Here is a 72089-nt window from a genome sequence, read left to right as displayed (position 1 = left end):
GTGGGGTCACAAAGAGACAAGACTGACAGACCAACACTTTAGTAATAATAGCAAAGCATTTACAGAAGCATCAAGTGGGGGGGGGGGGTCTGAGAGTTTCTGGTTCATATTTAGTGTAAATATAGGTGAAATTTGCAGGTTGCTCCATGTATCTGCTTTGTGTGTATCTGGGGGTGTGTGTATATTTGAGGTGAAGCACACGATCCCTGATAGAACCTGAATGTGGATTTGCTTTTTGTGTTCATGAAAAAAAGTGCACCAGAAACTCAGTCTAGCTCAGATACTGTCTGAGTGACCTGGTGGCCGAAACAATATATTTTGGTGTCAAAGATTGTTTGAGGATCAAAAACCAAAGCTAGAGATCATATACAAAAGTGAAAAACAGTGATTATGACAGTTGTAAATAAAAGTTGGTTTGTCTTAAATAAACTTACGGTTACCAAAGGGGAAAGGGGAAAAGGGGATAAATTAGGAGTTTGGGATTAGCAGATGCAAACTACTATATATAAAATAAATAAACAACAAGTCCTACTGTACAGGGAACTATATTCAGTACCTTGTAATAAACCATAATGGAAATGAATATGAAAAAGAATATATAATGTATATATAACTGATCACTTTGCTATATGCCTGAAACTAACACAACATTGTAAATCAACTATACTTCAATAACTTTTTTGTAAATTTTTCAGTCATCTTGTGGATAAAAGAGCAGACTGAATGGATGGATGGATGGATGGTGTGTGTGTGTGTGTGTCTGTGTGTGCATATCTACAATTTAAACACGTTTTTTCCTCTTGACACTATTTCAGTTCCATTGTACAAATGGGCGTGGGAGATGTATCATTTCTCAATCTCTGGGTTCAGACACTGAATAATTGACATTGAACTACTTAAAATTGGCAGACTAAAGTTGTCTTTCTTTGTTAGTAACTGAAACGAAGAAATTTTTATTAAGTTTAAATGTTGATAATTCTAGAAATGATTTTCCATTCAGCCTTTACCTTTTTCTACATTAATAATGCATCTTTAAGCAGATTCCTTTTGAAATTTTTCTTTACTTAATATAAACTTTATTAAGTCAATATTATTCAAAATTTTGAGCTAATTTAATTTTGATTGAGTTCTCATTTACTATTGCATTGGTATAAAGGATTGGTAACTAAACTAAAATAGTACAGTAAATTAGCAGTAAAATCTATACTAGAAGGAATTTTTTAGTCATCCTTATAGCAGACATTTACTGAGCATCTAGTCTATACACAGGTTTTTTCAGATTATTCTTAAAGTCACTGTCTTTTTAATTTTTTTTTTTCAGATACTGGTGGGACTCTGCAGAGTAATTCTAATGAGTTCTACCTTGGTCCTTGAAACAAGTTTGTGTTAGCTCTGAAACATCTTGATAGCACTGATTTTTGCTGCATTATATAATTGATAAGAACAAAGCTACCTGCCTTTAAAGATATTCTAAATTTCAATAATTCACATATTTCAGGCCAGTATTTAGGCTCAACTTCTCTTTTTTAGACTTTTTAGTGTCTTTAAAAAAATTTATCTTTTAAGTTACAAGCTTCAGATCTCACTCTCTTTAACTATAAAACCTTGATTTAAGTGTCTTGTCCTCAGGGAAACTGTGTTTAGCATCTCAAATCAAGTTAGGTTCCCTTCTTCAAGATCTTAAACCACCCTATGGTGGTTTCAAAGCACTTACCATAATTGAAATCATACCATTAAATATATAATTTCTGTGCTTCCCTCTCCCCAACCTAAAAACCTCACTAGATAAAGACTATATCTGTCTGACACCAATAGAATGCCTGGCACCCAGTAGGCACTTAATAGATACTCCCAGAGGAAGAGAGTGAATGTGCAAAGACTGTCGCTGGTCCCAGTTCTTGGCTTTCTGCTGGTCTCTCCCTTGCCTTCCTTCCTGGCCAATCAAATTTAATTGGAGAATATTTCAAAATCCAGGATTAAAGAGCAGTTAAACCAAGGTTGGTTTCTTTCTTTGACTTTGAATCTCTAACATGTCCTATTTTGCTTTTGATCTTCAAAAGTTTTTTTTTTTTTCCTTAATGAAGAATTAGCAGATGGCCACATAAGATTACTGAATGACTGTCTTCTTTCTGAAGTTTCTTAATATACATTGGTAAAAGTGAAAGTGAAAGTTACTCATTCTTGTCCAACTCTTTGCAACCCCATGGACTATACAGTCCATTGAATTCTCCAGGCCAGAATACCGGAGTGGGTAGCTTTTCCCTTCTCCAGGGGATCTTCCCGACCCAGGGATCAAATCCAGGTCTCCCGCATTGCAGGAGGATTATTTACCAGCTGATCCACCAGGTAAGCCCAAGAACTGCAGTGGGTAGCCTATCCCTTCTCCAGTGGATCTTCCTGTGTCAGGAATCAAACCAGGGTCTCCTGTGTTGCAGGTGGATTCTTTACCAACTAAGCTATGAGGGAAGCCCCTAAAGTTGCTCAGTCTTGTCCGACTCTTTGCGACCCCATGGGCTATACAGTCCATGGAATTCTCCAGGCCAGAATACTGTAGTGGGTAGCTGTTCTCTTCTCCAGGCGATCTTCCTATCCCAGGGATTGAACCTAGGTCTCTGGCATTCTTTACCAGCTGAGCCACAAGGTGGTATAGGAATAATTGGAGGAGGAAAGAGATACAATTGCAGTGGTATCAACAGAGATCCTTCAGGAAGAGGCCCCAAGGGCCAAACATCCCTATCCCTCAGAAGAAAGAAGGTGAGAGGAGCTGAGACTGTGTGAGGGCACCTGCCCGTCTGCTCTCGCTGTGAGGCCTCTAACATGGCGTCTTACCTTGCAGTGTCTCAGTTTCCTCACCTTCAAAATGGGGGGAAATAGGACTCACTGCATAGGGCAGTTTGAAGGCCAGAGGAGATAGTACATGAAAGTTGGTTAACTGACACAGTACTAGACACAGTGGGGCCGCCCGGGTGGCTCAGCGGTAAAGAAGCTGCCTGCCAAGCAGGAGACCTGAATCCAATCCCTTGGTCGGGAAGACCTCCCGGAGATGGGCATGGCCACCCCTCCCAGTAGTCTTACCTGGAGAATCCCGTGAACAGAGGAGCCTGGTGGGTGACCGTCCATAAGGTCACAAAGAGCCGGACACAACTGAAGCAACTTAGCATGCACACACATGCGGGCACCTTGGGGACACTCAGTAGTAGCTACTTCATTGCTCTTCTATATTTAGAGTTAACCAAAAATAAGACCATCTCCACATCTTTCCTCCCTGGCTTTATTTGTTAAAGTATTCCATACAAAACATTTTGATTTTACACTAAACCATTTTTTTCTCTTTGTCCCAGAATAACCATAAAAATGACAACTGGTTACTTATCTCCCTATCCCACCCCTACAAAAGCCCCCATTTTGCAAACTGACTCTGAATCTGTACCTGATAATGAGAGTGATAAGAATCCATTTTATCACTTTCACGAATGGGTTTGTTGTTGTTGTTGTTGTTTTTCCTCAATTAGAGAAACGGGAGAAAGCTGCATGCTATAGCAGGGCTTTGCGAGCTGGTTAATTAGGGAACATAGACACAGCAGGGAAAAAAGACACAGAAGAAAAACAGAAAGAAATGAGAGCAGGGACTTCTTTTATCTGAATTAAGCCAGGATTTAGACGCAGTTCTGTCAGAAGGCTTGTCTTGACGTGGGGAATTGAATTGATAAAGGCTGGCTGAAGAGAAGGGACCTCGATGGAGTCAGAGAGAAATGATGGCATCCTTTCTCGTTGCAAAAATGTCTCAGCGCCTGTTCAGAAGCAAACCCCTGGCTAACTTAAATGCTAGTGAAGGGGCAATTTAAGTGCATACTTTTTATGGCATGCAATTAAATTAGAGATGTTCTAAGGAAGTGCGGCGTGCAGTTCACAGGTTGGAAGGGTGGCCCCAACTGGAGAAATCAGGAGACACTGCCTGAGAGACAGTGGCTTCGCAGATGGACCTGGAATGAGGGCAGTGGGTTTTGTTTTTTTTTACTTCTAATTGAAGTATGTAGCTGATTCACAGTGATGTGTTAATTTCTGTTGTAGACCAAGGTGATTTATACATATACACGTTTTTCTTTATATTCTGTTCCATTAGATCTATCTCAGGAAATCGACTATAGTTTCCTGGGCTATAGAGGAGGACCTTGATGTTGGTCCCTTTGATCTGTAATAGCTTGCATCTACTAAACCCAAATGCCCAATTCATCCCTCTCTCTCCCGTGGTAACCGCCTTGGTAACCACAAGTCTGTTCTCTGTGTCTGTGAGTCTGTCTCTGTTTTGTGGATAGATTCATTTGTAGATGTCTGTGGTTTTGATAGGTGAGGATAAAACCCTGCGAGGGCACTCTAGACAGAAGGAAGCATATGAGCAAAGGCACAAAGGTAGGTAGTAAGGGAGAAACAGTGATGCTTCCACTAAATGCGAATGTGTATTATGCAGGTGCTGGGAGGGAGAGACTCAGTTCAGTTCAGTTCAGTCGCTCAGTTGTGTCCGACTCTTGCGATCCAATGGACTATAGCACGCCAGGCCTCCCTGTCCATTACCAACGCCTGGAGTTTACTCAGACTCATGTCCATTGAGTCAGTGATGCCATCCAACCATCTCATCCTCTGTCGTCCCCTTCTCCTCCTGCCTTCAGTCTTTCCCAGCATCAGGGTCTTTTCAAATGAGTCAGTTCTTCACATCAAGTGGCCAAAGTATTGGAGTTTCAGCTTCAGTCCTTCCAATGAAAACCCAGGACTGATCTCCTTTAGGATGGACTGGTTGGATCTCCTTGCAGTCCAAGGGACTCTCAAGAGTCTTCTCCAACACCACAGTTCAAAAGCATCAGTTCTTTGGTGCTCAGCTTTCTTTATAGTCCAACTCTCACATCCAGACTTGACTACTGGAAAAACCATAGCTTGGACTAGATGGACCTTTGTTGGCAAAGTAATGTCTCTGCTTTTTAACAGGCTCTCTAGGTTGGCCATAACTTTTCTTCCAAGGAGCAAGTGTCTTTTAATTTTATGGCTGCAGTCACCATCTGTGATTTTGGAGCCCCCCAAAGTAAAGTCTGTCACTGTTTCCATTATTTCTCCATCTATTTGCCATGAAGTGATGGGACTGGATGCCATGATCTTAGTTCTCTGAATGTTGAGCTTTAAGCCAGCTTTGTCACTCTCTTTCATTTTCATCAAGAGGCTCTTTAGTTCTTCTTTGCTTTCTGCCATAAGGGTGGTGTCATCTGCATATCTGAGGTTATTGATATTTCTCCTGGCAATCTTGATTCCAACTTGTGCTTCATCCAGCCCAGCGTTTCTCATGATGTACTCTGCATAGAAGTTAAATAAGCAGGGTGACAATATACAGCCTTGACGTACCCCTTTTCCTGTTTGGAACCAGTCTGTTGTTCCATGTCCAGTTCTAACTGTTGCTTCTTGACCTGCATACAGATTTCTGAAGAGGCAAGTCAGATAGTCTGGTATTCCCATCTGTTTCAGAATTTTCCAGAGTTTGATGTGATCCACACAGTCCAAGGCTTTGGGATAGTCAATAAAGCAGAAGTAGATGTTTTTCTGGACCTCTCTTGCTTTTTCCATGATCCAGCGGCTGTTGGCAATTTGATGTCTGGTTCCTGTGCCTTTTCTAAAACCAGCTTGAACATCTGGAAGTTCACAGTTCACGTATTGGTAAAGCCTGGCTTGGAGAATTTTGAGCATTACTTTACTAGTGTGTGAGATAAGTGTAATTGCGCAGTAGTTTGAGCATTCTTTGGCATTGCCTTTCTTTGGGATTGGAATGAAAACTGACCTTTTTCAGTTCTGTAGTCACTGTTGCATTTTCCAAACTTGCTGGCATATTGAGTGAAGCACGTTCACAGCATCGTCTTTTAGGATTTAAAATAGCTCAACTGGGATTCCATCAGCTCCACTAGCTTTGTTCGTAGTGATGCTTCCTAAGGCCTACTTGACTTCACATTCCAGGATGTCTGGCTCTAGGTGAGTGATCACACCATCGTGTTATCTGGGGCGTGAAGATCTTTTTTATATAGTTCTTCTGTGGGAGAGACTAACAAAGCTTAAAAAGTAGCATGGGGTCATGGAGTAAACTGTACTTACTATACTGAGAACAGCTCCTATATTTGGAGTCTCTAAAGTTCTTAAGATGAAAATCATTGCTCTTATCAAACTTAAGGATCAGCTTCTTGGGTTCTAAGGCAAGAGCTCCCTGCAGCTCATGGTGGAGCTTAATAGGTCTATATGTGCATCATTTCTATGTTGTTGGTCTTAATATATGTATTTTTGGAATGATGTCTCTTGTACTTCTTTGGTTAGGAAGACTTTTGAAGTCACTGGACTAGGTCACTCATAGTTGTTACTTCTTAACCTCTTCATTCTTCCTCATTTGTGGAGTTTTCTAGGTTTTCTATTTAGGACTTAAGAAAACCAGAGAGTTCATTTAAAACACCTTTATTGAGGATGAAAATATTGAGTTCAAAAGCAATTAAGTGTAAAAAAATGAACTGTTCTAAAATAATGCAATTAACTTCAAAGCTAACTTTAGATTGATTTAAAAAGCCATGGGAAGGGGAAAAAATGCTTCTAACTCCTTTTTAAATCATTATCTTTCCGTATTCATTTTTAAAAATTGAATGAGCACATCACACACACACACATATTCATGTTTAAGGATCAATGAACTTTTCCCTCGTTACTCCTCCAGGGTTACTCTCCAAACTCATCTTTCAGCATCTATTTGGGAACTGGCAAAGGAGAATGAGGCAGCTTGTCCCTATGAAGTTCCTTCTTCAAAGTGTCAGACAGCTTTACTGAGAAGCACATAGGAATCAATGAGTAACAAAATACTTGTTTGCTTATTTTTAAGTTGTACAATTCTGTCATTTTAAGTGTATTGACAATTGTACACCCATCAGCACAGCTAATTTTAAACCATTTTCATCAGCCCAGAAACAAACCCTGCACCCGTTATCAGTCCTTCCCCACCAGCCTCACAGCCTCCCACACTTCTGCAACCACAGACCAACTTTCTGTCTGTATACGTTTCCCTACTCCAGACATGTCATGTATCAATGAACAGTCATACCATATAATGTATGGTTTTTATGACCTGCTTTCTTTGCTTAGTATAATGTTTTCAAGGATCACCTGTGTTGCAGTTTGTAACAGTTTTTCATTTTTTTATTGCAGATTAATATTGCATTATGTGGAATATTTTGTATGTCCTTTCATCAGTTGACAGACATTTGGACTTTTCTACTTTCTGATTGTTAGGAATAATCCATGTACAAGTTTTCATGTGACTGACTATATATTGCCACTTCTTTTAGGAATATACTTAGGAGTGGATGTGGTCACATGCTTAATTTTCGTTCATCATTTTGAGTAACAGCTAGATTGTTTCCTAAAGGTTCTCTGCCATCTGACCTCCCTGCAAGCACTTACCTCCTCACCATGGCTTGCCTTTGTCTGTTGTTGTTATTCTAGCCATCCTGCTGAGTTGGAAGCAGCGCCTCAGTGTGGCTTTTACTTACATTTCCCTATGGCTAATGATGTTAGCTGTCTTTCCGTGTACTCATTGAGGATATACATTTCTTTCTTAGACAAACGTCCATTTAGATTCTTTGCCATTTTTAATTGGGTTGTTTGTTGTTTTACTGTTGAATTGTAAGAGTTCTTTAGATATTCTGGATGCAAGTTCTTTATCAGGTAGATGATTTGCAAATGTTTTCTCCTAATCAATGGAGTATCTTTTCACCTCCTTGATGATAGCCTTTGAACAGCAAAAGTTTACAATTTTTAAGAACTTAAACTTATCTTTTTTCTTTTGTCACATGTTCTTTGATGTTGTATCTAGGAAGACTTCACCTAATCCAAGGTCATGAAGATGTAACCCTATATTTTCTTCCAAGAGTTACATAGTTTTAGCTCCTGCATTTAGGTCTATGATTTATTTTGAGTCTTTTTTTTTGTTTTTTGTGTTTTTTTTGGTTATAATGGGAATAGAGATTCAACTTTCATCATTTTCACGTAGATACTAAGTTGTTCGTTTTCATACTGTCCCTGGGGTTCTCCACGCAAGAATACTGGAGATAGCATCACCAACTCAATGGATGTGAGTTGGAGCAGGCTCTGGGAGATGGTGGACAGAAGAGTCTGGAGTGCTACGGTCCATGGGATCTCAGAGGGTTGAGCATAACAACTCAGCAACAACAACACACTCGGTTGTCCCAGAAGCATTTGTTGTATACACTGTTCCTTTGAGTTGTCTTGGCTTCTTTATTGAAAATCAGTTGATCACAAATGGAAGGGTTTAGTTCTGTACTCTCAATTCTAGTCCACAGAATTATACACCTATCTTAAGACTAGTACCACACTGTTTTGATTATTGTAGCTATATAGTAAGCTTTGAAATCAACAAGAGTGACTCATCCAAGATTTTTCTTCTTTTTCTGGATAGTTTTGGCTATTTTGTCCTTTGTACTTCCATGTGAATTTCTAATATCAGTTTGTTAATTTCTTAAAAAAAAAAAACCAACAATAATAACGGGGATTTTGATGGATATTGTATGAATCCTTAGGTCACTTTGGGGAGTATTGCCATCTTAATAGCATTTAGTTTTGTGATCTGTGTATTAAGGATATCTTTCCATTTATTTGTTTTCTTTAGTTTCCTTTAACAACATTTTTTAGTTTTCAGAATAAAAGTTACACACTTGTTGATTTCCAAGGATTTCATTCTTTTTGATGCTATTGCATATATAATTACTTTCTTAACTTTTGATTGTTCATTGCTGCTGCTGCTGCTGCTAAGTCGCTTCAGTCATGTCCGACTCTGTGCGACCCCATAGATGGCAGCCTACCAGGCTCCGCTGTCCCTGGGATTCTCCAGGCAAGAACACTGGAGTGGGTTGCCATTTCCTTCTCCAGTGCATGAAAGTGAAAAGTGAAAGTGAAGTCGCTCAGTCGTGCCCGACTCTTAGTGACCAAATGGACTGCAGCCTACCAGGCTCCTTCTTCCATGGGATTTTCCAGGCAAGAGTACTAATGCATATAAATTCAATTGATATTTTTGTGTTTTGTCTTGGATCCTCTAGCCTTGCTGAACTCATTAGCTCTAATGTTTCTTTGTGTATTCCTTAGAGTTTTCTATATACAAGATCATGTCATCTACAAATAGACGTAATTTTAATTCTTCTTTTCCAAACTTGATGTCAGTTATTTCTTTTTCTTGGCTAATTTCCCTGGCTAGAAGCTTTAGTACAATGTTGAATTGAAGAACATATATCCTTGTCTTATTCCTGAACTTAGAAAGCATCTAATCTTTATGTATTATGTTAGCCCTGGGGATTGTTTGGATGCCTTTTATCAATTTAGGAAGGGCCCTAATATTCCTAATTTGTTTATTGTTCTACTGATGAAAGGGGTGTGGAATATGTCAAACACTTTTCTGAATCTGTTAGTATAGTCATGTGATTTTTGTTCTTTAATCTATTGAAATAGCACATTATATTAATCGATTATCAGATCAAACCAACCTTCTATTCCTGGAATAAATCCCAGCTCAACATGATAATCCCCTTTAGACACTGCTTGATTCAGTTTGCTAGTGTTTTGTTGAGAAGTTTTGCATATATATTTATAAAAGATATGGTTCTGTTCTTATTATAGTTTTGGCATCAAGATAATACTCTATAATAAGTTGGGAAGTGTTCCCTCTTCCCATATTTTTTGGAAGAGTTTGTGAAGATTTGAAATTAATTCATGTTTAAATATTTGGTAGAATTCACCAATGAAGCCATCTGTACTTGGTCTTTTATTTCAGGGAAGATTTTTTTAAATTAATTGTTATTAATTCAACCTCTCTATTTATTATAGATTTATTTTTATGTCCTACTATCTTCTTTATTATTTCCTTCCTTCTGTTTGCTTTCCGCTTAGATTTCTCTTCTTTTTCCAACTCCTTATAGTAGAAGTTTAGGTTATTGATTTGAAATTTTTATTCATTTTAACCATGGTCATGCCCAACTATGAATTTCCCTTTAAGCACTAATTTAGCTGCATCTCATAAGTCCCACCTGGGGTAAGGACACCTTTAGGCTTCCCTTGTGGCTCAGACAGTAAAGAATTCGCCTGTAATGCGGGAGACCCGAGTTTGATTCCTGGGTTGGGAAGATCCCCTGGAGAAGAGAATGGCTACCCATTCCAGTATTCTAGCCTGGAGAATCCCATGGACAGAGGAGCCTGGTGTGCTGCAGTCCATGGGTTGCAAAGAGTCAGACATGACTGAGCAACTAACACTTTCACCTTCTGAGTTTTGGTATGTTGTACTTTTGGTTTCATTTATCTCAAAGTGTTTCTAATTTCCCTTGCAGTTTCTCCATTGACTTATGGGTCATTTAGGACTGTATTTAATTTCCACACATATTAGGAATTCCAAAGTATCTTTTTATTGTTGGTTTCTAGCTTCATTTCATTGTGATCAGAGAATACATTTTGCGTGATTCTAATCTTTTTAAATGTATTGGGTCTTGGCTTATGTCCTATCCTGTTCCATTTGTTCTTGAGAATACATAATTTGTTGCTGAGTGATATGTAGATGTCTCTTTGGTCTGGTTAATTAGTTTATAATCCTGTTCAAGTCTTCTGTCTCCTTGTTGATATTTTCCCAAGTTCTTCTATGGAGTGTGTACGTTGACACAAGAATCTCAGTAGTATAAATTTTATATTGACTTAAGCCTCATTTTTTTTCACCTTTCTCTTCAGTAGCTTCCTGTAGCAAAATTAGCTTAGCTTTACTTTCTTAACCAAATTTCAATCATATTACCTCCTCAGCTAATGAGGGGAAATTTTAGTTGATTTATTTTATTTAGTACACTCTCAACATACCATTACTTTTAAAAATTCTTCTTGCAGTTCACATTTTTAATTGAAGTTTTAAATCAGTATGCTTATTTCCTTAAAAGACTATGTTTTAAATTTTTGTGCCATTTTTTGTTTCCTCTGTCACTACCTTAGTCTTTTTAGGCTGCTCTAACAAAATACTGTAAACTTGCTGGCTGAAATAACGGACTCTTATTCTGGAAGTCCAAGTTCTAGAGGCTGAAGACCAAGATGAAGGGGCTAACTGATCCAGTGTCCAGGGAGAGCTCTCTTCTTGGTTTGCAGACAGCCACCCTCTCATTGTGTCTTCACAGGATGAAGAGCAGAAAGAGGCTTTTTTTTGGCCATACTATGTGGCATGTGGGATCTTAGTTCCCTGACCAAGGATTGACCCTGTGCCCCCTACATAGGAAGTGCAGAGTCTTAACCCCTGGGCTGCCAGGGAAGTCTCAAGAGGCTTTTTTTTTTTTCATAAGGACATAATCTTGTCATGAGGACTCCACTCTCATGACCTAATTGCCTCCTAAAGGCCTCATCTCCAGAAAGCACGTTGGCCATTGGGGTTTCCACATATGAATTTGGAAGGAACACAAAGATAGTCCGTAACAAGTACCATCCTAAAGCAAGGCTTGTCCTTGGAAACTGCTTCCTAACTTGACTACAAAATTTGGCTCTTCCTCTTATCCCTGAAAATCTCTTCCCAGTCAACCAGGGAATATATTTACAAATGCTCTGGGTTCATCAGGGAATCAAGAGTATCCAAACAGAAATGGAGATAGCAGAAGAAATTTTATCTTGTGTAAGAAGTTGAGGAAAAATAAAAATTAATTTTAAGATGAACATAATTAGATTAAATTAGATTAAGTAGATTAAATCACCAAAGCTTCTTGCTTATGCTTGAGGTTTATATTTCATTTTATTTCCTAACGTTCCTCCTTGAAATGTTGAACCTCCTCTAACCAGATCAGTTCTTTGGGGAGGATGGAGAGAATCACCCACAAGATACTTGGCAAAAGCGTCACTCTGTGATCTGGCTCTGTCCTCCAAATGCTGTTGCAACATCATTAATTTCCACAGCGCAAATAGCTCATGACCATCTTGTTTCCTTTACCATCAATGATCAGGATGGTTCTTCTACCTATCCTTTTACCTTAAAGGCTTATCTTTGTATTTCTGTGCTGTTCTCTGAACGTTCATGGTTTCTAAAGTCTGTCCTTTGAATTGCTTGTATTCCTATAAGAATGACATGAAAGTTATACGAGCCTATAGCCAAACCCATGCTGTATAAATATTCAGAGTTGTTTCCTATGACTGGATCAGCAGAACCCCTCTATCAGAAACCCCTGGGATTTCTGTTTAAAAATCAGATTTAGGCATGGTGACTCTGAGTAGAGACTCAAGAGTCTGCATTTTAGCAGCCCACAGAATTCTAATATATTCAAGTTTTAGACCTACACTTAGTGGCTCATCATGTACGTACCCCATCATAGGTAAGAATTCTGCTCTCACTGTTAGCATACAGCACCTTAAATTTTTTGTGGAATATAATTATGGAAGAGTTCCTGAGATTGTTGTTGTTCAGACGCTCAGTTGTGTCTGACTCTTTGTGACCCCATGGACTGCAGCATGCCAGGCTTCCCTGTCCTTCACTGTCTCCCTGAATTTTCTCAAACTCATGTCCAACTGAGTCAATGATGCCATCCAACCATCTCATCCTCTGTTGCTCCCTTCTCCTTCTGACCCCAGTCTTTCCCAGCGTCAGAGTCTTTTCTAATGAATCAGCTCTTTACATCACTTGGTCAAACTATTGGAGCTTCAACTTCAGCATTAATCTTTCCAATGAATATTCAGGACTGATTTCCTTTAGGATTGATTGGTTGGATCCTCTTGCAGTCCAAGGGACTCTTAAGAGTCTTCTCCAACACCACAGTTCAAAGGCATCATTTCTTTGGCACTCAGCCTTCTTTATAGTCCAACTGTCACGCTGATTCATGACTACTGCAAAAACCATAGCTTTGACTAGATGGACCTTTGTTGGATCTTTGTCTTGAGATTGGTCTCTCTTATCAGTGCAGTTATTTTCATACTCTATGTGGGTTACTCTATTGATCCTAGACAATATTCCCAGTAATCTCTTGCTGAGCAGTTCTTTGGGGGCAGTAGAGTATGTACAGCAGCAAATGTTTACACAGGCAGATAGACAGAGGGTGATACCATTGTTGAGTGATTCTGATTGTGAATCCATCATTGCTGCCTCCTCAGCCTTGACTTCTGGGGAGCATGCGAGGCTTTCCCTTGTGATAAGAAACAGACATGCTTTGTGTATTTCTGTTTCAACCTTCAAGTGGCAGCATCACACATCAGAAGTCACGCCTGACCTGTTTTCCTGAGGTTTTAGGAAGAAGTAGTGAAAAATCAACTGAAAGTAGAGAAAAGAGGGCCTCTCAAGTGCAGGGTCATGCAGGGTTCTCTTCTGAGTCCTACTAGTTTCACAGTGAAGCCACAGAGGTTAATAAAAGGGAGTTTAAATCTTCTGCTTGAAATGATGCACTTCTTCCCTGAGACTCCCTGTAAGAAACTTGGCTACAGAAGCAACCTCATGTCCTCCTCTTCCGTGTGAATGAGCTTCCACTTAAAGGATTCTGGCCGCGTTCCCTGTGGTTCCATGATCAGTCACTGACCGAGAGTCCCCCCCAGGGTGGCCTCCCAGCAAGTTTGGATTCAGGACACCACCTCCCCTTACAAGGCTGACCCCAGGGATGTCTTTGAGTGCAGAGTGCCTTTGACTCTTTACTCTTAAAAGCCTTAGAGTTCAGCCCTGACTTCATCTTAAAAACTCAGAACACAAACACAGAATATTTCTGTTACATCTGCCTTACCTCGTTCGATGTAACAGCTTATTGCAGAGAAGGACATGTGCCTGCCCCAGTGATCTGTAAACTTACAATGATGTGTGATCTCACACAGAAAACAGGGCCCTTGTGGCCCACTTTAGTATTTCTAGTCTTCCTCATCCCACCCGCTTCAGTCCCTTCCTTTATGTGCAACATATCAGCAGTGCTCACAGCACATGTGTACTTAGAGAATCGCTTCGAATTGACTTAAATCAGATTGGTCCTGTGCTGGGAGCCAGCACGGGCCATCCCACCCATGACAAGGTCATGTGGAAGAGAACTGTTAAGCAAGGCTTCAGGACTCGAGGGGCTCCCTAGACCAGCTCGAACATCTATCCCAAAACCAGAATCTATCGGTCTTACTATTTTGTGCCTTTCACCAACTCTCTTGACATACAGGGGCTATCCCCGGCCACCTTTCTCTGGAGAAAATCAACTTAGGGTTCTAGCTAATAAGTCTCCTGGACATGAGAGGAATATTTCAAATCAAACCCCCTCTGTTAGCATTCTAGCTTGCTTGGCAGGTTTATCCAGACTCTTGCAGCTACGCATGTGATTATTTGCAGCCTCCCAATTGTGAGAGGCATGGGAAGCCTAAAACATAGAGCCTTTCAAAGAGTTAAAAGTTATTAGAGTAGTGCTGGTGTAAGATTTCATTATTGGGCCAATACTTGTTGCTAAGGCCCCATATCTCTTATCCACTGTGCAGCTGGGAGTGCATTAGTTAACATAGTTGGAATGTAAGAAAAACAAGTGTAGCCTTGAATTAACCACATCAGACCTTTGAGCTAATTGGTTCTTTCTTTCTTTCTTATAACTCACTGCACCTTTGCTCTGTGAGAAATGTAACTCTGTTTAACATTTTCTGAGGCTGACATAGATTAGAAATATAAAGAAAAAACACTTTGAGGGAAAATGTTTTCTGGTTGAGCAGCTTTTATCAAAAGAGGTGATAAAATGTTCACAGGCCTCCAAGGCCAGAAAATAATGTACACAACATCATTTGTGGGAAAGGTTTGCAGAAAAAATCCTGGTTTCGATAAGGGCAAAACTGCTGTAATGTTTGGGCTGACTCTATATGACCTTGCGTCTTTCATTTCCCTCTGTGTACAAGTTAAGGTATAAAAGTCCCTTTTGAAAATAAAAGTAATGGGCCTCGCTCGAAGAAGCTTGGTCACCCCGTGTTTTTCTTTTTTTCTCTCTTTCTTTCTTTCTCTCTCCCTCTCCCTCCCTCTCTTTTTCAGGCTGATCCCTTGGAACACAGAGGCTCTCTGCGTTCACTTACCTGCCTGAGCTTCTAAGACTTTATTAGCTTTCTGTGTAAACCAAGGAATATCAGCCTCTTTCTCTCCTCTATTTTCTTATCTACAACATTCTTTCCTTATCTCTCTCTAAATCATTCGCCGACACCGCTTCCCCTTCGGGTTCCCCTGGATCCTGTGGGGGCTGGACCCCAGCAGTCCTGTTAGTCTTAAATCAGATGGGTTAGCAGAGGATATGTGAACTCATGTTTCTGGAAACAACTGAAAGATTACTGTATCAGTATTGTAGGAAGACAAGAGAATCTCTTGCTTATTCACTGCTGTATAAAGGATGCTAAACTGGGATGGGGGTGGCTACTGTGATGGCTTTTTAAATTGTAGCATTTACAGTGTTATAGAATTAGTATCATCTGCTTTTAAATAGTAAAACTTTTACCCCATGAAACAGATACATATGAAGTTCTAAGTAGGTGCCCACTAGGCTAGACACTCAACAAACAAGATAGGAGAGCAAACAAGACATGGCCTCTGCTTCCAAGTTGCTCACAGGTCAGACACAATTAATGAGCAACATAGCAAGTCTTTTGATGGAGCCATGCAACTATGGAAGAAGTTTAGGAAAGGAGCAAAGCCCTCCTGGTATGAGAGAAGGCTTCCCAGAGAAGCCCCTGGAAGTGATAACAGCTGGCTGTGGTTGGGCAGTATTTTACCAGGTAAAGAGCCAGAAGAGGGATGTTCCCTGCAGAGAGAAGAACAGCAACAAATGTGTAGAGACAGGAAGCCTGGCAGTTCTAGGAAATCAGGTGAGTCATGGCTTTGAGGGAGGGGAAATTAGCAAGATAAAAATCTTGGAGAAGCTTACTGGGTGCAATCCCAAAGGGTCTGGCCTGTATAGGCTAAGCATACTTTCTCTACCCTGATGCCATGAGGTGTGTGGTGAAGGTTTAGAAACCGTTTGCATTGAGACTACCTTGGCAACAAAGAGAAATGGAGGATGCTGAGGTTGGAGGCCTACCAACCAGTTGGAAACCTCTGGTGGGGACCCACATGAAGGATCATGGTGGTCCAAACTAAGGTCAAACAATAGGGTGGAGAAAAATGAACAGATTCTGAAAATATTAAGAATTAGTGGACCAAGCACTACTGGGCTAGAGGTCAAGAGAGAGAGACAGAGGAAATGTCAGTGTCTGGCTTGGTGGGAGTTTTCCTTTGCTAGGCCTGCTGTTTAAAGTACCACCAACTGGATGCCTTAAACAGACGTGTATTGTCCAGGAGTTCCAGAGGCTGAAAGTCTGAAATCATGGAGTCTGCCAAGCTGTTAGGACAGAATCCGTTCAGAGCATTTCTCCCCGGTTTGCAGATGGACGTTGTCTCCCTCGTCTCTCCACATCTTCATTCCTCTGTGCGTGTCTCAATGGACATAAGTCTGAGCAAACGCCGGGAGTTGGTGAAGGACAGGGAAGCCTGGCATGCTGCAGTCCATGGGGCTGCAAAATGTCAGACACTACTGAGTGACTAAACAACATGCATGTCTCTCCCTATATCCAACTTTCACTCCCCCCCTTTTTGTCACATATGTTTTCACATTTAATCCTAAGAACAACATAATATACTGTGGTAAATGTCTCCATTTTATGAACCTACTAAGGTCCATTGCAAGAAAAGAAAATTATAGGTAAATCACTCTAGGATAATAGTACAAAAATTCCAACCAACTATTAGCAAACTGGCCCAGCAATATAAAGAAAAGATAATACATCATGATCAAACTGGACTCACATAGGGAATCAATGTTGGTTTAACATTAGAAAATTAGTCAATGAAGTTTACCAAATCAACACAGTAATGGAGAAAAGTCATAAGTTCAGTAGGTGAAGTACAACAGTTGACAAATTTCAGTAGCCATTCATGACCAAATGAGGGGAAAAAAAAGAAATCCTCGAATCACTTAGTTAACTAATAGTAAAAGGAAACTTCCTTATTAAGATAACAATTTGCCAAAAATAATAAAAATCTACAGAGAGCACGATTAATGGTGAAATTTTGAAAGTTTTCCTGAAAGACTGGGAAAGAGACAATGATACCCCCAACACCAAGTCTCTCCTACATTGTACTGAAAGCCCCAGCCAGGGAAATAAATCAAGGGAACAAAAGGCAAAATGAATGGGAAAGGAAGAAATACAACCCTTCCTATTCAGACGATATGATTATGTACACAAAGTTCAGAAGATTCCACAGATGTGGGATTTGAATTATTAGATGAAGTTGGTTCACTCTCCTTTTCTACGGATACCAGTCTTATGGGGGTTATTGTTGTTTAGTTGCTAAGTCTTGTCCAACTCTTTTGTGATGCTATGGACTGCAGCCCACCAGGCTCCTCTGTCCATGGGATTTTCCAAGGATACTGGATAAAGATACTGGAGTGGCTTGCCATTTCCTTCTCCAGGGGATCATTTCCTTCCCAACTGAGAAATCAAACCCACATCTCCTGCATTGGAGGTGGATTCTTTACCACTGAGCCACCAGGGAAGTCCCCTTGTTTGATTAGGACTCATCCTAATGACCTTGTTTTATCTTGAAAACCTCTGAAAACCTCTCTCTTCCAATCAGACCACATTCTGAGACACTGGGGGAGGGGGTAGAAACACAAGGTATACTTTTTGGGGAAATACAACTCAGCCTGTAGGGGTAGATATGGAGCCATTAGCTGAGAAGATTTGGTAGGTGCAGGGGTGAGAGAATGAGATTGGTTTCATGCTATGTGGCTGCCCACACCACGTTTTTCTTAAATACAGTATTATGGTTGCATAAGCTGCTTGCTCTGGTGACTTTTACTTTATGCCTATACAGCACCTTTGTTTCTGCGTTTATCTTCCTTTATTGGTTTAGTCTCTGACAGTGCCTAGAGGAGTGGTCCTGTGGGGAAACCATGGGCTGCCCAGCTTATTCAGGGGCTGTCAGATGCTGTGGCCTTGAAGGCATTCTTTTAGGATGACATTAATCCGTGTTTCAACTCCCTCTTCTCAAGACAGTGGCTGTCATTACCAGGAATGACACCCGAGGCCAGCAAAACTAGCCTCTCAACGCTCTCTACAATCACAGTGTCAGCTGGAGCCCCCACAAACTCAGACGGATAACCCAGGGAGCAAAGACGTCAAGCTCAGCAGCTGAGTATGCTCAGACACCATGCTGACTCTTTAGTTTCCCAAGTCTCATTGGCTGTGGTCATCTGATGCTCCATGGGTGTGAGGCAGGGTGGGTAGATTGTCGGCCCTGAAGTCAGTAAACCCAGGATCTGTCCTTCACTTGTTTTTTTTTTTTTAAAGCAGATTAGTCAATTTTGCCCAAATCCTGAGACATACTTAGCTGACCCCAGGCCTGAGATTCCACGCCGCTTTAAAGCACTGGGTCCTGCTGAAGGCAGAGATAAACTGCAACCCAGAGAGGAGGCTCATGTTCGGCACAGGGACTTCCTGGGTTTAATTAAAGTACTGAAATTGATGAGTATTGTAAGTGACTTGCCAAATCGCCTGACAAAATCATTTCCACAGACAACTCCTTGTTTTCAGAAAAATGCAAGAAAGTAGCCAGCTCTTTGAAGTGAACCAAACAAATGACATCCTAATGGAGGGTTAGCTGGAGGATGCCTGAGGTTTGGAAAAGGACCAAGTGTTACTCTGGAAAACTCCTTATATTGTCGCCCCTGGAGTAGCCCCAGAGTCTAACTTGGGATTTATCCAAGGTTGTTTTTCTTCCCAACTGAAGAAAGACACTGGTATTGTACTTGCCTACATTATTGTTATTGAAAGTTCAAAGAAAAAAGATTGAAGTAATAGTTTCGAAAGTTAAGATTTCTTTTGGTAACCTGATATAATTCCCCTGATTTCATCAGGGAATTTAGAGAAATAATATGCTGGGCCCTTTTAGATTAGAGGGTTACAAGGAAAATAATTTATGTGCATCATTTTTTTTGGCTAAGCAGAAAGATATTTTAGACCAAGGAAAAGAGAGTTTGACATTGCCATGACATATCCCAATTTGGGGACTCTTCCAAAAATGAACCTGATGCTTTCCTTAATGAGTTCATTTGTCAAATGACTGTGTGGCTTCTGCTTCTGATACTCACTTGGGACCTTTTGGAGCCAAGGATTATATCCCAGAGGACTCTAAAGTTTCTCATAGATGCCAGCTCCAGAATGAATGACAAGTAGTTCTAGAACTTTGTCTTGACAGAGAAGTGACGAGGAACTAGGGTGATTGTGAAGAGGTTTGAGTTTTCTCCTCAGTCTAAGAAGGAGTCAAGGAGGGTGTGGAGTAAATGGGGTGGCTGCCCCTGGGCTGTCAGGGCAGATATGCTCCGCTCCATTGGGCCTCCAGGCTATTACGGTTGCTTACTTCACTTCTCATGAACTATGCATGGTTCTCGTTCTGCTATGGGGGGAGCCCAGTCACTAAGGGTCTTCATCCCAGTAAGAGCCATCTCATACAGCTACACTTTTAAGCCACCCAGTGACATACAGTTAAGAAAAAAATGAGTGAATTTTACTAATGAAGCTGCAACTTTGTTGATATAGACATAGACTGGCTCTCCCTGTGAATTTTAATCAGCCTGCAAATCCCCATTTATTAGTGATGGGTAATCTACAGCCATCTCACTTTATAAAGGTCTTCAGAGGAAATTGAATGTTGTCAAGGCATTGGGGTCTTCTTTGATATGCATGTAACTCATGTTAACATTAATCATTGTTCCTGCAGATTAATGAAAGAGACCTCTTTATATAAAGGTTAGTAAGGAAGACAAGCAATGATTTCAGTGGCCCTGTATGAGCAAATAAGGTCGATGGCTTGATTCATAGGTGAAGGTTCTATTACATCAGAGATGATAAATACAACCTAAAGATGTACGACTTTATGATGGGCTGGGGAGGAATGGAGAAAAGGCAGCTGGCTCTTCTGAAAGTCTCCTTTATAGCAGTTAACAGAGAGAAAGGGAGTCCTTTGTGAAACAAATCCCTGAGATTTAAGCTTTTATAGTATAAAATGTCTCCTAAATCTCCAGAAATTTATAGTTGGTAGAGGCAAAGCAAGGGAAAGGAAGAGGGGATAAAGAAGCCCATTTAGGAAAATAACTTATCAACAATAACAAGGGTTAGGTCATGGGAGTGTAGTGGGGAGAAGCTGGGGTTTGAGAACCAAGAAAGACTGTCACTCGAGACTCAGTCCTGTGGAAGAAACTGACTCTTTGGACTTTGGTTCCTGAGCAGTGAAAAGAGATCCTTGGACAGGGTCACTTGAAGTTTCCCTTTCCTCTAATAGTTGGTGATTGTAATGTAGAGAGCAAAAGGTACACACCATTGATAAACAGGGTGACGACGTTACAAACATGAGTTGACATTAATCATGACAGGACCCTAGGAAAAGGTAGGTGTGAACAGCTTTGTAAGTGAGCCACAGAACCTCGAGAACAGAGCTGGGGGCTCTGGAGTCAGTTGGTGGGTCTGAACCACAGCCTGACACCTACTGTGTCCTGGGAATGTTTGCTCCTATAGCCACCATCTCTCACATGACACACGGGATGATACAGTCTCCTTTTTCTGGTCCTTGAATGGGATAGCTCAGGTACTGATGCCCAGGCGTAGCAAGGGATTGTGCGCAGTGGGCCGCCAGCAAGCTGATGCTTGCTTCTGCATAATGCATGTCAGCAGGGCTTCCCAGCTGGCTAAGTGGGAAAGAGTCTGCCTGCCAAAGCAAGAGATGCAAGAGATATCGGTTCAGTCCCAAGTCAAGAAGATCCCCTAGAGAAGGAAATGGTATCCCACTTCAGTATTCTTCCCTGGAAAATCCCATGTAGAGCCTGGCAGGCTACAGTCCATGGGGCTGCAAAAGAGTCAGGCATGACTCAGTGACTAAACAATGGTGTGTTTGCACACAATGTCATTGGCAGTTGAGCAAATTATTCCCTAAAATGGTTTAAATAATTCTCAGAATATGCATTTTATCATCCATTCATGAGGGAGCTTGCTATTTCAAAGAAAACTAGTGTGATTCTCTTCATAAGGAGATTATTCTAATGCTTATTATCTGCTCAGAATATATCTGGCTTCTTAAGTTTGGCTTCCCGTTCTTTGGTGTTTTCTTAAGGCGGGAGCAAACCTGAACTCTTAACTGTTATCTTGCTTCATTCCCATTTGCCCTCTTTTGTGAGCAGCTGTGATGATACGTGGTGACCAACTTCAAGAAGAAGGCCTCTGCCCTCTTTCTCTGGAAGCATTAAACTAGGGGAAGCTTTTCTTCCCAGTGATTAGTCTCATAGGTTGAATGGTCTTTAAATTGCAGTTGACAAGAGTGCTTAGTGAAATGCTATATTTAGAAACTATTGTGTACCTATGTCTATTATCTGTTTCCTTTTCTCTTCCACAAGGTGGTGTTTCCATGGAAAAAGCGCATTTGTTGCTTAGGAGATTGCCCACTCCTGTCTTCTTGCTTATCTTTCCCATTTAGTCCCAGACAGGTTTGTAATATCATTCACAGTTGCTGTGGAGACTATAATGATGTCATGTGTGTGGAGCTATTATTTAAAGTGGTGACTTAGCAGCCGGATCTCCTGAAACAAGAAGAGCCCATAGGCACGCACACACCCACAAGCACGCTGCGCTGCTGGGATTCTTCTCGGAAGAATCCCATTACAGATTTTTGAGGGAAAAAGCGCATCAGATTTCCTTTTCATAATTTAGTCAAACATACTTCTTCTCTCAAACAGCTTGGCTTCTCCAACATCCAGGATTTAAATAGTGACAAGGAAAAGGATGTACAACTTTTCTTACGTAAGATACTACCTAGAACTGTAGCACTCCCGAGCAGAGCCAATTAATGTGTATGGAGAATACAGCCAGATCTTTTCCTACAAGCTGGTCATTCTTTATTAGTGTAACTGGAAATGAATCAAGATACAGTAGCAGAGAGAATTCAGTTACTTGTAACTATGCTAGAAATTTTGTCCTGCTAAATTATCTTCGAGATGGTTGGATGGCATCACAGACTCAGTAGACATGAGTTTGAGCAAGCTCCAAGGGAGGGTGGGCAGCAAGCTCCTGGCATGCTGCAGTCCATGGGATCGCAAAGACTTGGACGCAAATGGGCGACTGAACAACAGAAGGGAAAATGAACGGAGGACTAGCATTCTGTTTAATTCTTCCTGTGATGAGCAGTCAACATCACCAGGGTCTTCTCCCTGCCTCTTCTTTCCCTCACCTTGACCTCTGCTCTCCCCCAACACCAACCGATGAGGATGCTCCAGTCTCCCCTGTCTTGACCCCTGCTTCCCTCTCCCATCTCTGTCAGACTCCTGCCCATCTCTCTCCGCCCGTCTTGGGCCTCGTGTCTTAAAAGAGTAGTCTCCTTGTCCCAACCAACCTACGTATCAGAATCACGAGGGGAGCCTGATAAAATGCAGATTCCTTGGCTCCTCTTCAGAGATTTTGATTCCCAAGATTCAGAATGTGGCTCAGCAGCTGACTTTTTAGCATGCCCTCCGGGTGATTCTGGAGCACGGGAGCGCTGATCCGTGCTCACAGCTTCTTACGCCCTCTCTTCCTGTCCACCCACCAGCCCTCCTCCCCCTGGCTTCCATCTCTCAGGCCAGTGGAGTCTCTGCCGTCCTCCCTAACTGCTGGGCCCGCGTGGCCACCCCACTTTGGACCTCTCTCCCCACTTGGTACATGTGACACTCTGCTGTGCCTCTCTGACCGTTCCTTCTTGGAATCCTTTGTGGATTCTGATTTCTCATCCTTATCCTTAAATGTTGCTTCTCCCCAGGATACAGTCCTCAACCTTCTAGTCATATTTCCCTACAGACGCTGGGTGGGCTTCCCAGGTGGCTCAGTGGTAAAGAATCTGCTTACCAAGCAGGAGACTGAGGTTCAATCCCTGGGTCAGGAGGATCCCCTGGAGAAGGAAAAGGCAACCCACTGCGATATTCTTGCCTGGATCCCATGGACGGAGGAGCCTGGCAGACTGCAGGCCATGGGGCCACAGAGTCATTAGTGACTCAACCACAACTAAGAGACCACTTTGTGTTGACACCCTGGTTCTGTTACTACGGGCTTACGATCAGGCAAGTTCAACAAAATCCTGAAAGCCTCAGTCTGCAGCTAAACAACAACAGACACTGAGCAATTTAATTTCATCCATTCTTTTGGTATAACTACCACAGATATGTTGATGACACCCACATGTTCCCACAGCCCTGACCATCTCTTACCTAAGCTCCAGAGTCTTGTTGAAATTTCTGTGTGTAGACACATGTTCAGCCCTAGCCTCAGTCTGTCCATAGGTTTTCTCCTCCCTAAATCATCTACAGCATGTTTTCTCCCAGGAGAGATCCCACTGTCAAGCAAGCCAAAACTTGAAGCCATTCTCATCTAATTTTTGTTTTTTACCCTGAGCACTAAACATAGCCAAATCCTTCCAATTTTTCTCCTGATTATTTGATCATATTTTCTTCTCTCCCAGCTTCAGCCCTTTGTTATTACCCTTTGTGGCAGACTTTGAACAGTTCTGCCAGGTACCTAGCTGTAATTCATGCTCTCGCCACCCATGTTGGATGGTCAGAACCGTGAACTTAGAAAATATAGCTGCTTCATGCTGTATCCTCCGCATCTGGCTGAATGCCTGGCAGGTGATCAGTAGGGTTAGATAAATGAAAGCGTGAACCATTCAGCCCAGAGCTTCTTTGCAAATTTCTTACAGATCAAATACGTGAAATGATGGGCTTTAGGGCTAGTGTTAAGCCTGAATCGCCAGCCATCAGATTGGTATTGGTATTGAGAATCTCCACCCCTCTTCATGTCCCCAACACCAAACTAGGTCAGCTGGATGCTTTCCCTCACACCGCAAGAGCCAGCTGTTTTGTTTAAAAATGACCTTTCTCTGGTTTCATTGCCACAGATTGCAACTTGACACAATGAGTTACTCGGACTTGTGTTTTCTCTCCAGACCTATTCTGATTAGTGAATTACAGGCATGATCAGTGGGACTTAAGGCTTCTATGTCCAAACGATCACTATGCAGCCTCCTTGCTGAGTCTTTGATTTCTGGGTTGGACCTGTCACAGAGTGGGAATACTTGCTGCAATAAAATATCATTGAGAAATTAAAACCTGTCATCCCCCTCACCCCCCAGGCACAGGCAGAACACATAGCTCAGGGCAGCAAGCCTTTGTTCAATCAGGTGATGACTCAGGAGAATTGAAAGTTTCCATCTTTTCCTTTGACATTATGGAAGTTTCCCTCTGACCCTACCCCTCCCTTGATAAAACCTGCTGGTTTTCTGGCCCTTTGCTGGATAACCTTTGGAGTTTCTTGGAGAAAATATGTCAACTTAAATAAGTGATTATTAGTGTAGCCATAGGTGATAGGTGAAATTCGAGAGCCCATGTTTTCAGCTACTGTGTTTAGGATTACATCTACAGTATTTTCTTGGCTTCAGGCACTCTTTACAGAAAATTATCCACACAGAATATCTGTGAAGACCTGTAGGCTTGTTTGCTGCTTAACCTGCCGATCTCGACTACCCATGCTAATGAGCGCGAGGCATGGTGTGGGCAATTTAAATCTACAGATCATAAGAGAATCTTGAATCACTCAGAATTATCTATCTTTTCTTACCATCAGACCGGCAGTCATTTGAATTCTACCAGGTTGCTTCCAGGAAAAGTGCTAATGAGAGGCAGAATGGCCCAGAGGCAGGTGGGTTCAGGGGAGGGAACCGGAGCTGGAGGGTGAGCAGAGGCACCAGCTGGATGACCAGCTCCTGAAAGTGGTTTCCAGAAGCATCCTTCAGTCCGTCTGGCCTGCTCCCGAAGGAGAGGCAGTCACTTCTATTCTGCAGATGTTAACTGAGGCCTCCTTCGGGCCAGCTTCTGCTCGTGGGGCTCCAGAAAAGTCGAGAAGGTAAACAAGTCATTGAACACAAATGCCTGTAATAGAACCACAGCCAGGATCAGGGTCACCGGGGAAACTGCACGTGCTGCAGGGTCAGAGGTGGGAGATAGAGCAGCCGTGATGGGCTTCACCTTCCGGCCTGTAAACGTCATCTTCCAGGTTTCGTGTGATCAGAGGTTAATTTCTATTCTGGGCCTGAGGTCATTCTCCTGTCTTTGAAGAAACACAGGTACACCGTGGGCCAGGAAGTATACGCAGCTGTCCTCATGACCTCTGCAACAGCATCTCACGTTTGAGGGGATGTGCCATCTAAGCTCACTGCCTACACACTCCGCCTTATTTGGAACCTGCTGCCTTGACTGATGGTAGTTAACTGGAATCTCGGTAGTATAATTGACTGAATTTATTTGAGAAATTAGTTGTCCATTCCTGGTTACTTTCCTTCATTCTCTGATATTGTGATACATTGGGGGTAGACTAAATATCACCAATTCTGTGCATAAGAAGGTTCACAAACATAAGCAGATTTCACTCACAAGAGGACAACAGTTGAGGTTTAGTTTTTTTTTCCAGTTGAGGAGGTTTTACTCCCTCGTGGGTTGACAGTTTCTCATATAAAACGAGTGTTCTTCCAAGTTTGAGGTAAGCGAGTGCTGGCTCTGCTCTGAGTGGGCTGGGAGACCCATTTCTTGTCTGATATGTGTTCTTAGAGGACAGTGAATTCTGTGGTTACATTTTCTAAGCCAAAATAAGCCAAAGAAGTTGTCAGAGTATAACTTTAAGAGCATTGTTGGTTTCCAACGTCCCCCAAATCAGGATAATGGTCCTGTGAACTCTACAAATGTCAGCAGTTGCGTAGGGACTCAGCACAGTCCAATAGGCTTCTGAATAATTCCGCAGTGTGTTATTCATCCTCTCTCCTCAAATTCAGGAGACTGACTTGGTTTCACAAAGGAGAACAAAAAGTTCTGAATACAAGACTAAAAGGCAATGAACTCTCCCTTTTAAACAATACATTGAGCAGCAAAGCGAGTTCTACTGGGCCCTTGTTCATCTTGCTACTTATTAGTCTTGGAGGTGAAGGATAGGACGCAATGGACCACTCTATAAACCTGAGTCTGATCACTTCTGATCTCATTCCAATGATGTTTCTCCAGAGAGCTTCAATAGGTGAGGTTAAAGAGAAAGGAAAAATGGAGCCTGCCAGAGCTCAGCTGGGTTCCTCATCTGCCTGTAGGTGTCGCTATTTTTATTTTATTTATTATTATTATTATTTTTTTTTAATTACTTGTCCTTGTCTGTGTGTACTAGGTACTGGGCTAAGTGCTGTGAATGTAGGCATTCAGTGAAATGTTTCTTCTCTCTGGGGGCTTGGACTAAAGCAGAGTTGGGTTCAGGAACATATAAAGACCCTGGTATAACATAACTTTTCATTCCTTATGCCAAGGAATTGAGGCCCTCTGTCCCCTGCTTGATAGAATTTTGTGTCATAAACAGCCTTCTTGAATGTAGCAGCCCTGCCCAAGCCAGGACAGATTTGGAAAAGCAGAGCTTCCGACAGTGAAGTCTTAAATGGACAGCATTTCAGACACAACAGAACTCTAGACAAGGGTGGTCTGAATCTCAGTGCTTTGCTTCTGATCTACTACTACGTCCTCCTACCATTTTGGACCTCCATTTCTTTCCTTTTTTTGTTTTAAATTGAAGTACAGTTAACTCACAATTTTGTCTTAGTTTCTGGTGTTCAGCAAACTGACTCAGTTTTAAATATATACATATGCATATATTGGAGAAGGAAATGGCAACCCACTCCAGGGTTCTTGCCTGGAGAATCCCAGGGACCAGGGAACCTGGTGGGCTGCCGCCTATGGGGTCGCACAGAGTCGAACACTACTGAAGTGACGCAGCAGCAGCATATATATATGTGTAAGAATCTGAAAAAGGAAATATATACATATGTGTGTGTATTCATACACGTATATTCTTTTTCAGGTTCTTGTATATCATTGCTTTGTTCTTTTTATGGCTGACGCCCCACCGTGTGTGTGTACCGCCTCTTCACCCATCCCTCTTTCAGTGGGCGTCTAGGTTGTTTCCATGCCCTGGCTGTTGTAAACAGTGCTGCAGTGAACAGTGGGTTGCATGTATCCTTTCAAACTAGATTCTTCTCTGGATATATGCCCAGGAGTGGGATTGTTGGATTATACAGTAGTCTTGCTTTTAAATGTTTTAGGGACCCTCCGTGCTGTTTTCCATAGCGACCACACTAATTTCCATTCCTGCCAACAGTGTGGGAGGGTTTCCTTTTCTCCACACCCTCTGCAGACTTTATTATTTATAGAGTTTTTGGGGGCGGTGGATGTTTTGACTGGGGCTAAGAGGTGCTTCGTTGTGGTTCTCACGTACGTTTCTGTGATGACGAGCACTGTTGAGCATCTTTGCGTGTGTCTGTTGGCCACCTGAATGTCTTCTTTGGAGAAATTAGAGCCCTATTTCTTACAGCTCCTTGGCGCTCAAGACCCCTTTCGTGACCTCTTTCCCCCGTCTCTCAGTCCTCACGGTCAGGCGGCAGACCGGTGCTGTCCGAGAGTCTGTCCGTTCTGTCTTCCCCAGTGCTGTAGCTGAGGCCCTTCCTCCTGACCGGCCCCCAGCAGCAGATGAGAACAGCTGGTCAGAAGGCTGTGCGTCTTCTCTCCGTCTGTGTGAGACATTGTTAAGTCACCTGCAGCTTCTCTTCTCTCAGATATACAACTCGCGCTCCTCTGATGTCTCCTCGTGAATCTCCTTTTCTAATCCTTGAACCACGCACCACTCACGTCCTCTGGGGAGCGGCCTGTGGGCCCGCTTGTGGACTCAGCCGGCGGAGGTGGTGAGACAGCCGGGCCGCCCTGACCCGGTGGACAGTCCTGCACGCGGGAGCCCGGCCCTCCACTCAGGATGGGAATGCAGCAGAGGAATGAGATGAACAGCAGTACAGCCCGTGTGTTTGTGTGCCCTGGCCCCAAACTCCTGTGTTGAAGCCCTCATCTCCAGCATGATTATGTTTGGAGAAGGACCCTCCAAGGAAGTAAGTAATGTTAAAGGAGGTCGTGGGCCAGGCCTGATCTGATGGGCTTAATGACTCTATGAGATGAAACCCCACTTGCCAGCTCTTGCACACACATACACCGAGAGAAGGGCGTGCAAGGACCGCCCCGGGGAAGACAGCCATCTGTGAGTCAGGGAGAGCGTCCTCGCTGGAAACTGACCGCGCCAGCACCTCGACCAGGGACTTCCAGCTTCTCGAGCTGTGAGAAAATGAAACTCTGTTGTTAAGCCACCCAGTGTGGTCTTTTCTTGGGGCAGCCTGAGAAGACAAATGCAAGCTGTTCCTGGGCAATCCTTAACTGCTTCTCTCTGCGTCTGGATCCTCCCAAGGCCTGTTCCTGCGCGAGCCTGCCAGCATGCTGGGTTCCCTGCCTCCCCTGTGTTTCTGACCTACTTCTCCAGGAGAATATTTAAGACTGCATTTTCAACAGGGCATTTTCCTGTTACTGATATTGAGGAATCCATTATGCAGATGAGTTGGTTGAACCAGGCTTTTACTTGATGCTGTAGCTAGTTTTTTTTCCCCACTGGAATTGATTTAGTCTGTAGTATATTCAAATCTATTTAATAATAAGCTATACCATGAGGACATTCTACATTATTATTAAAATATCAGGAATCATTGTCTGATGAGGTCTTCAGCATTATGTTTTAATTATACATAGAGAAAAAGAATTCTTAGGCTTCAAGTCAGGGTGTAATTTTTAAAAAATTATTTAAATTGACTTTGAAGCACCTTCCAGTCATTTGTTCAATGGTTAAATTCCCCAGAATACCTGCTGTTTTCTAGCTAATTTTTTGACATTATTATCTTTCTGGAAACAGAGCTGCTATTTAACTCAGCTAGCACTGAACAGAAACTGATTATTCTCTTTTGATGTAACTGGAATGACTTAAATTCTTACAGTCTTTTGTGTTAAGGTAAGATTAAAGCAGAGGAGAGAAGTGTTCTGTCTTACAGCTCAAAGTAAATATTTCAATATGAAGTGAGTGTAATTTCTTTAGGAAAACATACGTGAAGGATGGGTCATTGTGTGTTCAGTAGCACAGCCTGAGAGAGAGATGTAAGCAGTGCCTACAGCGTTCTTTATTCTTAAATGATGCAAGGGCATCCTTTGACTCTGGTCATGATACATGACTGAGCAGGAGAAGGTGAGGCTAAGTTATACCCTAGACTCTTCTTTCTGTAAATCAGAGACTTGTCATTCAGTTCAGTTCAGTCGCTCAGTCATGTCCGACTCTTTGCAACCCCATGAATCGCAGCACGCCAGGCCTCCCTGTCCATCACCAGCTCCCAGAGTTCACTCAGACTCACGTCCATTGAGTCAGCGATGATATCCTGCCATCTCATCCTCTGTCTTCCGCTTCTCCTCCCGCCCCCAATCCCTCCCAGTGAGTCAACTCTTTGCATGAGGTGGCCAAAGTACTGGAGCTTCAGCTTTAGCATCATTCCATCCAAAGAAATCCTAGGGCTGATCTCCTTCAGAATGGACTGGTTGGATCTCCTTGTTGTTCAAGGGACTCTCAAGAGTCTTCTCCAGCACCACAGTTCAAAAGCATCAATTCTTCAGCACTCAGCTTTCTTCACAGTCCAACTCTCACATCCATACATGACTACAGGAAAAACCATAGCCTTGATTAGGCGGACCTTAGTTGGCAAAGTAATGTCTCTGCTTTTGAATATACTATCTAGGTTGGTAATAACTTTTCTTTCAAGGAGTAAGCCTCTTTTAATTTCATGGCTGCAGTCACCATCTGCAGTGATTTTGGAGCCCAAAACAATAAAGTCTGATACTGTTTCCCCATCTATTTCCCATGAAGTGATGGGACCAAATGCCATGATCTTTGTTTTCTGAATGTTGAGCTTTTAGCCAACTTACCTTATCCATAATCCATATTCCTGTCAGAGTTCCTTTTTTGTTTTTGTTTTTTTTTCCCCTTTTTCAGTTTTTTTACATTTTTTCCTTTTTATATTTTATGTTTTTTTTTAAGCATCTTTTCAAATTAGAGGATAATTGCTTTACAATGATGTGTTTGTTTCTGCTACAGCAATGTACGTCAGCTATATGTGTATATTTATCACCTCCCTTTTGAGCCTCCCCCCAACCCAGCCCCATCTCACCACTCTAGGTCATCGCAGAGCACCGAGCTGAGCTCCCTGTTCTGTACAGCAGCTTCTGGTACTAAGTTGCTTCAGTTGTGTGCAACTATTTATGACTCTATGGACTGTAGCCCGCCAGGCTCCTCTGTCCATGGGATTTTCCAGGCAGGAACACTGGAGTGGCTTGTTGTGCCCTCCTCCCAGGAATCTTCCTGACCCGGGGACTGAACCCCCATCTCGTATGCCTCCTGCGTTGGCAGGCTGGTTCTTTACCACTAGCGCCACCTGGGAGGCCGACAGCAGCTCCCACCAGCCATCTATTTTATGCGCGGTAGCGTATGCATGTCAATGCTACTCTCTCAGTTTGTCCCTCCTCACTTCCCTGCTGTATGCACAGGTCCATTCTCCACGTCTGCTGGGTTGGAGTTCTTTGTGAATTATAATCCATTTCAGTCACTGCAGCTTGTTAAAGGACTTAAGGCAGCAGAGACGAGTATAGCTTGAGAGCTTTAAGTAGAATTTAGACAAATTAGAGCTTCCGAACTATTGAGCAGTGAGTTTTAGCAGCTCTCAAAAGCATCCCTGGGTATCCACTAGTTTCTGAAAAACAAAGATCCAACAACAAAGGAGAGATCAATGTGCTATTAAAAAAATAATACAGTCAGCAAGATTCATAACAGCTCTTGGGCTTCCTATTGATAGCGCCGTTTGGAAGTCACTAAAGAATTTGCTCGAACTGGACTCCAGGCTGCAGACGTCTTCACTTTTGTTCAGGTGAAGGTGCAAAGCAGATTGCTCGGTAAGCCCTTTCCATCAAAAAGAACTGTGGTGACAATCCAGCTATGTCCTTTTCATTGTCAGCCTCAGCTAGTTCATTCTTCAAATGTCTAATGACCAATCGTTAGTAAAATTAAGTCATCTTGGCTCCAAATACCGGTATCTCCCAGGACTTCAGTGCTGACCCTGTCCATCCTTTCCAACAGTGCACTATAGACTCAGCATGTCTTATTTTTGCCATTCACCTTCTCTTCTCAGAATGGGGGCTCCACCCTCCAACTTGCCTATTTCTGTCAGCGTTTGAAGGACCCCTCATGCAACTACAGCAGACCTTTACTGGGTGAAGATGCAGTGCCCACATTCACAGTTCAGAGCTGGTGTTCTGCCGGGAAAGTCAGGACCAAAGTGAGAAAGGGGGCGAGCTCCGAAGGCTTATGAAAAGGAAAGCCGGTCTCTGTCTTGGAGAGGCTGACAGTCTGCTGAGGAGGCCGTGTAAGGCATAGAATGAATGACTGGAAAACCAGTGTTCCATCAAATACTGGTTTAAGGAAATGTACCAAACTTCTTGCATATCCCTTCTCCTCAGAACATCTCATGTTATCTTGGAAGAGAGAATGGCTAATAGGATGGTCACTTAATACAAAATTAGACAGTGTAACATGCTACGTATCTGCTGAAAATTAGTAGGTTATCTGTTATTAATACTTTCTCTTACTTTTGCAATGCATCATTACGAAGACTGAGAAACGCTATATAGTGTCTCCATCATTCTCCACAGCAAGGCTTGATAAATAGCCACGCAATGTTCATCTTCACTGCGTAGCCAAGTAACTTATGATCAGGCATCAACATACATTGTTAAGAGCTGAAAGAGCTGTAGGTACTTTGTGTCCACTTCCATGTGGTTTATGAAAATCTCCCAAGTAAACAAGAGCAAGGTAACTGTGAAGCAGGGTTGTCTTACATTGCTGGGCTTGGGCTTTTGAATATTCTCTGTAGTGCAGAAATAATTCTGACTCTGTCATGTCTCTGGATAGTGGTGCTTCTTCATTCTATATTCTACATGGGACTTTTATTTTTAAGATAAAAAAGCTAGTATAGGGGATGACCCAGAGAGATGTTGTGGGGAGGGGGGTGGGAGGGGGGTTCATGTTTGGGAACGCATGTACACCTGTGGTGGATTCATGTCAATCTATGCCAAAACCAATACAGAATTGTAAAGTAAAAATTAAAAATAAATAAATAAATTTTAAAAAAAAAAAGAAAAGCTAGTATATCAGGCATAGGAGGCAATTGGAAATAAAACTGCCTCAGCACCCTGCACGTTGTGTGAACATCGCCTTCTCGCCTTCACGCAGTGCGTGCTCAAGGAGCCCATGTGCTCCCTGTTACGCGTGGTGCATCTGCAGGCCTGGGTCATGGGAAAACACGAATCTCTTCACATGGATTTAGTTTGATTTACAATAGCCAGAGCTTACTAAAATGCCTTTTTAAAAGTTTGAAAAGGATCTTCCCTGGTGGTCCAGTGATTAAGACCAGACTTCCAATGCAGGGATGCAGAGGACATGGGTTCAGTCCCTAGCAGAGGAACTAAAATCCTGCATGCTGTGTAGCATGGCCAAAAAGAAATTTTGAAGTACTCATTGGAGTGGGTGATGACTATTTGCATTATTAAATTTAAGCTACTTTTAAATAATGTGGAAAACAGATAGGCATGTGTATGCAAGTATGATACAAAAATAACCTTGAACTCCTAGGTGTTTTCATAATCTGTTGACCATGATATTGACCTATTGACCCAAGTGCAATAAAGTCATCAGATTCCTAGTTTAGGACTTTTTTTTTTGAGTGTTCTTGACTCTTATTTCCATATCTATTGGCCTTAGCTGAGGTCTCAAGTGTATCCCATCATGACTGTCCATCTTGATAGCAAGTCTTTGATTCTTGACCTAATTTACCTCTAAGTGAATTGAGTAAGCTCATTAGCCTCATAAATTTGTGCGTTATGGGGAAAGCCATGTTTGACACTGTGGAATATGTCTAAATGAGTAGGAGTTCAAAAATGTGGTTTCTTCCAGAAACACACTTGGACTCACTGGATTGTGCAGTTGGGCTGGAAACGTACTGACGTGCATGACAGCAAATTCAGCATCAGTAATAGTTTCCATAAGTCATGAAGACATTCTGATGTGATTTTTGCTTTTCTGGATTGTATACATACATGAAGAAAAAATGAGACTAGACTCATTATAGGGTCTAGACCTGGTTTCCAAGATTTATTACTCCCTCCTTCCAAAAGTTCAACCTGATACAGTAGAGGACCTTGATGGTGCTCGGTCTGGTGGTGCTATTAGTCATGTTTCAGAGCGCAGGGGTACTTGTTCACTGACTTGTCATTTGCCTCTTAGAGCCCCTGCTGGGCTGACTTTAGCCCTGTCTAACCGAGAAGGTCCAGATCCATATTCCCGTGCACAAAGGATCTCTAGGAACCCACATTTCTCCAGATTAATGCATTAATTAGTTTTTATAGTATGGTGAGTGTACTGATGCTAATAGCCTGAGGCACAGATACAGATGAGCTAACTTAGGCTGCCTTCCAGACTGAAGCCCTCCCGTCCTGGAATCAACCCTGCAGCCCTTCCCTAATACATGAGCCAGCACCTGCTCAGGAGGGGGAGAAGTAATCATGACGGCACCATCCCAGGGCCCTGGGGCTTCAGATTTAGCATCTGCCCCCTCGGGGGCAAGATTCCCTGGCACTGTCATCAATGTTTCTCCACATTCTCCTCACTTTGGGGAGTAAACAAAACCTGATTCCTCTAGTCTAATCAATTATACTCTAAGGGCTGTGAATATGCAGAGAGCTGGGTACCTGTTCCTGCAATTTGGGGAGCATTACAGCATCCTGTGGTTCTTAGCAAATAGCACTGAGATGTGGTTGTGAAAAATTCAGCATCACTCCCTGATCTCCCTCTCCCTCCGCCACCTCCCTCCCTCCCTCCCTCCCTCTCTCTCTCTCTCTCATGTCCCTAGCCCTGCTAACCTGCCAAATCTGCTGGGAGCCCCTTATTGTCTGATCATTGCACTCAACAATATACCTGCACAGCGACACACCCCTACAACAGAAGCAGCCAGCGTGTGTGAACCTGCTCAGCCCATTTGCAGCGGGAGTTTGAGGCCTCCAGGGCCTCGGCTTCTGAATGCACTGTGCTTTTCAGCCCTTACCCACCAGCTGGGGGGCTTATTTGCAGGTAGTGCCTGTTGCCATTGAGAATAACTGCTTTATCTTGTGAGCTGTATGGATTTTACTCACTCTCAACCTCTTTACAAGTACGTTTTCTGGATTGGAAGTTCACTTAATCGCCTGAAGGGAAGAAGCTCGGGCGAGCTGGCAGCGAAGGCACACAATGGCCTGCGGGACAGTGCCTCGCGAGTGTGCACGCTCCTCCTGCCGGGCACTCCTCGGAGCACATTCTCCTCTACTCTCCCAAACCCTCCTCATCTCTGTGACACCTCCAGGGTCCCGGTAGTCTTCATTTCAGTCTCGTGGGGTTGGTTCGTTTACTTTTCTCTGTCTTGAGCTGAGTTGGGGCCGGGAGTGTAGAGGTTCTGTCAGGGTCTGGTCACCAATTATAAGTACATGAGAGGATCTCTCAACAGGTTTTAGGTTCCATGTGTCCCGGATCCACCATGTACTTGTCAGGGTCGGGGGCTCTGGAGCCCAGCAACACAAGGCCAAAGGCCTGTTAGTCCTGTTCATTATGGCGACCACCAGCTTGGATGCAGAGAAGGCAACGGCACCCCACTCCAGTACTCTTGCCTGGAAAATCCCATGGACAGAGGACCTGGTGGGCTGCAGTCCATGGGGTTGCTAAGAGTCGGACACGACTGAGCGACTTCATTTTCACTTTTCAGTTTCAAGCATTGGAGAAAGAAATGGCAACCCACTCCAGTGTTCTGGCTGGAGAATCCCAGGGACAGGGGAGCCTGTTGGGCTGCCGTCTATGGGGTAGCACAGAGCCGGACACGACTGAAGCGACTTAGCAGCAGCAGCAGCTTGGATGAGTCACTTCTCTCGGTGAACATGACATTTGCTTCTTTACCTGAAAAACACATGTAATGATGCATTCCTCCCTGGACTTCGATATGGATTCATTAAACTAGATAATGCATGTAAATAGTTTGGCCTGGTGCCTAAATCAAAGTAAATGATCCGTAATCATTAATTAGAACCATCATAACTACTGCTTTATTATTTATGGTGCTGGTTCAGTCTGTAAGTTGTGTCCCACTCTCTGAGCCCCCATAGACCCCACTGGCCTCCTCTGTTCATGAGATTTCCCAAACAAGAAGACTGAAGCTACTTCCTTCTCTGGGGATCTTCCTCACCCAGGGATTGAACCTGGGTCTCCTGAATTGCAGGAGTATTTCCCTGGAGGCTCAGATGGTAATGCATCTGCCTACAATGTGGGAGATCTGGGTTTGATCCCTGGGTCAGGAAGACCCCTGGAGAAGGATATGGCAACCCACTCCAGTACTCTTGTCTGGAAAATCCCTTGGACGGAGGAGCCTGGTAAGCTAAAGTACATGGGGTCGCAAAGAATGGGACATGACTGAGCGACTCCTCTTTCACTTTCTTTCTCCTGAATTGCAGGCACATTCTTTACCAACTGAGCCACCAGGAAAGCCCTTATCATTTATAGAACAGGTTATAAACATACCAGGACGTTTTACTCTAAATGCATACACATAAAAATAAAGACAAAATACTTTATGTGAACTGTTACTCTAAGTTTCATGCTGTATAATTCCTTGAATGTTGATCATACTCAACCTTTGTATTTGCATATATATTATTAATGCATTTATCTTTAATTCTTTCAGGTACCCTAAGCTTGTTTAGTATTTAATGATTCTTTCTGAGTAAGAGATAACCCTGTATGGTTTTCTTTCTATTAAATTCCATTTTAAGAGTCCCAGTGTCATTATTTATGTCCTCCACGTAAGCTACTGTTGTTGAATGCTATTGGTCAAGGGGTGACAATCTCTCTTGCTTTTTGTTCCATCATTCAACCTGAGATGATGAATAGATCCTATGTGATCTAAGTGTGTGATCAACATATTCATTGTATAATGCACAAACACACACTGGAGATATAGGTGTGTAGATATATAGATCACTTATATGCACATTATAAACATATTGTTTTAGTTTTCTAGACTCGCTGTAACAAATTATCACAAACTTGATGACTTAAAATATCAAAAAATCTATTTGCTCACCATTCTAGAGACCAGAAGTCCAAAATTAAGATGTTGCAGAGCAAGGCTCTTGCTGAAGACTCTAGAAGAGAATTTGTTCTTGCTTCTTCTAGCTTCTGTGGCTCCAAGAATCCCTTGGCTTGAGGCTGCATAACTCCATTTCTGCCTCTGTCTGCACATGCACTTCCCCTCTGTGTTTGAAATCTCTCTCTGCTTTTTTCTTTTAAGGACCCTTTCATTAGGTTTAGGGTACACCCAGATAGGGCTTCCCTCGTGGCTCAGATAGTAAAGAAACTGCTTGCCAATGCAAGAGACATGGGTGCAATCCCTGGGTCGGGAAGATCCCTTGGAGAAGGAAATGGCAACACACTCCAGTCTTCTTGCTTGAGAAATCCCATGGACAGAGGAACCTGTTGGGTTAGAGTCCATGGGATTGCAAAGAGTCAGACACAACTTAGTGGTAAATAACAACAACTCTTTTACAGAGTAGACAAAATCCACAGGGGATGATAGAAAGAGGAACACAGCTAGTCCTTACTCTGTGCATTATCCCAAGCATCTTATCACCTGCTCACTGTGAACTTAAGATGGTATGAATGAGTAAATGAAGTCTTATACGTGATGTCAGCCCCAGAATGCTTTTGATTTACTATTAATTGCAACAGGTATGATTACATGTGAGGACCAGACTCCCAAAGAGGTGAAGTTACTTCTCATCCAGGCCAGGATGAGATTTGAACTTACGCCTGCTCACCCGAAGTTCTTGCTTGTTCTGCCATATCAGGTTACAAGCTAATTAAGGCAGGTGCCTGGTCCTGCCCTGATTCAAGCTTCCAGGGCTTCTGGATATGCAACCTCAGAAGCAAGAGGAACACTTGAGATGCTGAGCAGCCTTGGCACCAAGATTTTTGTTCAGAGGCTTCAGAAAAAGCTCTTTTAGACAGAGAAGTATCTAGAAATCTGTTTATCTTGAGAAGATCTGAGTGTAAGTCCTGCTTAGACTTCTTACTTGCTGTCCAGTTCTTGGCAAGTCCTTTCATGCCTCTGATCCATCTGTGTGTCTGTAAAATTAGAACTTTAGCACCTGTCTTGCTTCTGACAAGGATATTAGTCAAGAGACACTGTAAAAATAGCTGTACCGATGTTAAGATGTGATCACGAGGAGGTGTTTGAACTCAGTGACAGACAGGCAGCTCCTTGCATGACAAGTTCTGCAACCCAAAGACTTTAGCACTGCTTGTCCACCCGCCCACCAGGCCATCAGCTCTGCTCCACGCATTTCGACTCTGCCATGGTGCTGGGCTGCGGCTCTAACTCCTTTTATGATGGGACACTGATGACAGGATTTGCAAGGCCAGTGTCTTCACTGACACCTGAACTCACATAAATCATCTCATACTGTGCACAGCCCTAAGAAGATGCCTATTTACAACAATGTAAATATTTGTTGCTTCAGTGGAAGAGTGGACACAGGCCTTCGAGACTGTTTTCAGTGAGCTGTGAGATTAGGCTCTCCAGGTGGTGCTAGTGGTAAAGAACCGGCCTGACTATGCAGGAGACATAAGAGACAAAGGTTTGATGCCAGGGTTGGGAAAATCTACTGGGGGAGGGCATGGCAACCCATTCTAGTGTTCTTGCCTGGAGAATCCCATAGACAGAGGAACCTGGCTGGCTATAGTCCATGGGGTTGCTGAGAATTGGACATGGCTGAGGGATTGGGGGCAGGAGGAGAAAGGGACGACAGAGGATGAGATGGCTGGATGGCATCACTGACTCGATGGATGTGAGTCTGAGTGAACTCAGGGAGTTGGTGATGGACAGGGAGGCCTGGCGTGCTGCGATTCATGGGGTCACAAAGAGTTGGACACGACTGAGCGACTGAACTGAACTGAACTGAACTGAAGTGACTTAGCAGCAGCAACAGGGGGTTACTGCCACCCTATCAGGGACTCTAACGTCTGAACTTGCAGGCATCCTTGTCGATGGCTGTGCTGTTGCCTGCCAGGGCAGCCCAGGGCAGACTCAGGGGGCAGGACCCGGGTGGCAGGCCTGCAGCCCTCCTCTGTCGGGCTGGCCAGGGGCACCTCTGAAACCTGCATCAACACTCAGCATCCCCCTGTAGTGGAAGTGCCTCCCCAGGGCCAGGCATCCTCCTCAGTTCTGCTTATTATCCGGCTTTTTCCCTCTGCCAGCTATTTTTGGATGTTGCCCTCCAGACCAGTCATCATGATACTGAATTTTGAGATGTCAGCCAGCCATTCTGAGTCTTCTTGACCCTTTGCCCAGGGAGCTGTGGCGGGAGAGGCGGTGTTCCTCATCATTGCCACTGTCCACGCTTTGCCCTGTCAAGGAAGACACACGTGCCCCTGATCACCTCAAATCGTTCGCCTTGTGCCTGAGTTGAAGCGGTTGCTTCTCGACAATGCCCCTCCCCACCCTGCCGTGTACTTCTCACTGGAGATAGATTTGGGTGCACTCTCTCTTATGAGTTCACTGGTGCACATGATCACGTCTCCCTCGACTTGCAGTCCAGAGATGTCGTTACCATGTGACTTGACTGCCCCGAGGCCAGAAATCTGATAAAGATGACTTGCCGGTCTTGTTATGCGCGCTGTTCCTTTTCCATAGCTCGTTGCCAGCCCAGGTATCACTCTTTGGGGGCAGAGTCACAAGTTAATTGAATGCTGCCACATTGCATCTCACAGAGAATCCTTTCTCTAACACGCGTGACTGGTTATGTCTCCATGTAGAAATTCTTCTCTTCTGCTGTGCAAAGCGTAAGTGGAAATATAAAGTCACGGAGAACAGGGGCTTTATTCTTGATTGGAATGAAAATGTGACAGAAATAGGACTCTGGTTGAGAAAGTGCTTCGCTGGTTGTCAGCACTTTCCTCTAACAGAGTGATGCAGTTTTTTAAAATGTTTCTTTTTTTTAAATCATCCTCCTGCACTTTATATACTTCAGTTCATGTTAAGATGAACTGAGTAGATGGCAGAGAACAATTCTTAAAATATGTGAATACCAAATGCAAGATAAAAAACGTAATTGCAGTTTAGACTTCAGATTTATTTGAAAAGGGGATAATGATAGTAATTACCCAGTTTGAGTTTTGTAGAAGGCTAATTAGATCCCCAAAGCATTTGTATGCACAAGGAAAACCATAAATACAAAAGACCATCTGGTCCTTATCAGCTTACAACACTAACACTGTCTGTAATTATTTTTTTTATATTGTTTTGATGTTGACATTTTACAGAGTGATACATTCTATCCCGGTTAGGGAAACCTACATTTCTGAAGACCTGGGGGTTTGCCCCCATGCTCCTAATAAAAGTTTTAGGGTTCCACAGGCAAAAGAGATACTGCTTTTGAGAAATAGGTAAACATCCATTCATTATACCTATTGTTCCAGAAATGTGTTGTTTATAAACTTCTCTGGTTCATCTGACTTGTCTTGTTAATAACTTCATCTTCCAGATACTTGGATTCAGTTAGGTTTTGGGGGTTTTGTTTTTAGGTACAATGGAGAGTGACAGGTTGAGCTGTGTTGTAGGGCACAGATGAACAGCATCTCTTTGTCATTTTCTATAGTTAGCTCTATACCTGGCAATTTGGAGATTACAAATTAACATGATCTGTTTTTATGTTCATTGACTATCTCCCTTACTGCAATGTCAGCTTAAAAAGAGCAGAGATTTTGTCCTATTTATTTTGTTGTATCTCTTACCTTTTATAATAGTACCTGGTACATGGTAGATATGCCATAGCTATTTGTTAAAGTGAGTTAAGAAATGAAGTAGAATGCATGATTTCAGCTTCAGGATGTTTATGTCTTGCTATCAGATGTTACATAATAAACCACCCCATAAGTTTCCTGGTGACTCAGATGATAAATAATCTGCCTACAACATAGGAGACTCAGGAGATACAGGTTTCATCCCTGGGTCAGGAAGATTCCCCTGGAGAAGGGAATAGCTACTCACAACAGCGATTAACAAACACATAAAGTTAAATGGCTTGAAACAACTAATATTTTATTAGATCTTAAGATTTGGTTAGCTTAGGATTTGTGCATGACTCCACTGGGAGTTCTTTTTTTGCATGGTGTTGATGGAGGTCAGTTGGTGGTACTTAGCTGGCAGATGAACTGGTCTAGAAGGTCCAAGAGAGCTTTATCATATCTAGTCTTTGAGGGAATGGATGGAAAATTGTGAAGTGAAAGTGTTAGTTGCTCAGTTGTGTCTGATTCTTTGTGACCCTGTGGACAGTAGCCCTCCAGGCTCCTCTGTTATGAGATTCTCCAGGCAAGAATACTGAAGTGGGTTGCCATTTCCTTCTCCAGGATGATAGAAGGCCTGACCCAACTGGGACTATTGATCCTAGCATCTACATGGACTTTCCATGTGGCTTGGGCTTCCCACAGGGTTGTAACACTAGGTTTTAAGAGGGTGAAACAAAAGGCGCGAGTACTGGGGACCAGCCCTGGTTAGATCCAGGGTATCCGAAGCGTGGACGATGTTGGCGACTGAGATTTATTTATTTATTTAGAGAAATAGAGAGGGATAAGGAAAGAACGTTGCAGTTAAGAAAACAGATGAGAGAAAGAGGCTGATATTCCTTGGTTTACACAGAAAGCCAATAAAGTCCTAAGACAAGGGACTTACACCATTCACGTAGGCCACAGGCGCCCGCTTGAATAGCAGAGGGTGCCCCACCTTGGGCTCCCTCTCACGTGGGTCTTAGAAGCCCAGGCAGAGAAGTGAACACAGCGAGCCCCTGCACTCCAGGGGATCAGCCTGAAAGAGAGAGTAAGAGAGAAAAAGGAAAGAAAAAATTGACAGGGGGGAACCAGGCTTTTGTGGAAACTGGTCCTGGTCCGTCTCTTTATTTTTCAGGGAAGCTTTTATACTTTGGGTTGTACATAGAGATAAATGTAAGAAACAGAGTCAGGCAGGGTCGGCAGCCCTGACCCTTATCGAGACCAGGCTTTCTCTCTGCATACCTAGCTGTATACCACAGGTCTTAGGTGATTTACATCATCTTCTGGCCAGGAGGCCTATTAGCATTTTATGACCCTTTTCTGATAAGGGTCTGTCAACCAGAAAACTTATTTGCCCTAAAAGTGTTGTTCTTTCCAAAGTCTGGTGCTACTCTCAGAAAGCACTAAATAAAGTTACATTTTTACATAGCAAGGATACAACGATTTATAACAAAGAAAGAGGAGTACGGTGATTTATAACAAAGAGAAAATTCATTAACTCAAAAGTCTAGTATTGCTAACATCAAAACTACTATATTCCTATTTCTGCATCCCAATTACATTGATTAGTATCCTCCCAGGTGCCTAAAAGATAAAGGATATGGAGGCCTGGTGGCAATCATTAACTCAACAATGAAACCCTTCACCAATATAATTCTTAGCTCTTTAAAAGGTTCTATATCTTTAAGATGTTTTAAGCTTCCTGTGCCTCTTGTGGTTAGGAGGCTGCAAACAATCACATGCATAGTTGTAAAAGTCCGGGTAAACCTGTCAGGCAAGTTAGAGAGCCATCAGAGGGATTTGAGCTGAGACACTCCTTTTATATGCAGGAGACTATTAACTGGAGCTCTAAGTTAACTTTTTCCAGAGAAAGGTGGTCAGGGATAGCCCCCTGTTAATGTCAGAGGAGTTGGTGAAAGTCATAAAATAGTAAGACAGACAGATTCTGGTTTTGGGGTAGATGCTCGGGCAGGTCCAGGGGGTCCCTCAAGTCCTGACTCGCCTTTGCCTGTCAGGGCTCTTCCTCATGACCTTTGTCATGGGTGGGATCTCCCGTGCTGGCTCCCGGCGTGAGAGGATATGCATGGAATGGCTTTAACAGCCCTTTCACCATATGTAAATATTTAAGCGAATCCCTGAAGTCAGGTCAGATTCAGTGCGAGGATAGCTGATTCCTCTTTCAGTAGCAAAAATAACTGCAGCCCATCTTGAATCTATCACACCATCCAATTTGAAGCATAGTTACTGAACACCCTAAAAGACATATTTAGGTGAGAGTGATATGTGCTATATATGTAAATATCACATGAATACAGAGTATGAAATCCGCAGTTTGAGGTTAGACTTCATGGATCCCATGGGTGAGGTGTTTTTTTTTTTTTTTTTAACTTTTTATTTTGTATTCGGGTAGAGCCAGTTGACAATGTTGTGATAGTTTCAGGTAAACAGTGAAGGGGCTCAACCATGCATATACATGCATCCATTTTCCCCCGAATCCCCCTCCCATCCAGACTGCCACATGACATTGAGACGAGTTTAATGTGCTATAGAGTAGGACATTGTGGGTTATCCATTTTAAATATAGCATCCTAAGCTTCTTAACTGTCCCTTACCCCGGTCGGGCAACCGTAGATTCCTTGTCCGAGTCTGTGGGTCTCTTGCTGCTCTGTAAGTGCATTCATGGCATTTCTGTTTAGAGTCCACGTATGAGGGATGCCAGACGATATTCTTCTTCTCTCTCTGACTTACTTCACCCAGCAGGACACTCTCTAAGTCCATCCCTGTTGCTGCAAATGGCATTATTTCGTTATTTTTAATGGCTGAGTACTACTCCATTGTATGTACATGCTACATCTTCTTACCCACTCCTTTATCGATGGACATTCAGGGTGCGTCCATGTCTTGGGTGTAAACAGTGCTCCAGTGAACACTGGGGTGCTCACATCTTTTCAGATCATGCTTTTCTCTGGATAGATGTCCAGGAGTGGGATTGTGGTGTCATGTAGTAGCTCTGTTTTGAGGTTTTAAGGAAACTTCACTGTTCTCCATAGTGGACAAACCAATTTACATTCCTACCAACAGGACCGGAGGGTTTCCTTCTCTCCACACCCTCTCTAGCATTTACTGTTTGTGGATTTTTAGATGATAGCCATTCTAGCTGGTGTGAAGTGAATCTCATTGTAGTTTTGATTTGCATTTCTCTAATAATTAGCAGAGACATTACTTTGTCAACAAAAGTCCATCTAGTCAAAGCTATGGTTTTTCCAGTAGTCAAGTCTGGATGTGAGAGTTGGACTATAAAGAAAGCTGAGCGCTGAAGAATTGATCCTTTTGAACTGTGGTGTTGGAGAAGATTCTTGAGAGTCCCTGGGACTGCAAGGAGATCCAACCAGTCCATCCTAAAGGATATCAGTCCTGAGTGTTCATTGGAAGGACTGATGTTGAAGCTGAAACTCCAATACTTTGGCCACTTGATGTGAAGAGCTGACTCATTTGAAAAGACCCTGATGCTGGGAAAGACTGAAGGCAGGAGGAGAAGGGGACGACAGAGGATGAGATGGTTGGATGGCATCACTGACTCAATGGAGATGAGTTTGGGTAGACTCCAGGAGTTGGTGATGGACAGGGAGGCCTGGCATGCTGCAGTTCATGGGGTCACAAAGAGTCAGACACGAGTGAGCAACTGAACTGAACTGAACTGAACTGAACTGAGTAATTAGCAGTGTTGAACATCTTTTCATGTGCTTCGTGGCCATCTGTATGTCTTCTTTGGGAAATGTCTGTTTAGGTCTTCTGCCCATTTGTTGATTCAGTTGTTTATTTTGACATTGTAAAGCATCATGAGCTGTTTGTAAATTTTGGAGACTAATCCCTTGTCCATCACATCATTTGCAAATATTTTCCCCTGATCTGTGGGTTGTCATTTCATTCTGTTTATTATTTTCTTTGCTGTGCAAAAGCTTTTGAGTTTAAGTAGGTCCCATTGGTTTATTTTTGTTTTTATTTCCATTATTCTGGGAGACAAATCAAAGAAGATATTGCTGTGGTTTATATCAGAGAGTGTTCTGCCTATGTTTTCCTCTAGGGGTTTTGCAGTGTCCAGTCTCACATTTAGGTCCTTAATCCATTTTGAGTTTAGTTTTGTGTGTAGTGTTGAGAATGATCTAATTTCATTTTTTCACATGTAGCTGTCCAATTTTCCCAGCACCGTTTGTTGAAGAGACCCTCTTTCCAACATTGTCATAGACTGACCACAAGTGCATAGCCCATGAGTGAGTTTTAACCTGAGCTTGAATGAAAGGAGAAGGTTTCAGAAGCTGAAAATGGTGAAGGAAGGTATTCCCAAAGAAAGAACTTTTGCTAAAACATGGGTGTAGAACCAGGATCATCAATAGTAATAGCATTTCTTTATTTAGAAGTGTTTACAGTGAACTGTGGGCTTCCCTGGTGGCTCAGAGGTTAAAGCGTCTGCCTGCAGTGCGGGAGACCTGGGTTTGATCCCTGGGTTGGGAAGATCCACTGGAGAAGGAAATAGCAACCCATTCCAGTATTCTTGCCTGGAGAATCCCATGGATGGAGGAGCCTAGTGGGCTACAGTCCACGAGGTCTCAAAGAGTTGGACACAACTGAGTGACTTCACTTTCACTTTACAGTGAATTAGAGATAACAGGACATAACCAACACCATTTTTGGAAAGACACCATTGGAAGCAATGTATATATATATTTGAATCATTTTCTATGAAATACTGACTGCTACCTCTCCTTACAGAATCCCTTGCTGAGAATTATCTCTCAGAATTGTGCTTAAAAGAGGCTTTATTAGACTTGTTCTGCTTTCTTCTTTCTGATGAAAACTAGGACAATTCCTGTTTTCTTTGTTTTACTGGCTTTTGGAGACTCAGACCCAAAAGTGAAACTCTGGCAGTTGTGTTCAGCCTTCCACTGGCATTTTTGCACTATCTCCTTTTCGTTGATCCTCGTGTTTTAATCTCTTTCTGTTTTACTAGTTTATTATATGACTAATTCTTGCTTTCATCTCCCTCTGTGTCCACAAAATAAACTAAGCAAACAAGAGCTTAGTGTCTGTGTAAATTGTTAGAGTTAGAAAAAGTTATAGAAATCATAATACATAACACAGATCCTTATTTAAAGAGAATACATCATTTAGTTTAGGGTCCAGGTACAGGAAGATGCTAAGAAAAACAGTAAACTTGAAGAATGGGCTTCAGATGAGATAATTGCTAGAAATAAGATGAACAAGGTGAGTTGTGATCACCCCATTGAGTCCTTGGATGCTAGAGTAAAGAGGCTGGTCTCAGCTGGAAAATTGGAAAAGTCTGACATCGACATGACAAAGCATTTCAAACTGATACAGTGTGTACATTTATCAAGGAGTCGAATTCTCACATGGAGTTATTTCCTCATTCAGAGAGTAACTCAGAATTCTTATAACATTTTTCATTCCCCTGAGCTGAGCAGCAGCCTCTGCTGGGAGGTCTGGGAGGTATCAGGACCTAAGATAACATTTTGTAGTTTCAGCCAAGTACGGAGTAGAGTTGGAGAGACAGCAGTTTCGTTTATCACCAACCAGCAGCCTATCAAATAAGTTGTATTACCTTTATCATATCTCTGGATCTTAATTTTTTCTGGCTTTCTAAACAAGGAACACAGGAAATTGTAGACATCTGTCTCATGTTTGATGGGGCAAATAGACTGCTCCAGCATGAGCAGGGTTTTTTTTAATAAATGTCAAATGTACAGAGCAGGAAATCACTAAATGAGTTGATAATGTGCTTACTTCCCATGCTGTACAGTCGCCCTGTCTGTGGAATTCTCCAGGCAAGAATACTAGAGTAGGTAGTCGTTCTCTTCTCCAGGGGATTGTCCCAATCCTGGGACTGAATCCAGTCCCCTGCATTGCAGGCAGATTCTTTACCACCTGAGTCACCAGGGAAGCCCTTCATAAAAAGTCTACTTAGACCCATCTCACTGGTACACCTGGATATCAAAAATCCCCTTCTCCTATGGTTAGAATAGCCGGAATGGAGATTTCAATAAAAATTCACCTGGTAATGTTGCAGGAAGAGGAAAGTGGTCAAGACCCCTGGGATACTGGAGGCTGAGAAGGCATGTTTGTCTTCATTCTGGTGGCTTGGTCTGCCACGTCTGTTCTGATGAGTGGAGGGGTGAGTGGGGTAGGAAAATAGGAACGTTCTTTCTGGGCTGTAGAGCAGATAGCAGATGAATCACGTTGCGCTATTTTTGTTGGGAGAAATGAGACTTTCTGCAAAGAAGGGACATGAAGACAAGGACTTGAAGGGTGACTCCAGTTGTTGACGCCACTGGAAACCATCCCGGACATTTTGACGGTGTCGTGGGTGCCTGGCCTCCTTGATTTCCCTTCACTCTAGTGGGTGCTGTGGTTGCTCTGCAGGCCCCTCAGGGCCAGGACCCCACCCCTTCTGCTTCTGGGAGTGCTGGTGGCTGATGGCCCTCAGCTGATTCCATCTCTGGGAATGGTCTTAGCTGAAGAGAGCCACCTGGCTCTCCCAAACAGTTTGCCTCCAGGGATATGCCAAGACCCACTTCCCTCAAGGTCAAACAGCTCTACAGGGTCATCCTGCCTCCAGAGGTGTCTCTGGATCCGCTGAGGCCTTTGCTGCACGACTGTTCCTCCGTCTGCCTGATCTACTCCTGTTATAGCCCTGTGACTGTTGATCCCAAGAGGCCCCCCAGTAATCTGTCCACACACAGATCTTCATCTCAGTCTGTTTCCTGGGAATTGTTGTCGTTCAGTTGCTCAGTCGAGTCCGACTCTGCGACCCCACGGACGGCAGCACAACAGGCCTCCCTGTCCCTCACCATCTCCTGGAGTTTGCCCAAGTTCGTGTCCATTAAATCGGTGATGCCATCCAACCATCTCATCTCTGCAGTCCTCTTCTCCTTTCGCCTTCAGTCTTTCCCAGCATCAAGGTTTTTTCCAGTGAGTTGACTCTTCACACCAGGTGACCAAAGTATTGGAGTTTCAGCATCAGTCCTTCCAGTGAGTATTCATTATTCAATTAGCTTCCTGGGAGACCTACCCCAACACACAGGCTGTCTTCAAAATTGTTTTCCAGAACCAGGATCCTACGATCGGTTGGAGACGTACTTTTGACCACGGACCGATAGCAGGCGTGGAGATGCACATTTAAGTGCAGCCTGTGGCGAATCCACATTTGAAAGACGTCATAAGACCACGGAGATCACCCAAGATTGCTGCAAATATCCCTGGGTGACCCCTTTCCTTCTGTCTCCCATCCTTGCTCTTTTTAGTCCCGTTCTGAGTCCCTTCCCATCTATTCATCTTTCTAATTCAGCTTCATGTGCCTGCCCAGCAAGGCATAAAAGGTGATATTTGTCTTTCACCACTAGTGTGTGGAACAGTGTCCAGGCACATGATGAAACACGTCGCACCCTGGATTGTGATGAAGACCAGCATTTCTCACTAATTATGAAGAATATTGGATCACTGGGTCTATTGATTTCCATTAACTTGTAGAGAGTTATGACCCTCAAAATGGAAGTCCACAGCTACTGATACCTCAGGATGGTGTTTTATAGCAAGCAAGACTCTAGAGAGTACCATAAAAATCAGCCTCTGATGCTTGTCTGAGGGTTTATGATTTAAAGAAATTGCTTGTGCTTTATCTGCAAATGCCTCCCAGCCATCCTGGGGAAGCCTGACCTGACGGAGGCAGAGGCTACACCTGAGTTGCATGCAGAGCTCAAGAACTCTTCGAGAATTGGCTGTTTGCTTTCTCCGCTCCCCTTTTCTTATACCTGTTGTTGAGGGCCTATCTCCTTGTCATGTTGCCAAGAAGTATCAAGCCTGGACATCCATCCCACATATTTTGGAAAGATCCCCCCCAAAGCTACAGAGCAGGCATCAACATCTCGGCTGAGTGTCTTGTTGTTCAGACTCTGATCTCAGAGGGCTTCACAGATTGGCCATGTGGTGCAAACGATACCAAATGAAGGAAAATGGACCTTGTATCCCCATGAAGCCAGGTCAGTCTGTCTTAGATAAGTTTTCATATCAGAGATCTAGATATGAGATAGTTACACATCAAATTAAAACAATAGTTTCTTTTCTCATTACCTTTTCTTCTTTGTTCATCAAGCACTGATTGAACACCCACTTTGCACCATTGTGTATATGACCTTTACCTTTCGTGCCTTTTGCGTTCTCCCTTCTCACTTTTTTTCTAGAGCAGATAAGCTAAGAGGAAGTCAGGTCCTTTCGAGGAGACTGCTGAGTGCTTGCCTTTTTGTGGAGATGAGCACTTTCATCAGACCCCCAGGAGGGTCCAGCGTGAGGAGTGAGCAGGTCCACCAAGACCCCGGGGAGTCATTTTCTCATCACCACTGAGCATATAACCTTCAGCAACGGAGTGCTGGTGTCAGCTCTGCTCTCCAGGTGTCGGAAGCCAGCTAGGAATCAGACAAGGAGCACTCTATGGTCTCGAGAGAGATTTATTCCAGCCTGTGGCAGAAACTTATGAAGTATTCCTCCTGCTTTACAAGAACATAGCTTTCTAGTGGCTTGGGTCTTCCAACCTCAGTGTTCATCTACTGTCGGGGGGGACTTCCTGGCAGATTTTAATACTCCGTGTTCCTTTTCTAGTCTCCCCACATACTTCCGGCCTTCTGTTTGCATTCAGCATTGCCCCCAGCCCTTGTCATGCCAACATGCAGGCATGGGCAGGTCCATGTACTATTGCTTATTGATTACACAGGGGTAAATCCCAGGGATGGGGGAGCCTGGTGGGCTGCTGTCTGTGGGGTCGCACAGAGTCAGACATGACTGAAGTGACTTAGCAGCAGCAGCAGTGGTCCATTAGCACAGAGACTTTGAAATCAGACAGCCCTAGATGGTGGATATGCTGCTGGTAAGAATTACCTGTCACACATTCAAACACACACACATACCCAAAGACCTGATTTATAGTGCTTGCTGATTTCCGTGGTGTTAATACTCCCACCAAAGGCAGGAGGAGAAGGGGACTACCGAGGATGAGATGGTTGGATGGCATCACTGACTCAATGGACATGAGTTTGAGCAAGCTCCAGGAGTTGGTGAAGGGCAGGGGAGGCCTCACGTGCTCCAGTCCATGGGGTCACAAAGAGTGGGACACGACTGAGTGACTGAACTGAACTGAATACTCCCACCACAGCCAAGTTTAAGGTACCCAAGTGAAATCACTTAGTGCAGTTAGCAAAAGATGAAATCACAGTTGAGTCTCACTCGCTAGTACCAGACACCATCAGTCCTAGGATTGAGCCATTTTCGGCCCTGGGGGACATTACTTAGCCTCTCCACGCCCCATGTCCCTCACATGTGAAATGAGGTTAATATGAAAAGAATTGCTTCAAAGGGCTATTGTGAGAATTCAACGATATTTCACATAGAAAATTTAGGTAAGCAGGCTGAACATCATAACCTTTCAGTGAGGGATACCTAGTTAGCTAGGAGTGTTGTTGCTGCTGCTAAGTTACTTCAGTCGTGTCCGACTCTGTGCAACCCCATAGATGGCAGCCCACCAGGCTCCCCCATCCCGGGGATTCTCCAGGCAAGAACACTGGAGTGGGTTGCCATTTCCTTCTCCAGTGCATGTATTCTTGGTAAGTCACTTCAGTCATGTCCAACCCTGTGCGACCCCATGAACAGCACCCCACCAGGCTCCTGTGTCCACAGGACTCTCCAGGCAAGAAGACCAGAGTGGGTTGCCATTTCCCTCTCCCAGCTAGGAGTGCTAGGCGCCCTTGTCTCATCAGTAGTCCACCTCTCTCTCTCTCTGCAGGAGGCATCACTTCTGCTGACCTTTGCACTTCCAGGTGCTCAGTGGTGAAAGAGTACACCTGCAGTGTAGGACCACGGGAACCTCGGGTTCGGTCCCAGGGTCAGGAAGATCGTCTGGAGGAGGGCATGGCAACCTAACTCCAGTATTCTTGCCTGGAGAATCCCATGGACAGAGGAGCCTGCAGGGCTACAGGCCATGAGGTTGCAAATAGTTGGACACAACTGAAGCAACTTAGCATGCACACAGGCACACTGGTGAATAGTATAAACAACCCGACTCATAATGTTGGTTTCGGTTATGGAAAGAGACTGGCCTCCCTTGGCTTAGGGGACTCGAGAAGCAAAGTAGGGCTGGAAACCCTGACCATCTCCTGTAGTTCCATCATCCTGTTTGACCCCATGGAACACAGAACTGTGAAGCCAGCTGGCCTAAGGAATGTCAGGGCAGCAGTCTTGGTGCTGCAGGATGAGTCCTCCCTAGAGGATTCCTGGGCTTGGTCGACACACCCAGCTTCAGAGACAGGTAAAACGTGAAACAGGCTTTCCTGCTGTGTAAGCCAGTATGGAGTAAAGAAGAGCTGCTGGAACTTCTAATCCAGTCTAAGACTGTGTATTGCTTTAGGCCATAGTCTCAGTTTTGATGCTTTTGAACTGTGGTGTTGGAGAAGACTCTTGAGAGTCCCTTGGACTGCAAGGAGATCCAACCAGTCCATCCTAAAGGAGATCAGTCCTGGGTGTTCATTGGAAGGACTTACACTAAAGCTGAAACTCCAATACTTTGGCCACCTGATTTGAAGAGTTGACTCATTGGAAAAGACCCTGATGCTGGGAGGGATTGGGGGCAGGAGGAGAAGGGGATGACAGAGGATGAGATGGCTAGATGGCATCACCAACTTGATGGACATGAGTTTGAGTAAACTCCGGGAGTTGGTGATGGACAGGGAGGCGTGGCGTGCTGCGATTCATGGGGTCACAAAGAGTCGGACACGACTGAGCGACTGAACTGAACTGAACTGATAGTCTCAGCTGGGTGTCCCTCATGGCTCAGTGGCAAAGAACCCGCCTGACAGTGCAAGAGACACAGGTTCGATCCCTGGGTCAGGGAGTTCCCCTGGAGAAGGAAATGGCAACTCACTCCAGTATTCTTCCCAGGGAAATCCCATGGAAGAGGAGCCTGCTGGGCTGTAGTCCATGAGGTTGCAGAAGAGTCAGACTGAACTTAGCAACTCAACAGTGATAGCAATAGAGTCACAATAGGAGGGATCTGAGTCTTTTAATGAATCTAGATCTAAGTTTTAATTCTCAGGATACAGTGGTGCAGCCCCTTTCCATAGAGTTCTACCTTGGTTAATCAGAGTCAGGAGGTGCACACTCGGTTTCTGGAAGTAGAGCCAGCGATGAGAGCAGAGGCCGCCGCCAGGAGAGTGGCTGCTCTGCTGCGCACTCCAGCTTTCCCAGTTTTCCCTCCCAGTCTTCGCACCTCCTCTGGACTGTGCGGGGGAACGAGCCTGTAACAGGTCAGCCTTTGTCTCCCTTAGGCAATGTCAAAGCTGTGCTTGTCGAGTCTCAGCCAACTCCAAAATTGCTAAGATTTTGAATGTTAACATCTAAGTGATGCTTTGGCTTAAAGAAATGGAAATGGACTCGATAATTTGCATAGTGTATTCATTTTAATTCTCTGTCTTCCTGTCTGGACTATAAGCACTTTGAATGTAAGGGACTTACTCATGCATGCCCCGGTATTATCTAACACATAGCCTGACTGTAGTCACACCAGCAATCTTAGGAGGGAGATGCTGTTATGATTCCTTTTACATACGCATTAAAATGCAGTGTTTCTAACCCTCTGAAAACAGTGACAGACTTTATTTTCTTGGGCTCCAAAATCACTGCAGATGGTGACTGCAGCCATGAAATTAAAAGACACTTGCTCCCTGGAAGAAAAGTTATGACCAACCTAGACATCATATTAAAAAGCAGAGACATTACTTTGCCAACAAAGATCCATCTAGTCAAAGCTATGGTTTTTCCAGTAATCATATATGTACGTGAGAGTTAGACTATAAAGAAAGCTGAAGGCCAAAGAATTGATGCTTTTGAACTGTGATATTGGAGAAGACTCCTGAGAGTCACTTGGACTTCAAGGAGATCAAACCAGTCAATCCTAAAGGAAATCAGTCCTGAATACTTATTGGAAGCACTGATGCGGAAACTCCAGTACTTTGGCCACCTGATGCAAAGAGCCAACTCATTAGAAAAAACCCTGCTGCTGGGAAAGATTGAAGACGGGAGGAAAAGGGAGAACAGACAATGAGATGGTTGGATGGCATCACCGACTTGATGGACATGAATTTGAGCAAGCTCCAGGAGATGATGAAGGACAGGGAAGCCTGGCGTGCTGCAGTCCATAGGGTCACAAAGAGTTGGACACGACTGAGTGACTAAACTGAACTGAATTGACCCTCTCAACATGCCACAGTTTGTCCTTGGTGAAGCCTGGACAGTCTGACCCCAGAGCTCTGCTCCTAAGGCTGCTGCTCCAATGACCACCTCTCTCTGTTTGCCACTGACCGCAAGGCCCTGCCTCCAGCCCCTCCAATCCAGCTTGAAAGAGGCTCGGTTCTCTTCAAAGCTGTAAGCCCTACCAGATGTGTGCATGTCGAGTTAAGGAGTTCAGATATTGAAATTAACATAATTTAAAAATATTTAATTTTGATACCATTTTTAAGGCCATCAAACTGATTTTGCTTTTAAGAATTTACTAAGTTTGAAGAGATAGACTTATGTAAAATTCTGGCCCACATTTTCTAATAAAATGGGCCCTGTGTTCCTCAGAGCTGCAAACAAGGCTTTGATTAAAATCAGAATACCACTAGCTTACCCAGGAAAAAGAGCCGTGAATGCCATGCTTCTCCTGTCTCTCCCAGTTACCCAGAAGGCTGCCTTCATCGCGTGAATGTTTCCCTTCGCTTTAACTGCTCCTCAGAAACAGAGGGACAAAAGAGTCTGGAGGCACTCTGCTGGGCAATGATAGTCATCCTTTTGTATATGTGTATATTACTGTAACGATTTTGCATCTTCCATTTAAATATGCAAGTTGGAGAGATGCTCCCTGAAGTATTACCACGTCTCTGACTCTGGCTTCTGCTTCATTTCCTTTGCATTTGGGCTCACAGTCTGCTTAAAATCCCCTTCTCTACTTGTCATAAAGAATGTATGTGTGTGCATCTTTCAATAACCAACTAAAATGTTCCTCCTCTATGAATCCTATTTTATCCCCTAAGCCAGAATTTACTGAAACCACTTCTGTGTCCCAGTGGCTCTTTCTACCATCCCAGCGCCCCTCATCTCCTGTGGTGTTACAAATTGGGGTATACCAGACTTCTTGAACCCCACTCTAAGCTGATAGATAAACTTGGAAATGGGAGACCTGAATCGTCTCTGCAGCCCACCTTCCGACCAATAAGATGCATTGTGTGTATTAGTACCCAATAAACACACTAGCAATGGCACCCCACTCCAGTACTCTTGCCTGGAAAATCCCATGGGCGGAGGAGCCTGGTAGGCTGCAGTCCATGGGGTCACTAAGAGTCGGACATGACTGAGCAACTTCCCTTTCACTTTTCACTTTCATGCATTGGAGAAGGAAATGGCAACTCACTCCAGTGTTCTTGCCTGGAGAATCCCAGGGACGGGGGAGCCTGGTGGGCTGCCGTCTGTGGGGTCACACAGAGTCAGACACGACTGAGGTGACTTAGCAGCAGCAGCAGCAAGCACTATCAAAACCTGATCTCTGCTTCCCAAAAATGTATTCAAGGTAAGTGTGTTGGGGAGCATCCGGAACTCTCTTAACTAACACAGTTGGTTGCTTGAGCCGCATTCAGAAGCAGTGGAGTCTGGTTCACAATCAATTTTAAGTCATTGCATTGCTCGCTGTTCCATAAACTGTACTTGGAAAGTCCAGCTCCTTGTTACAGCTTCCTACCGTGAACCTAACAACTTACATCTTCTGTTCTTGGTTGCCAAAGTATGGCTCTAATTAGCATTAATTCCTCAGTGAATTTTAACTGCATTCACTTTCCTTTTAAAAAAATTTTTCAATAGATTAGATTATTTATGCTGCCTCTACAAGGCCTCTTGGGGTTCTAGAAAAAGGACTCTTCCTCACATTGCCCGCCACTTCTAAAAGCTCTCTGGAAGCCTCATGAGGATGTTGCAGTATTTCTAAGCCTTTTGATATTTAGTCTTGAAATGTGCTTATAAATTAATAAATGACTCCATTTTAAACTATTGTTCCCTTATTTTCTTGTGTCATGCTTGCAAATTGGTTTGGCTCTCTATCTCGGTCAATGTTGGCAGAAATCTGCTTACTTAAGGGACTTTACATATCATCCCCTGTATCTTCTCCTCTGGACCTTCAGGAGATAAATTAATGAGGGGAATGCTTTATACGTTTCTTTCAGAATTCCAACCCACTGGGAGGGCAACAACAGTATCAGCTTTGTAAAGCTCCATATGCCCAGCACCTAGAACAACTTCTGGTTGAATGAGTCGTAGGTGAATGAAGGGGTACTGGCTCTGTCACTTTGTGTCTATGGAGATACTGCTTCATTCTTTTGTATTTGTTTCTTTTTCTACACACAGGTTTGTTGTCAGGACAAAATGAAACAGTTATATAAGCTTCCTCGCAAAATAAGCAATAATGAATGTTTGTTATCACTGTTGTTTCTTCTCAGTACACATGTGTCTTCTCCTGCAATCGGTCTGCTTCAGACCACTCAGGCTCAGCTCTCACGGCCCTCCACCAGCGTTCCTCGGGGCCGAGTGCTCTCCCCTCACTCGGACCTGCCGGAGCGTGTGCTTTGAGCCTGCTGTTCACCCCTCTCTGTCTTGTGCGCAGCTAGTCAGCTTCCTTTAACTGCCCACAGGTACCGAGCTTTATGCTGAGTGCAAATATATTTATTTCTGCAGGCTGCTATGGGCTTCCCAGATGGCGCTAATGGTAGAGAACCACCTGCCAATGAAAGAGGCATAAGAGATGAGGGTTCATTCCCTGGGTTGGGAAGAGCCCCTGGAGGAGGGCAGGGCGACCCTCTCCAGTATTCCTCCCTGGAGAATCCCATGAACAGAGGGGCCTGTGGGCTACAGTCTGTGGGGTTGCAGTGTCGGACATGACTAAGAGACTTAGCACGCGTGCTGGCTTCGGTTGATTTGAGAAGTGTGACAGTGAGCTCCTTGAGAGTGGTTCAGAGTCAGGTTCAGCCTGGTGACCTCACATTGTCCCGCAGTATACCTTGCATTCAGTCCTCATTGCATATATACTGAACGAGTGAGTGAGTGAATAAACGAGTGAGTCACTCTAACCCGATCGTAAGCTCCTAGGTGCACTGAATGCATCCCAGCCTGTCCATCGCTGCACTTCTCAGCGGCAGTGAAGTCCCAGCATTGTCACAGTAAAGACAGCCCCTCCCCCAGGCCCATGGAAGGGGCTCTCTGTCCTCTGCATGTCAGTTTCATAGCCCTCGCCCAGAACTTGGCTAACCCAGGCTCCAAGCTGTGCCCAGCCTGTGAAATGCTTGAAATCTCTTCTGAACACTGGCCAAGACTCATGGGCCTCTGGATTTGGGGTTTATGAGTCCCTGGGATTGGGTTCCTTTACCTCGTATTTGGTTCAAACCATTGGCCTCTGCTCCTTTGACAAATGTTCCTTCTGGGAAACTATGAGTGTTTGGTCATCTTGGGTATAGAAGCAAAATTATATAATGTTCAGTGATGTGAAGATGGGGTTTGGTTTTTAAAGTTCCGTTCATCTCCACTGTAAAATATAGATAGCCAGCTATGATGAATTTGCTTTGTTCCCTTAAAATCCACCCTATAGCTCTGGTCTAGTGACCTGGGGGCTCTAAAGTGATTAGTTGCCTTGGGCTAGGTGCATCAGTGTCCAATATATAGATGCCTTGTTTACTTTATTCTTCACACCTGCATGCATGCATTTTTGCTGCATATTTATTTTTATAACCCAAGCTACCTCCTCTTCACAGATAGCCCATCTTCTTGATGTAATGACAGAACAAAACCACCACACATCGACATAAAATTCCCACTACAACGGCTTAGACCACCATTACTTCACCTCTTTTTTTTTTTTTTGCCATCCCAGTAATAGATTTCCAAGTTTAAATTTACTTTCCAATTCACAGCATTCATTTTGCTAATTACTTTAAAAGGTTTCTGTGCAAAAAAAAGAAAAAACTAGCAAATACTTAGCATTAATGGCTTTCTTGGAATTTTTAAGTGTGAGTTATAGTCATTAATTAGCCAATTAATAGAGCATCCCTGGGTGGAAGACTTTACAGGCCTGGATCCCATTTTGTAAATGGAGGAACTGAAACACATCGACTCGGATGTGCTCCTTGGAGCTCTGTCTTTTCCTGTGTATTTCTCTGCCCCCTCCTCTGCTGCTCATTTTACCAGATATTCTCCCCCGAACACCTACCTCACAGATTCCTCTGTGTGTGTATACAGGACAGGGAGAGGTGGGGAGTACCTGTGGCATGAAAGAAATTTGGATGGCTACCAAGAATTAGGCTAGAGAAGACTCTGCCCTAGCAGAGAAGGGGGTGGGAGTGAATGGAGAGTCTGTTTCCCCTGGAAAGTCACACTGTAAGCATTTTCCAGATCTCTTTGTATAAAGCATGTCTGTTTTCTTAGTGGCATCACCAGGGACTCGCCGCATCCCCGGAACAGGGATTGGGCTGATCCCGTTACACTGAGTGGCTGGTGGTCCATGGCGCATCAGTCGTGCGCCCAGGGAACGTAGAGGAAGCAAACTTTGCTCAATGAAAATAATCATGAAAGGGTAAAGACATGCATTAAATGTGTCTTGGGTAATAACTCTGATGGCAGAAGGCACCACTTGATTTTTATTTGCACTGTGGACACGCAGAAAGGAAATAGTGGGTATAGCCCTGGAGTCTGAGTTAGCCAGGTTCTTGGTGAGACTGACATGCAGGGTTCAGAAGGGTCCCCTCTTTGAACTGGGGAAGGTGGTCTTCACTGCTGTAAATGATGGCGGAAAGCTGCAGTGTGCAGTGGAATTCACACGTCTTCTTTGAAGCCTCCCCAGATGAATTCCCCAACATTTTGTCATTCAACCATATTTATCAAATTTTCAGAGGATGTAGAGACAAAAGGGAAAGCAAATATTTTCGAATACTGCATCAGGGTTCAGGGAGACCTCAGACAGCAATAGAGGCTGATGATGTCTGTTATAAATTAGAAGAAGCCAGATTCAAATTCAGCTTGTGTGTGCCTAGTCGGTCCTCAGGTCGTGTCTGACTCTCTGCGACCCTATGGACTATATAGCCCACCAGGCTGCTCTGTCCATGGGATTCTCCAGGCAAGAATACTGGAGTGGGTTGCCATTTCCTTCTCCAGGGAATCTTCTCAACCCAGGGATGGAAGCCCTGTCTCCTGAGTCTCCTGCTTTGGTAGGTGGATTCTTTACCACTGAGCCACCTGGAAAGCCCTCAAATTCAGTTCTAGGCTCTAAAGCCCATGCCCTGTTAGACCCAACAAATCCATTTCAAAGGATATGATATTTTCAGAGCATTTTTAGCAGTCAGTAATATTAGAAATTTTATCTCCACTTCTGTAGGCCAGTGCTGTTAAATAAAAATATAATATACACATACAATTTAAATTTTTCTACTAGCCACATTAAAAGTGTAAAAATAAACAGAGAAAACTAAGCTTAATAGTATAATTTAACTTGCTATGTACAAAACATAATTTTGATATGTAATGAATGTAAAAATACTAAAAAGATATTACATTATTCTTCACACCAAATCTTCAAAATCCAACGTGCATTGTATACTAATGGCACATCTCAATTTGAATGCTGTTTGCATCAGAAATTCATCTGTATTTAGATTTACAGGAAAATTTACAGTTGAAAAGATAGATTCATATATCCAGGTGGTTTAAACTTATTTAAAAGTTTTCCAACAATACCATCGGTTTCTAAATTTTAATTTGATGTATTTAAAATTAAGTGAAATTTAAAAGTTAGACCCTCAGTTGCACTGGCCACGTTTCCTGTGGTCAGTAGTCACGTGAGGATGCTTGCTAGGGCATTGGGCAGCATGGGGCTAGATTCACAATCATTCCCCATGTGGGCATTGGGAAGAAGCAGGGCCTTAATCAGAAATAGGGGGCAGAGCCGAAGGACTTGCTTGGCATCCATTGGCAGCATGGTGGGAAAAGCTGGACTGAAGAATCGCTGGCTTGCTCTGAGCTCACCCAGTTTTGCAAAGCTCTGGTCCACTGATCTTGCAACTCTGCCTGGCCACCTTCCCAGAGGCTGCTGACTCAGTGATTACTTGAAACACAAAGCTGAGCATTTTTAGTCCTTGTAAAGTTATCATGCCATCTGTTTTGTCAAGTTCTTCTCTACAAGTAGATATGCTTGTAGCTCTTCAAGAACCCGTTGGGTTTTCTGAATAGACAAATGCCCTTTTGCAGAGACAGCCGGCTCAGCCTGCTCCATCAGCTTAGCCTACAGCTTGTTGAATGAATTGGAAGTGCCTTCTGGTTAAGGGGGCTTCCCTGGTGGCTCAGATGCTAAGGGATCTGCCAGGAATGCAGGAGACTCAGATTCAATCCCTGGGTCAGGAAGATCCTCTGGAGTAGGGAATGTCTACTCCAGTATTGTTGCCTGGAGAATTCCATGGACAGAGGATCCTGGTAGACTACGATCCATGGGATCACCAAGAGTTAGATATGACTGAGAAACTAACACTTTATGGTTAAATCACCTAAAAAGTGGTTCTCGTCCTCATGATCTTGGCCATTGTCTTTACTGTCATCATCATCATTGTGGTCGTCACTCCTTTCACCCTTGCAGTCCATCAAACCCTCACCATCCAACTGAAGCTCCTGTTTGAAGATGGAGAACCTGTATTCTCATGCTACGCAGAAGGCACTGGCGATCCACTCCAGTGGGCCTGGAGAATCCCATGGATGGAGGAGCCTGGTGGGCTGCAGTCCATGGGGTCGCTAAGAGTCAGACACGACTGAATGACTTCACTTTCACTTTCAGTTTCATGCACTGGAGAAGGAAATGGCTACCCACTCCAGTGTTCTTGCCTGGAGAATCTCAGGGACGAAGGAGCCTGGTGGGCTGCCGTCTATGGGGTCGCACAGAGTCGAACACGACTGAGGCAACTTAGCAGCAGCAGCAGCAGCATTCTCGTGCTATGTATCAAACTAAGGAGTTGATGGAAGAGAAAAGTACCTAAAATACCTAAGCATGCTTATATAATACTCACTGCGGGAAGTCTGGCTAGCTCTCCCTGCCCTGTTTTACAGTTGGGAATACTAAAATTCACAGAGGTGAATTTGCTTGCCCAAGATCACCAGCTGAGCTCAGATGTAAATCCAAGATGGCCTGTTTCCTGACTCCATGCTATTTCTGCTGTTCATCCTTATTGGAGGACAGAGCCTAGGGAATGTAATAACACAAGTTCTCAGTGTAACACAGTTGTGTTGAACACTGGAGTTTCTACTCCCAAATGAGGGTGACATTGTTAGTGCAGAAAGGAAAGCTATCTTCCAACCCACGTGTTATGGGTTTCCCCGATGGCTCAGTGGGTAAGGAATCCGCCTGTGATGCAGGAGACACAGGAGATACAGGTTCGACCCCTGGGTCAGGAAGATCCTCTGGAGAAGGAAATGGCAACCCGCTCCGGTGTTCTTGCCTGGAGAATGTCATGGACAGAGGATGCTGGAGGGCTGCAGTCTACGGGGTCGCAAGCAGTTGGACACGACTGAGCAACTAAGCGCCGGAGGCATTCCCATCTGTTATAAAGTTGGGCCTCGTCAGTGAAGCGTTCTCCTTTCACTTCCTCCTTCTAAGAATGCTCACAGATACTATTTTACGGTTTCCCTCATGCTCCTCATCATCACCCTGATTTTGCCAGTAAGAAGTTCTGAGAGGAAGGATAGTCGAGTGTTAATGTAGAACCATCCTAGAGAAATAATATCTTAGGAGGGCTGCTACCTCGGCTGGACTCCCTATTGTAAAGCCTGGAGCCTAAAAGGAAAATAAAAAAGGTGTGAAGCTGATGGTAGTGGATGGCCTTGTTCCCGAAACGTGAGTGATGGCTGATGACTGGCAGAGAGGAGGAGGCCTGCAGGGCAGCCGAGTGGGGCCGTGGAGCGCCTGCCGGGGGCGTCTCAGGGCGCTCGGCCTGGAGCCCGGTTCGCGTGGACACTGACCTTATATACACAGATGCTGCTCTTACATAGTGACTCCTTGAGGAGTGTTGCAAAGGCGCTTGGAAAACAAAAAAAAATAAATAAAAAGAGCAGCAGCCAAGTTTAGAGCTGTTTCTTGAGCCTCTCAGAGCCACCTGTTGGGAATATGGTCGTTATTTTCCAGGTGGCATATGGAAAACATGAACAGAGTATTAAGGGAGGTTTAGTGTAGCATGGGGGTTTCCCTGGGGGTTTGGATGCTATGCGTACCACTTAGGATTTTTTCCCACTGTCTAATAAACTGTAGTGTGCTCCACATAAGTATGAGTAAAATATAATAAAGACCCCAAATGAGTCATTGGATTTCTTGTTATTTACTTATTTATTTATTTCAAAGTGGTTTTAAAAAATTGAAATATATTTGATTTATAGTATTATGTTAGTTTCAGGTGTATAACAGAATGATTTAAAAAATTTTATGGATTATACTCCATTTAAAATTGTTATAAAATATTGGCAGTATTCCCTGTGCTGTACAATGTATCACTGTAGCTTACTTATTGTATTATTTTTTAACATAAAAACAGTATATCTTTTTTACTGAGGTATAGTCGGTTTACAATGTTATAGTAGTTTCAGGTGTACAAAAAACTAATTCAAAATTTGTATAGATTATACTCCATTTAAAGTGATTATAAATTATGGCTGATGTCCCCTGTACTGTGTGTCTTCATGACTGGTTCATTTCATACAGACTAGTTTGTACTCCTTACTCCCTACTCCTGTCTTGTCCCTCCTGCTCCTCACTCCCCTCGGGTAAACCACTAGTTTGTTCTCTGTGTCTGGGAGTTTGTTTTTATTTTATTATATTCACTCTTGTGTTTTGTATTTTAAGCTCCACACTTATGTGGTAACACACAGTACTTTAGCATATAACCTAAGAAAAATCGATTTGAGATATATGAACATTTGTGCTGGGAATCAGGGAAGCGGGGTTTATAACGGTTTCTTTAAACTCATGAAAGAGATGATTTCCTCATTAACGTTAGAGTCTGGACTGAATAGAGATCTCAAGAGCACGTCATTTTCTTTGACATCTTCTCAAGTGGTGGTGGTGGGGAGGGGTGGCAGACGCCAGCAGGGCCTGGATGATGCGACAGCCTTGACATTCTGAGTTTGTGAGCAGAGGCCTGTCCACTAAGACCCAAAGTGATGTTCAGCCCCACAGAGAGCGATCCTGCGCGCCCCCCACTGCATCCTGCCGGCCAATGAAACCTTGTTTCCAGCGTGGTCGAGAGCTGTCTGCTCATAGCGGTTCCTCTGTGAGAGCGGTGGTAATTATTGTGAGAGTGAGCATTATGCTAAGAGGAAAGCAGGAGATGAGCAGCCTGGGTCTCACGCAGTGGTTTAAACTATGCTCTTAACCTGGAGCTCTCGTTTCCTTGCTCTGGCTTTCATGGCTTTGGGACAAACGTAAACAACAGCTTCAGCCTGCTACCTGCTACTGACCTCATGGGCTGAAAGGTTTTCATCATGTAGCTTTCACCTAATTTTTTCTCCAAAATTATAAGCAGATAAAATGTATCTTGTTCTAGATTGTGTGTTAAACAGCAACAGCTGTCTTCACAGTGGGGCTTCTTCAATATTTCGGTCCCATGGCAAAGAAAGTAGAATCAACAGACCTAGTAAAAGTAAATCTTTTAAAAACTACATTACTCTGTTTTGCTACCTACACACACACACACACACACACACACACACACACACGCTAGTCTGGGCACTTCATTCTCACACACACACACACACACACACTAGTCTGGGCACTTCATTCACACACACACACACACACACACACACATGCTAGTCTGGGACTTCATTTTTGTAAATTCTTGATCAGTTCAGTTCAGTGGCTCAGTCTGGGCACTTCATTCACACACACACACACACACACACACACACGCTAGTCTGGGACTTCATTTTTGTAAATTCTTGATCAGTTCAGTTCAGTGGCTCAGTCCTGGCCGACTCTTTGCGATCCCATGGACTGCAGCACGCCAGGCCTCCCTGTCCATCACCAACTTCTGGAGCTTACTCAAACTCATGTCCATTGAGTCAGTGATGCCATCCAGCCATCTCATCCTCTGTTGTCCCCTTTTCTCCCTGCCTTCATCTTTTCCAGCATCAGAGTCTTCTCTAATGAGTTAGCTCACATCAGGTGGCCAAAGTATTGGAGCTTCAGCTTCAGCATCAGTCCTTCCAATGAGTATTCAGGATTGATTTCCTTTAGGACTGACTGGTTTGATCTCTTTGCAATTCACCTTCATCATCAGTCCTTCTTGACATCTGAGTCAAGGGTATGCAAAAAATATCCATAAGATAAACTTGATAAAATGTGGTCACATTGAGGGAACAGAAAAGTGAGTGGTCTTTTGAACCCTGGCTGTGGTCCACGATGTATCTGGACCTGCCCTGCAGTTCTGAATGGGAGATGCTGTTACCATTGGGCAAAGTCTTGAAGTGAATTCAATTGCAAGATCCACATTCTGCCTCCAAGGACCCCCTAGAGTCATGCAGAACGTTTCACACGTGGGTTCTGAGGCGTAATGGATGGGCACTAGAGTGGTTGCCAGTGCTCCTCGGAAGCAAGGGTGTCTTTTCTTCTCTCTACTTTTACAGCGTGTTGACACATGTCCGCTCACATCAATAAACGTTCCTATCTCCACTGATCTGTTTGGAAGAGGTAAGAAATTCATGTTGGGGGGACAACTCATTTGTCTTTAGAAATTGAAAAAGTGAGTGCTTCAGAAAGAACTGTGGAGGGAATAGAGGCGTTTTGGAAATGATCGATAAATCTGCATCTAAGTTTTTACTAAAATAGGCACCAGCTATTTATAGAGTCTAGGCAGAGATTGTGAGAAAGGAATTATAAGATAGAGAGACACAAAGAATCTTTGTATTTTGTTTGACAGACAGAAGCTCTTCGGGCAGATGTAAGACACATGCCTTACATATCCGTGAATGTGGGTGGTTATTATACCAAAAAAAGTGGCTTTCTCGGTAGCCAAGCAAATGATCTGTGTTTTTTCTACCTCTATATCAATATTATTATTACTTACTGTTACTATAATTATTGGGATACTGTTAATATCAACTAACATTGACTGGTCTAAACATAGAAGGAGCTATATTTTATAAGCAGAATCTAAGGACATAATCTTTCCTATTGGCACTGAGAATCTCCTTTGCTAGTATCTTGTCAACCAATATGAAGTGAGAGCAGGGTACCTTATGCCAGGGAGCCATTATCAGGAGCAGCCTTGCAAACAGCAGAAACGAGAGGCAGCTGTTGGGGAGCGGGAAGCATCTTTTGTTTGCTTCTGCACCTCTAACTCTTGGGTGATGAGAGAATTTACAAAGAAGAGCCTGTCTCTACTGTGAGAGCCACCCCTCATTAACCTGATTCCTTTATAGAACAGTTCCTTGATAATTAGAGGTCAAGTTATGTGTTTTCCTGGAAGGACCTTGAACTGTTGACAGCTAAGGTCACAGCCTGAATTTAGCCACCATCGGGTCACATGTGCTTCTATTTTCTTACAAGTCATACAAGTGCCAATAATTTTTTTTTTTTCAAAATATCTAATGGGTACATAAACATGAAAACCTCACACTTAAATTTTCACAGAAAACACATTTTCCCTCTTTTGGGGCTCCACACACAGAAGTCTCTGTGCTCAGGCATGGCAGGAAAGGGTCATGACAAGTAGAGAAGTCGGATGAACACCAGGACAGAAGGAAGGTCTAATCTTTGCAATTTTGTCGGTCCGCTAAGTCATTTGTCATGCTTCATCACATCATCCTGAATTCGCTATTCCCTGCTGGGGCCCGAGCGATCAGCCCTGAAGCTTTTAGCTTCCGATGTGATAGCAAGACTGCATTCCCAGAAGCAGAGCAAAGGACGTCTGTGCTCGAAGCCCGAGGAGCCTGCACGCCTTGGTGTAGCACATCCTGTGGGGGTGACCCTGCTCGGATAAACTCCAGTCCAGTGTGGGGGAGTGACTTATGGAGACAGTGACGGGCCAGTCTAGAGGAGGCAGGACTCGCATCAGAGGTGTGAACTGCAGGTTCCAGGAGCCCCAAGGAAGAGGAGACTGTTTATTATGGAGGAATACCAAGATAGGGTTTGGGTTAAAACCTGAAATGAGTCTGATTTCAACCAATGCAGTGAATGTGGGCAGTAGGGGAGCCCAACGCTGGGGAAACACAGACACCTGAGGGTGTGTTCAGGAAATGGAGGGGTGGTTTTCTTGGCTTGAGCATCTAGGTTGAGAGAGAGAAGGCTGGAAAGAGAGGCTGAGACGGAGGTCTCTGAAAGTTGGAGTAAGGAGTCTGTACCTGATTCTGTGGCAGTGGGAGCTGAGGGAAGTCACTGCACAGAGTGGCAGACCTACAGTTCAGGAGGAGGGTAGATGCTGACCGGCTCCCAGAGGTACTGCCCCGCCCTGTCTCCTGAGCTGGGGACCTAAGTACTCACTGCTCTATCGGGATTTCTCACGTACAGGCGGTATCCAGTGTGTCCAGAAGTTCCACCAATCAAAACTCATTACTTTTTTTGAGAAACAGCACATTCACCCACTCATTAGGTCAAACTTTAAAACAGGCATCTGACCCTCCTAAGTGCTCCATCTCTCCCGTCCCACACAACACCACTCATCGCATCTGATAGACTCTCACTCCTGCTGCGTGAATCCCTTTCCTCTTACTCGTTGTCATCCAACATCAGCTGATTGTTTTTCTTCCCCCTCCCCAGTCCAGCCTCCTGGTTGTGGTTCAAAAACAGATAAGCTCATATGACTTGGAGATTCTAAACTCACCGTTGGCTCTCTGTTACCAAAGCCCAAAGCCCTGCTTCTCACAGTATCAAGAACTGTCCCAGGAACAATTATCCTGTGGCCTTCTCTGCCTTCTCCCCTGTCGATCTTAGCACCCCTGCCCCGTTCCCAGCCCCTAACATGCCTCACGCCATGTCTGGGCTTGTGTTTCCTGGTATACATCCTGGGTCTCCTCTCCGCACTTCCACACTAAGTGCACGTTCAGCAAGCCGTGTCCTTTCCCTGCATGGCGAACTCCTACTCATCCTGCAAAGCCCACTGAACTCTTCTCTTTGTTTCCTCTTCACAGTGATCAACCCACTCACTCCTCGGTGCTCCTGTAGTGTTAGTGCGCAGAGTGAGTAGTTTAGCACATGTAGTCTGTTCCCTTTAAGTAATGACAAGCTATTTTCCCGTATCTGACCCTCCCATCAGACTGTAAGCTGCATGAATGTAGTGACATAGTCTGTTTAGCATTACTTCTCCTTCTGCTGCCTAATCTGCAGGAAACTCTAATCAATGTCAGCGAGATGAATGTGTGGTGGATTACTGATATGCCATTTCTTAACCCAACTCTCAAATCTTCTTTAACTTTACTTTTTATTCTTCTGTGAACTGAGTTAGCAGAAATAAAACATATTATCTGCACTAGGCAAATGTGTCTTTCCTACCCCACCCTGCACACACGCACATACACTTTTTAAGGGAAATTTTTATATTTCTTTAAAGAATAAAAATTACCATTCTAGCTTATGGATGAGAACATGAAATATAAAATGCATTTGATATATACGTTTCTCCCAGAATTTTGATCATTAGCTTAACTTCCGATCCTTCAGGAAAACATCTTCCTTACATAAAATGCGCAAATATTAGATTATTGATCTGTTTGCCGTCTGAGTGCTTTTATGAATTCCTCTTCCTCCACTGGTCTTTTGTCCCCATCCGCATCCACCTTCATTCCCAACCAGAGTGGATTGGTTATTTGTTTGGGATTGTGTTTTGCAGTGTTAGATTGGATGAAGAAGGAACAATTTTATGATTTGGACATGTGTTTGGTCTGAAATCTGTGTCCTGAAAACCCTCAGCAAGGAGTCGTATCTGTCCCATTTGTCATCCAAGACAGTTGCTTGCTGATTACTGCTCAGACTTCCCAAGAGTTTGTTGGGACATTTTTATCCAATTATGTTCTACGATCAAAATCGTTTTAATACTGTGAGACAGCAGAGGTTAGAAGAGTCTCTGTTTGCCTCAAAAATAAATTGTTTCCTTGCGAACCTCCCACAGATGCATGTTGGTGTTTGGTTTGAAAGCCACAGCCCCGCCCTCCTGACCTCACGCCATCTCTGCTGTGCCAGAGAGGAATGCTTGTCCAGATGCATCTCACAGTGTGATGTCAAGTACGGAAGAGAAACTCCAGAAAAAATAACAGAGTTTTAAAACTGTACCTAGTACCAACTGTAGTTATGTTTATCTGGTTCTACTGACAGTAAGGGTTCTCTTTCTAATTAATAAAAAAAGGAGAAGATAAATGCTCAAGCTGGGGACCACTAGTGATGGCAGAGCACATATTTCCCAAGGAAGCCCCAGGAGAGTTCTTCTGGGTTTCCATGACCTTCCTCCACTTAACTGTGAGGAAACGGTGTCACCTCAGTTGCTGGTCACTGAACCCCTAAAAATTAAGGCAATAATCAGAGATCAATCAAGCGGGAACTTCGTGTTCTCGTTTCCTGATCGCAGCTTCAGACTCTGGCAGGGAAACGAGCTGTGCCCACGTGGTCTCCTCTCTGACCCGCTGTGGTCCTTTGCCTTCTCTTTCCTCTCCACTGGCCACCTTGGGAACCACTCCATTTCTGCCTGAAGAGCCAAGCTCTTCTGAGGATGCTGACATTTTCTCTGGGTGAGAGAGGTAGATTTCTCAAAGTGGGTCTTCTCTTTGTTTCACCTCAAAAATTACTTGCGCTCCAAGCTTATCTTTTCCTTTTTAGCACTCTGTTCTGAAACACCTTCTCTGCCTCATTTGATGCAAATTTTATGACATTGCCTGTTGGCAACATCCTGCTAAAAAGAGGCTGAGAAAGGGATTGAGTTATGAAAGTAGTAAAAGCAGTGAACTAAGAACCTCAAGCTTGAGAGGAGTCTGGGTAAAACGTTTGTGTTTGATGATTTAACTGATCAAGATGTTAATTTGGCAGGGAAACAGATAATACTTGATGGATTAATTTATCCAGATTTTGTTTTTTTCTTTTTAAATTTTATTGAAGTATAGTTGATATACAGTGTTGTCTTAATTGCCACTGTACAGCAGAGTGGTTCAGTTATACATGTATATATCCTTTTTCATATTCCTTTCCATTGTGATTTATCACAGGATATTGAATATAGTTCCCTGTGCTATACAGTAGGGCCTTCTTGGTTCTCCATCCTAGTGGTAAAGAATGCGCCTGCCAATGCAGGAGACATTAGAAATGCCAGTCCAGTCCCTGTGTCAGGAAGATCCCACGGAGGAGGCCATGGCAGCCCACTCCAGTGTTCTTGCCTGGAGAATCCCATGGACGGAGGGTCCTGGTGGGCTACAGTCCCCAGGGTCACAAAGAGTCAGGCACGACTGAAGTGGCTTAGCACATGTTGAATATCATCCCCTGCGCTATATACTCTGGAGCCTTTTTGGTTATCCATCCTATATATAATAGTTTGCCTAGCCAGATTTTATCTTTCATCCGTAGTTAAGGAGGAATTTGAGGGGTATTGAAAATATATCCTTCAGGGACAGGCTGCTGGTGTAACTTGTTCTGAGAGCAGGAGGGGGAAGGTAGGAGAATTGAACTCACTGTCCAGCCTTAATGTTGAGTGCAGTGAACCAGCAGAGGGGGAAAGAGCATGACGCCAGGGCACAGAAAGGTGTCCTCGGTCTAGCCTCAAAGGGACTTACAGCCCATCTCCTCACACTCCAGGGGAGCAGGCAGCCTCGTCCAGCTGTACCCAGGAGGGAGAGCAGCCCGCTCTGGGGAGCACTAGCTCACGGCAGCAGAGCATGAGGACCGAGCCAAGCCTTTCTGCACCAGAGCGTGCTACTCACCCGGAAACAGGAGGGTGATGCCTGAGACTCCCCTGGGAGCACTAATACCGGCAATTCCAAATAGACAGGGGGTCTCTCATCTGACTGCTGCACCATTGGCAGTTGATTCTTTTTCTGTTACTGTTTCACTTGGAATATGTGTGTTACTTGCTCAGTTGTGTCTGACTCTTTGCGACCCCATGGACAGTAGCCTGCAAGGCTCCTCTGTCCATGGAATTCTCCAGGCAAGAATACTGGAGTGGGTTGCCATTCCCTTCTCCAGGGGATCTTCCCAACCTAGGGATCAACCCCAGGTCTCCTGCATTGCAGGCAGATTCTTAACTGTCTGAGCCAACAGGGAAGTATAGTTTATTTACAATGTTGTGTTAGTTTCTGGTGTGTAGCAAAGTAATTCAATTATACAGGTACACACACACACACACACAGATTATTTTTCAGATTTTTCCCATTATAGGTCATTACAAGATACTGAATATAGTTCCCTGTGCTATACAGTAGGACCTTGCTGTCTGTTTCATATATATTAATCTTCATCCATTGGCAGTTAATTCCTAAAGGAATTTTCCAGCAGTTAAAGTTAAAAAAATAAAATACAACTGTGAAGTGGACTTCAGCAGTTATGTTAAATTAAGTATTTCATGGGACCTCTTTTTACTGAGCTACTGAATGCAAGTTTGTGTGCCTGATGCACAGTGAAGCCAAGCAAATCAAAATGTGAATGTTTGAGGCAGAGAATAGTTTGTTGCATGGTCCTGCAAAGAAATGGGTGGCTCATGCCCACCCCTCCTCCAGTGGAAAAGTGTTATACTCCTAAATGTCGGAGCCTTGGGAACATTTTTTTACAAAAAGTGCAGAGTCAGCATAACTAAGCACAGGCAACAAAGCACAATGGTTAAAGGGAAAGGAATAAATCTAATATGGAGTCAGATTTGTTCTTTACTATTACACTTTTTCCTGTTCCCATTACATGGGGTGAGGTAAGTTTTTCTTCTTCGTTTCAGCCTCTTATACCCTTTCCCCTTGCCTCCTTAACCCCTGCAGGCTTGTAAACAAACAGAACAGAGACAAAAAAAACCCCACAAAACTTAGAGATCATCCCACACCACACTCATCCCTCCCCTCCGAGCTAACTTTGAATGCTGGCCAAGTCCCCTTAGGATACAGGCCGGGCGTTTGGCAGATCCCTTGGAATCCTGAAGCCGGAGCGCTGATGGCTAAGCCCTTGGTGATGGGGCTGCGGAGGAGCCCATGCTGACTGGCGACATGCACTCAAGCTGCCCAAAGAGTGCTGGCGCCCGCTGCGCTGGTGATGTCATTCCTGGCAACAGGTGGCAGCCCCCTTTCTCCCAGCCCTCCTCTCGGGGGTCTTAGTGTTCCCCATCCTGAAAGAGGAACAATAAGGCCACCACAGTGTTAACTGCCACTTTACTCACTCTTTTGTGGCGCGGGAGCCTTCCCCATAGAAATGTCATTGGCTCAAACTGATTTCTGTTTCTTTTCTGCTGCCCAAATGTCAGACTCTCATATAAAAGTGGATCATGAGCGACTTTCGCCACCAAGGCCCTTTCTTTTTTTTTTTTTTTTTTAAATTTATTTATTTATTTTTAATTTTTACTTTACAATTCTGTATTGGTTTTGGCATAGATTGACATGAATCCACCACAGGTGTACATGCGTTCCCAAACATGAGCCCCCCTCCCACCCCCCTCCCCAGAGCAGCTTGTGGTGCGTGTGCTTTCCTTGTGCAAATGTAACCTGTCTCGGGGACGGGTGGAGGGCGGGGAGGCCGCCTCAGGCTCCCTGCTGAACAGACCATCAGAGAAGCAGGAGGCCTGCACTGGCTGCCAGCTGGCTGTTTTGCTTCTTTGTCTCCTCCATTTGAGGAGCACAGTGTCTTCAGGACTGGCTGGTGGGACGACAGAGTTGTCAGAACTCACTAGGATTCTTACAGAAAGTTGCTCAGTAAATCTTTCCTTAGTCACCTGTCCCAGGATTGAGGTTGGCTCCATGTGACCTCTGCTGATCGATCTCCATCCTGCCAACCAGGAAGGGCGCCTTTTACAAATGCACATCCTGAGTTCCTTCCAGGAACTCAGCGCAGAAAGCGGAAAGCTCAAAGAGGAAGGTGTGATCCTTGCCTGAAAAAAGTGTTAGTCGCTCAATTGTGTCTGACTCTCTGCAACCCCATGGACTATAGCCCACCAGGCTCCTCTGCCCATGGGATTCTCCAGGCTAGAATATTGGAGTGGGTTGCCATGCCCTCCTCCAAGGGTTCTTCCTGACCCAGGGATCGAACCCGGGTCTCCTGCATTGCAGGCAGATTCTTTACTGTCTGAGCCACCAGGGAAGATCCAGGAAGATCCTTGCCTACAAGAGGTTAATTCTGTCTATCAGAGCAACCCTGGGAATCTATGGTGATCCAAGCAGTTCTGAAATACTCTGGCCTCATGCACTGGTCGGGGCCTCCAGGGCAGAAAAAGAGATTTCAGGAGAGAGGGAGAGATAACATGGACTTCGGGTTCTTACAATGTAAATCGGAATCTGAACTCTACTGCCTGTAAGCTGCATGGCCTTGATCAAGTTATCTCACGTTCCTGTATCTCTCCAGTAATCTGCAAAATGAAGGAAGCAATACCTTCTTCTCAGATCACTGTGGGGTTTAGAATAAATGTGTGTCAAGCTCCTAGTATGTGCCTGACATCAACTGCTTAGTAAACAGATCTGAGTGTCTTCAGTCTCTTATCTGTAAAGTGTGAGAGTTGGACTAGATGACATAAGCGTCTTCTAATAGTCCACACTGCTGCTCTGGCCTTGGGTCTGCTCTAGGAGTGGGTTGGGTCCAAGCTGAATGAAAAGGTCCCCTGCTGGGCAAGGAGTCCCTTGACTGAGCTCAAGTACAGAGCTCAGAAGGCAAGCAGGGTACTAGGACAGTGCCAAGGGCTGCCTAGTGAGGACATGGCTGTCTTCAGTGATTTTAATTTACAGGATTGCAGGGGGTCCTGTAAAACATCCCCAGCTTTCTGAGACACCTTTTATGGTGCCTTCAACAATGATTCAGCTGGATCTTTTTTCAGTTTTTTGATGGTTTCACACTATTCTATGGCCTAAGATAAAAGACTGAAGTTGACTCTTGCCATCTCAAGTAATCCTTTCTCTCACTTGCTATAAACTAATTCCTTTACCCTTTAGAGCTTGAGCTTGGTTTCAGACTAACAGCTCTTAGCTCCAAAGGTTTCTAGCTTTGTGATCTCACATAGTCAGTCAATGCTCCTGAGCCTCTAAAGCAGTGATCACAAAATCTAAGCTGAACAATTGTGCTAGTTAAATGAAACAATTCACACCCTGCCAACAATCCCCTTCTGAATTTCATGGGCAAGCCTGTGTTCCTTATATCCATGGCTTTGTCAATATACAGATTTTTATCATATCTCTTCTCTTGTCTGTCCCACAGACCTGGTCTTTCCTACACAGAATCCCTACTTTGGACACGTCAATTACCAGTTCCTTAATCCTTGGCCTGTCTCTGTTATGGCCCATGTGAGTAATGGCTCAGTCTCCCTATCTGGGTTAGAAAAAATTGGCTAGCCTTTTTATCTGGAAGCTGTGTGGCAATAGGACAGCTTAAGAGCATATGCTTTGCGGACAGGCAACCCTGGCTTCCCGTACCAGCCCCAGCACTCACTGGCTACAGGCCCTAGGCAAAGTGTTTTACGCTGTTCCTGATCCATCAAGTGGGAACAATCATGCCAACTTTGCAGTATGATGGTGGAGATTACATGGAAACATGTAAATGAATCCCAAAGCAGCTAGCTAGTACTACTGTCTCTCCAAACAGGCAGCATGGGCTGTAGGCAGGAAATGAACCAGAAGTCAAAACCTAGTGTTCTCAACAACAGGCCATGTGACGACTATAGTGTGCTAAGTTGCTCTGACTCTTTGCAACCTCATGAACTATAGCCCCCCAGGCTCCTCTGTCCATGGGATTCTGCAGGCAAGAATACTGGAGTGGGTTGCCATTTCCTCCTCCAGGGGAATCTTCCTGACCC

The 72089-nt window shown here is 43.9% G+C and overlaps 1 long non-coding RNA gene across 1 annotated transcript; it reads left to right on the top strand.

Moving 5' to 3' along the window:
• Nucleotides 1-29145: 29145 nt before the first annotated feature.
• Nucleotides 29146-40872, top strand: LOC120874811. The gene is made up of 3 exons (XR_005723725.1): nt 29146-29156; nt 36125-36130; nt 40784-40872. It is a non-coding gene; the product is annotated as an uncharacterized LOC120874811 (long non-coding RNA).
• Nucleotides 40873-72089: the final 31217 nt, after the last annotated feature.

This window comes from Oryx dammah, unplaced genomic scaffold, assembly GCF_014754425.2.
Source record: "Oryx dammah isolate SB20612 unplaced genomic scaffold, SCBI_Odam_1.1 HiC_scaffold_15, whole genome shotgun sequence".
Classification (NCBI taxonomy): Eukaryota; Metazoa; Chordata; class Mammalia; order Artiodactyla; family Bovidae; genus Oryx; species Oryx dammah.
This window is presented reverse-complemented; position numbering and strand designations above follow the sequence as displayed.